The sequence below is a fragment of the Ascaphus truei genome, chromosome 14 (genome assembly GCF_040206685.1).
Source record: "Ascaphus truei isolate aAscTru1 chromosome 14, aAscTru1.hap1, whole genome shotgun sequence".
NCBI lineage: Eukaryota > Metazoa > Chordata > Amphibia > Anura > Ascaphidae > Ascaphus > Ascaphus truei.
Window position 1 is genome coordinate 6249074 of NC_134496.1, and position 66706 is coordinate 6315779.

The 66706-nt window shown below is 47.2% G+C and overlaps 1 protein-coding gene and 5 non-coding genes across 8 annotated transcripts; all 6 read left to right on the forward strand.

The window, feature by feature from the left end:
* The first annotated feature begins 11438 nt into the window (after window positions 1-11438).
* ATG16L1 (autophagy related 16 like 1) lies at window positions 11439-50684 on the forward strand. 3 transcript variants are annotated; one of them, XM_075569601.1, is made up of 19 exons: window positions 11439-11617; window positions 14350-14443; window positions 15761-15866; window positions 16890-16963; window positions 17244-17495; window positions 20756-20821; window positions 26590-26676; window positions 28857-28916; window positions 29393-29437; window positions 32622-32724; window positions 33713-33818; window positions 34578-34648; window positions 36535-36606; window positions 37569-37689; window positions 38847-38952; window positions 39941-40090; window positions 44938-44985; window positions 46003-46104; window positions 47015-50684. In XM_075569601.1, exons 1-19 carry the CDS (start codon window positions 11503-11505, stop codon window positions 47106-47108), a joined length of 1872 nt encoding a protein of 623 aa, XP_075425716.1. In that variant the 5' UTR covers window positions 11439-11502; the 3' UTR covers window positions 47109-50684. The 3 variants fall into 3 exon arrangements, with proteins under 3 accessions (XP_075425716.1, XP_075425717.1, XP_075425718.1); XM_075569602.1 differs by lacking the exon at window positions 29393-29437 and having other exon boundaries at window positions 11440-11617; XM_075569603.1 differs by lacking the exons at window positions 28857-28916; window positions 29393-29437 and having other exon boundaries at window positions 11441-11617.
* LOC142466287 (small Cajal body-specific RNA 6) lies at window positions 32899-33170 on the forward strand. The gene has a single exon (XR_012788139.1).
* Window positions 34166-34438, forward strand: LOC142466284 (small Cajal body-specific RNA 6). Its single transcript, XR_012788136.1, has one exon.
* On the forward strand, window positions 36677-36951 carry LOC142466288 (small Cajal body-specific RNA 6). Its single transcript, XR_012788140.1, has one exon.
* Window positions 39458-39728, forward strand: LOC142466286 (small Cajal body-specific RNA 6). The gene has a single exon (XR_012788138.1).
* On the forward strand, window positions 46460-46730 carry LOC142466285 (small Cajal body-specific RNA 6). Its single transcript, XR_012788137.1, has one exon.
* Window positions 50685-66706: the final 16022 nt, after the last annotated feature.

The following is a 66706-nucleotide window of genomic DNA, read 5'->3' on the forward strand; positions in this document are numbered from 1 at the left end:
TACATATCGGGACATAATAACAATCATCTGTTCCTTAGCAGGTCTTAAAATTAGGTAAATACAACCTCAGTTGAACAACAACACATGACATATTACACAGTGTCATGATTTATTTTACACAAATAAAGCCAAAATGGAGAAACCCTGTGTGAAAAACTAAGTACACCCTTACTGCTTCCATAGGAATTAAGATGCTAAGTGGCAGACAGGTCCTGCTAATCAAATGCCCTTGATTAATTGATCATCAGCAAGTGTGACCACCAGTATAAAAGCCGAAGTTTTATCAGTTTGCTGATCTGGAGCATTCAGGTGTGTGTTAACACAATGCCAAGGAGGAAAGACATCGGCAATGATCTTAGAGAAGCAATTGTTGCTGTCCATCAATCTGGGAAGGGTTATAAAGCCATTTCCAAACAATTTAAAGTCCATCATTCTACAGTGAGAAAGATTATTCAAAAGTGGAAAAGATTCAAGACAGTTGCCAATCTTCCCAGGAGTGGACATCCCAGCAAATTCACCCCAAGCTCAGACCGTGCAATGCTCAGAGAAATTGCAAAAAAAACAAGAGTTACATCTCAGACTCTACAGGCCTCAGTTAGCATGTTAAATGTTAAAGTTCATGACCGTACAATTAGAAAAAGACTGAACAAGTATGGTTTGTTTGGAAGGGTTGCCAGGAGAGAACCTCTTCTCTCTAAAAAGAACATGGCAGCATGGCTTAGGTTTGCAAAGTTGTATCTAAACAAACCACAAGACTTCTGGAACAAAGTCCTTTGGACAGACGAGACCAAAGTGGGGATTTTTGGCCATAATGCACAGCGCCACGTTTGGCGAAAACCAAACACAGCATATCAGCACAAACACCTTATACCAACTGTCAAGCACGGTGGTGGAGTGGTGATGATTTGGGCTTGTTTTGCAGCCACAGGACCTGGGAACCTTGCAGTCATTGAGTCGACCATGAACTCCTCTGTATACCAAAGTATTCTAGAGTCAAATGTGAGGCCATCTGTCTGACAGCTAAAGCTTGGCCGAAATTGGGTCATGCAACAGGACAATGATCCCAAGCACACCAGCAAATCTACAACAGAATGGCTGAAAAGGAAAAGAATCAAGGTGTTGCAATGACCCAGTCAAAGTCCAGACCTCAACCCGATTGAAATGCTGTGGCAGGAACTTCAGAGAGCTGTGCATAAACAAATGCCCACAAAACTCAATGAACTGAAGCAACGTTGTAAAGGAGAGTGGGCCAAAATTCCTCCACAACGATGTGAGAGACTGATAAAGTCATACAGAAAACGATTACTTCAAGTTATTGCTACTAAAGATGGTTCTACAAGCTATTGAATCATAAGGTGTACTTGGTTTTTCACATATGGCTTCTCCATTTTGGCTTTATTTTTGTTAAATAAATCATGACAGTGTAATATGTCATGTGTTGTTGTTCATCTGAGGTTGTATTTAACTAATTTTAAGACCTGCTAAGGAACAGATGATTGTTATTATGTCCTGATATGTAAAACCATAGAGTTCAAAATTCCCGTTGGTGACGTCCGCAGCGTCATTTGACACTGCGATTTCGGAAGGAGAAGGAGGGCGGAAGCAAGGAGGCGGCCACCACATGTAAGTGATTCCCAACAGGCCTGATAGGCCCAAGAGCGCGGAAGCTGTATATGGGGGCCAGACTTTTTTGCTGCCCCCAAATTTTGCCGCCCCAGACCCGGGCGCGAAATCCATCACTGCCCATTATCATTCATTATCTCTAACTGTCCATGAAATGTCTGTAAATAAAATATATAACCTAAAAAACAAAAAAAGAACAGAGGGCACACATAGTGTAAAATTGTACATTTAATAGGGGTAGGGAGAGGGATTAAAAACACTCACAAAGGTAGTATTTAAACAGGCAATTTGTGATTATATCACCACCAACGAGGTAAGCAGCGTCCCCGATAGCATCAACAGTCCAAGGAGGGTTCCTGCTGCATCACCAGTAAAAGTTCATGCTCTGTGTGGTTCCGCAGATGGTATTTCGCGTGTCAGCTTGCAGTAAAGCTTGCGAGTAAAACAGCCTCAATTCAGCTCCCTGCACGCTCCGGCCGTAAAACGTGCACTTGCGTGATGACGTAGTGTCGTGATTGGCATACCCTGACGCGTTTCGTCACACTATGCGACTATGTCAAAGGGATTACAACGAACATGGAGGACTGTATTTATATCTAAGCGTCTGGGGTGATTGGTGGTGACCCCTCATAGGCCACTCCCCTAGCCCCATCAAACAATGAGAGGCATCGGAGACTAGACACTGAGGGGAAACCAGCAAGAACCTCCCTAACATACTGTTACGCTGTGCTCACCACAAACAGGACGAGACCCCGGTACTGAGATGGGAATAGGTAAACACCAGCCACAGACACAGGGCCACTTCCGGAGTGTAGGATAGTCTTGGTAGCAGGGTCTGGAGTGGAGAGGCGAGGGTAGTTGTATACTTGCCAGGTTCAGTGCAGGAGAGGTCCGGAGCGTGGAAGGTACTATGCCAAGGTCAGAGTTGGAGAGAGCAGGGTAGTTGAAGTTCAAAGCCGAGTTCAGGATTCCAGATAAGCGGGTGGTCAAAGGCAAGCCAGGTCGGTACACGAGGGGTTAATCTAGGAAGCAAGGCAACAGGGCAGGGACAAGACAGGATCAGCAGAGGCAAACACAGAGTAACACAAACTATGCTCAGCCAAAGTGCCTATGGCACAGCTGAGCATATATAGGCTTGATTAGCCAATCCCCATGGGGGGTGGAGCAGAGGCACGGCCTCCACAGAAGCCTGTGATTGGTTCCAGCCTATGAGCAGGTGCAGCTGTTTGTATCAGCTGATGATGTTGTTGCCACGGAGCTTGGGGGCGTGGTGCACATGTCAGGTGCGCGAGCTGCGCACTGGGAGCGTGCGGCGCGATCTGGAGGCGGAGCCCAAGTCCGCGGCGTCAGGTGACATCACTGCTGCGCGCATGCCCGCTGTGCGTGTCAGGAGAGGAGTACGGGCTGAAGGTGCCCCACGCGTGCGTAGAGCTGCGTGAGAGGAAGCGCGGGGTAGGCGTGCGTCCCCTATCCTCACACATACATAGTATAAAACCAATTACAATGCGAACATGTATCAATTCCAAATAAATAAATAAAGAAAAAAAACTATGCATAAAACAATTGAGGATTATCATAAGGTACAGAGATGTAAAAAACACAATTAGTAAGTATAGGAAATATGATGAAAGTGCTATAAACAAATAAATTATACATTATTCTATGTAATAGGGAATATATAGAGATGGGTGAAGCAATTAGTAAACAACAAAATTGTGCATGGAATTACTAGTAATCATAATTAATTTATTTCATTATTAATATAAAAATAATATCAATATTATATACTAAATTAATCATGAAAGAGCTATATATGTACATGTAATAAATAAATATTTATATGAAAAATAGATCCATGATTGTAAACCTAATCTAAAGAACCACAGAGATTGTAAAAAAATATATAATTATAATAATAAAAATAAGAGTATTAAGAGTGGTATAAATTGGGATAGGAGGGGGAGGAAAGGGATGAGGTTGGGGTGGAGTGACGGGAGGAGGGGGGGAAGGAACTGTGGGATAAGGGAGGGGGGAATAGGGAAAATGGGGGAGGGGGAAGGGGAAGAAGAGGGGGACATCAATGTGATGTCAATTGCCAGAGTGGTATTGGCAATGGGTAGTAGCCCACAGGGAAGGTTATTGGAGTAAAGCAGAGCCAGAGAATCATACCAAAGTGGATTCATTTAGACCACCCGGGGTTAAAGTCCCCAGCTGGTGGATCCAAAATGTCTCCCTTCGGCACAAAGATTTGAAACGATCCCCTCCCTGAGCAAAAGGAGGAATGTGCTCAATATTATGGGGCAGGGCTGTTGCTAGGGGGATGGGCAGCTGCCTCCATCCAGATTGGCTGCATTACCAAGCAGCAGCCAATCAGGAGGAGGTGTATTGTATGTCTTTATTAATATAGCGCCATTAATGTACATAGCGCTTCACAGTAGTAATACATGTGGTAATCAAATAAGTAACAGATCATGGGAATAAGTAACAGATCATGGGAATAAGTGCTTCAGACATCAAAGTAACATTAAGGAAGAGGAGTCCCTGCCCCGAGAAGCTTACAGTCTAATTGGTAGGTAGGGACAACGTACAGAGACAGTAGGAGGGAGTTCTGGTAAGTGCGTCTGCAGGGGGCCAAGCTTTATGTATCATGTGTATAGAAAGTCCACAGTGCTATTCATATGCTTCTTTAAGCAAATGTGTCTTAAGGTGGGTCTTAAAGGTGGCTAGAGAGGGTGCTAGTCGGGTACTGAGAGGAAGGGCATTCCAGAGGTGTGGGGCAGTCAGTGAAAAAGGTTTAAGGCGGGAGAGGGCTTTAGATACAAAGGGGGTAGAAAGAAGACATCCTTGAGAAGAACGCAAGAGTCTGGTGATGCATAACGAGAAATTAGGGCTGAGATTTGAGGAGGGGCAGACGAGTGTAAAGCTTTAAAAGTGAGGAGAAGAATGGAGTGTGAGATGCGGGATTTGATCGGAAGCCAGGAGAGGGATTCAACAGGGGAGGTGCTGAGACAGATCTAGGAAAGAATAGAGTGATTCTGGCAGCACCGTTTAGGATAGATTGTAGGGGAGACAGGTGAGAGGCAGGAAGGCCAGACAGCAGGAGGTTATAGTAATCAAGACGGGAGAGAATGAGGGTCTGTGTCAGAGTTTTAGCAGTCGAGCAGTAGAGGAAAGGGCGTATCTTTGTTATATTGCGGAGGAAAAAGTGACAGGTTTTAGAAATGTTTTGAATGTGAGGGGCGAATGTGAGAGAGGAGTCGAGTGTGACCCCTAGGCAGCGTGCTTGGACTACTGGGTGAATGATCGTAGTTCCAACAGTAATGTGGAAGGAGGAAGTATGAAGCAGTATGAGGAGCTCTGTTTTAGCCATGTTGCGTTTGGGAGGAAGTATGGGAGGAAGTATGGGGAGCTCTGTTTTAGCCATGTTGAGTTTAAGGCGGCGGAGGGCCATCCAGGATGATATAGCAGAGAGACATTCAGAAACTTTGGTTTGTACAGCAGGTGTAAGGTCAGGTGTTGAAAAGTATATTTGTGTGTCGTCAGCATAGAGGTGATAATTAAACCCAAAAGATATTATTAGGTCACCTAGAGAGAGTGTGTACAGAGAAAAGAGAAGAGGTCCCAGGACTGAGCCCTAGGGTACCCCCACAGAGAGATCAATAGAGGAGGAGGAGGTGTTAGCAGAAGAGACACTGAAAGTACGATGGGGGAGGTAGGATGAGATCCAGGATAGAGCTTTGTTCTGAATACCTAGAGTATGGAGAATGTGGAGGAGAAGAGGGTGGTCCACGGTGTCAAATGCGGCAGAGAGGTCGAGTAATATGAGCAGAGTGTAATGACCTCTGTCTTTGGCAGCATGGAGGTCGTCAGTTATTTTAGTGAGGGCTGTTTCCGTGGAGTGAGCAGTGCGGAAGCCAGATTGTAGAGGGTCTAGGAGAGAATAGGTGTTGAGAAAATGGAGAAAGCGAGAGAATACAAGACATTCAAGGAATTTAGAGGCAAAAGGCAGGAGGGAGACAGGTCGATAGTTAGAAAGACAGGTAGGGTCAAGCTTGCTGTTTTTGAGTAATGGTATGACTGTTGCATGTTTGAAGGAGGATGGAAAGGTTCCAGAGCAGAGGGAGGAGTTACAAATGTGTGTGCGCATAGGGATTATAGTAGGAGCAAGAGGTTTTAGGAGATGGGAGGGAATGGGGTCAAGAGGGCAAGTGGTAGAGGGAGAAGAGGCGATCAACAGCAACACATCCTCCTCTGAGACAGTGGAAAAAGAGTCAAGGAAGGCAGGAGGAGAGTTAGGAAGAGGTGTAGGATGGGAGGAAGAAACAGAGGGGATGTTCTGACGTATGGATTCCACCTTTTCCTTAAAATAGTCAGCAAAGTCCTGAGCGGAGATGGAGGAAGGAGAGGCAGCTGAGGGTGGTTTGAGTAGAGTATCAAAGACAGAGAACAGTCGGCGTGGGTTAGACTTGTGCATGTTGATTAGTGAAGAAAAGTAGGCTTGTTTAGCTTGCGAGAGGGCAGAGTTGAAACAGGATAGCATAAATTTGTAGTGAAGGAAGTCTGCGAGAGTATGAGATTTCCTCCAGAGGCGTTCAGAGAAACGAGTGGAGGAACACAGCATGCGCGTGTGGCAATTTAGCCAGGGTCTAGGGTCTGAAGGGTGAGGGCGGCAGAGAGAAAGCGGGGCATGTAGATCAAGAGAGGAGGACAAGGCAGAGTTGTAGTTCCTGACCAGGTTGTCAGGGTCTATAGCAGAGCTGAGAGAGGAGAGGGAGGTGCGTAAAGTGGACTCAAAGTCAGGTAAGTGAATAGAGCGCAGGTTTCTGCAAAACCGGGGGGTAGATGGAGGTGGAGAAGGGGAGAAGCGAGATAGAGGAATGAGATGAGGTGATGGTCAATGAGAGGAAAAGGGGAAATGGAGAAATCGGAGAGAGAGAAGTTTTTAGTGAAAACCAGGTCTAAGTAGTGGCCATCCTTGTGTGTGCTGGCTGCAGTCCACTGTTGAAGGCCAAAAGAAGAGGTTAGAGAAATAAAGCGGGAAGCCCAAGGGAGAGAGGGGTCATGAATGTGGCAATTGAAGTCCCCAAGGAGAAGAACAGGGGAGTCTGAGGAGAGAAAGAAAGAGAGCCAGGATTCAAAGTGAGAGAGAAAGGCAGAAGGGGGATGAGTAGAGGTAGGTGGGCGATAGATGACCACCACATGGACAGGGAGAGGAGAGAAGATCTGGAAAGTGTGAGCCTCAAAGGAGGGAAAAGCAAGAGATGGAGGAATAGGAAGGGTTCGGTAACGGCAGAGAGAGGAGAGCAGGAGCCCCACGCCTCCACCCCTGCCATCAGTGCGCAGGGTGTGGGAGAAGGAAAGGCCACAATAGGAGAGGGCAGCTTCCAGAGCAGAGTCAGACTGAGTGAGCCAGGTCTCAGTTATAGCAAATAGGAGCCGAGAGTGAGAGAGAAAAAAGTCATGTACAGAGAGGAACTTGTTAGAAAGGGAGCGAGCATTCCAAAGGGCACATGAGAAAGGGAGAGAGGAGGGAGGGTGGCAGGGGATGGGTTTGAGGTTGGAGGGGTTTACACCAGAAGGAGTAGAGGTTGCAATTGGCAGGCGAGGACGAGAGCAAGTAGAAATAAGGCAGGGACCAGGATTGGGAGAGATATCACCAGAAGCAAGGAAGAGAAGCATGGATAGAAAGAGGATGTGTGAGGATGATTTGTTGGGGTATTTTTTAGTGCAGGGGATATAGCTGTGTGGTGTCAGAGGACGCAGGTAAGAAAGGAGTTCATGTGAACAGAGAAGTGATGAAGGAAGGAGAGATGGAGATATATGAATAGAGTTAGAGACATACTGAGGCTGGTAAAAAGAAGTGCATAATTTGAGAAGTGATGTCACAGCAAATATAAATGGTAAAGGCAGCATCACAGCAGTAATGATGCAGTCTGGTATAGATGATATCCTCCTTTCCAGCGTAGTTCAAATGCAGGAATCAGGGCCAGATGGGGGTGTCCACTTCCTGACTTCTTTTGAACTTCCTTTTAAACTTCAGTTGTTCAGTAATCCTGCCACTTATAATGGGCCGGATTCAGATATGGGATATTACCTAAGATTGTTTCAGTTGCATATACTGACATACACACAGCAAAGAGTTGAAGCAGACAGGATTCAGATATGGGATATTACCTGAGGAGAGAAGATGATTTTGTTAGGGTAAGGGGTCCTTCCTTTTAAACTTCAGTTGTTCAGTAGTCCTGCCACTTATAATGGGCCACTTGGACATGGGCTGCAGGTGTCAGGAGCCTGGGGGTGGGTTCAAGGAGAGGAGGAAACAGCAAGGAGGGTGTGGGGTGTTTTGAGCGCGTCTCACCTTTCACCGTTGTGTTCAGTATTCTTGGAGAAGCCCCCTGGCAACCCTAAGGGGAGACCATGTTCGGATCTGAACGGAAGAGGACTACCGTCTTCCACCATTAACAGCACCACAGTGACGTTGCGATCATGTGATCTATTTCATTGTTTACATTTGCCAGTACTTGCAAAGTGGAACAAAGATGGCTGAGGGGTCAACCAATGTTATCTCACGATAATGTCACGGCTTTCTTTTGACCGGCAGTGAGGCTGACCCCAGCGGCCATATTGTTTCTCCCGGGTAAGAATGAAATATCTCAGGAACCAGGGAGTCAAATAAGGTAAAAATATGTAATGGGGGTTGAAACCTATCCCAGCTTCAAGTTGCAGGGCCAGTATTTCCAGCCCTACTCTGATGAGACCCAAAAGGTCGAAAAAGCTGTCTGTGAGTAGGGTTACTGGCTCTGCACTTCTTTAACCCAGGCTGTGCTGAAAAGCTGTGTTATACGGCAGGCAGAAGATCATAGGAGTCTGTGTTAAAATGGACAAGAAGCAAAAGGTGACACTGTGCATGTCATTACCCAGAATCCCTGGCTGCAGTGAAAGCACTGTATGCTATGTGATAATGGGGAAAGGCAGGGGGCGCAGACCTGTCTGAGACGTGTGACTGTGCTCACAAGTGGCATTTTTATATACTGTATTTATATATGTAAGTTAGATCAAATATTTATCAAAATTAACCCAAAAAGGAAAAATCTTAATGTATCAAATGTAACAATTTATCATCAGAAATAAACAAACATACACGTGACTGTACATTTATTTTCATCTCACTTTTATATAAAAATATATATGTATACATTTGTGCAGCTAGATATAGGGTTCTTTATCAACATTTGCAAGACAAAATACTATTCCAGATTTATCAAACTCTGATATTGCCAATGCAAAATCATATTCCCCGGAATCATTATATCTCCTCGTAAATCGGTCTCTCTCCTGTCCAGCAAACGCCCCAACTTCTCATTTGCATATTGCACAGAATTGCAAAACAGGAAAGAAAACGGAGGGGGAGGGAAACAAATCAATTTCCGCACATATTTTTTGCTCCGGTTTTGCACCCGGGAGATTTCAATACAGTAGACCAGGGTGGCCAACTCCAGTCCTCAAGAGCCACTAACAGGTCAGGTTTTCAGGATATCCCTGCTTCAGCACAGATGGCTCAGTCATTGAAACACTTGTTCACTTTTACATTGAACAAAATGAAGTAATAACTCACTGTTTATATTCTCCTGATGTTTCCTGCTTGTCGTTTTTTTTTGCTTCCAAAACCTTTAGTATTCAGTTGTGTTTTCACCTGCTTACTCTTTCCCTGGCAACGGTTGTTACCAACACGCTGCATGAACTATAGAGTTTAAAAAATGGTGGGATTGATCAATGCAGCGGCAAAATGGAAGTAAGGAACTATTCAGGCATACAACCACTTGGGGGGAGGGGGTACTGCACCTCTAGCCTTAGGCTAAGTCCCCGCTGGCGCTGAGCGCGCTCATGCTTAGAGAACGCTTCAAGCATGATCGCCGGGTGTCCTGCTTGTATGCGCGCGCAGGGGAGGGGGGTATTGCCGGTAGTTGAGCGCGTGGTTAAGTATTGTTTTTTTCTTTACCTAAGCGCCGATCGCGGGTGAGCGTGCGCCTGCGCACGAGCGCCGCGCACCGCATGAGCGGGGACTTACATATATCTATATATGTAAGTAACCGCCGCAAGCACCGCCCGCTCAGCGCTAGCGGGGACTCAGCCTTAGGCTGCGCTTATAGCTCCGGCGACATATTGCCGCTGTCGCGTGCGCTTATAGTAACCGCGAAGCGACGTAGCGACGGCTTGGTCGCGATCGCTGGAAGTCATCTCAATTTGATTTTTCCAGCGACCGCAGCCTGACGTCACCGTTGCGTCGCCGGGACTATAAGCGCGGCCTTAGCCCGCATTTTTCTATGGTGAGTAGTAGAGATGTCAGCCTCCAAGGGCTGAAATCAGTAAGAGTTTACAGGTTTGGGGACAGAAAAACAAAACAGGGATTTTAATGGAAAAGTACAGATTTTTATCTGAGATTAAAAATCAGTGAGACTGACGCCAAATCCGTGAGGGAGGAAATGTCTGCTGGGGCGGAGGGTGTTGCTGCTACAACAGTGGCTGCCACTCGCAATTTGGCGGCAGCACCTGTCACACGACGTGTTTGCCACTCACAGTATGGCGGCTGGACGGTGGCCGGTGACGTCGCTGACACGTGACCCTAGTTTAGTTAGTGTTGCAGTGGATCAGAGAGGACAGGCGGTGGTGCCGCATTGCTATTGGCATTGTGCGTGCTATAGACCCGTGGGGTGGAAATGCAGATCTGTGTTTTGGCCACAGGCAGCGTGTGGGCAACTCCGCTGTGATACGTCATCTCAATGCGACGCGCGGTGTGAGGACCCCAGGCCGCAAGGATATGGCTGTTACTAGGACGGGCTGAGAGAGGAACCGGGAAGGAAAGTCCGGCGGGAAGTGAGAGCCGGAGAGAGAGCGGGGAGGGGGTGACAGAGAGGAGAGAGCGGGGAGGGGGTGACAGAGAGGAGAGAGCGGGGAGGGGGTGACAGAGAGGAGAGCGAGCAGGGGGTAGGAGAGCGAGCAGGGGGTAGGAGAGCGAGAGTGCAGGGTGTGACAGAGAGGAGAGAGCAGGAGGTGACAGAGAGGAGAGAGAGAGAGCAGGAGGTGACAGAGAGGAGAAAGAGAGAGAGTAGGGGGGGTGACAGAGGAGAGAGAGTAGGGGGGTGACAGAGGAGAGAGAGTAGGGGGGTGACAGAGGAGAGAGACTAGGGGGGTGACAGAGGAGAGAGTAGGGGGGTGACAGAGGAGAGAGTAGGGGGTGACAGAGGAGAGAGTAGGGGGGTGACAGAAGAGAGTGGGGGTGACACAGGAGAGAGTAGGGGGGGTGACAGAGGAGAGAGAGTAGGGGGGGTGACAGAGGAGAGAGAGAGTAGGGGGGGTGACAGAGGAGAGAGAGTAGGGGGGGTGACAGAGAGGAGAGAGATAGCAGGGGGGTGACAGAGAGGAGAGAGGCAGCAGGGGGGTGACAGAGAGGAGAGAGACAGCAGGGGGTGACAAAAAGGAGAAAGGGCAGGACTGGTATCTAGTTCTGAGGTGTTTGTGAAGGGAGGAAAGTGAAAGTAGAAGAGACTGAAGTGGAGAGAGGGCTTTACAGGGATAGACAGGTTCAGTGTGTGTGGGGGAGAACTGCAATTCGGGATAGAGAGACTGGGGGAGCTGAGTCACTTACTGGAGAGAGGGTTTGTGAGAAGGGGGACTGAGAGACACACGGGAAGGGGGGGCTGATAAACACATGGGGAGGGAGGGCAGAAACATTGGGGGGGCTGAGAGAGAAACGGGGGAGAGGGGGCTGAGATACAGAACTTGAGGTAGATTTAGAGAGAATCACAGGTGGGGGGGCTCAGAAGACGGACTGTAGGTTGGGGGGGGGGCAGACTAAGGGGATACACCGCTAACGGAGGGATGGCAACAAGCTATCGGTCAGTCGGATTCCCCGGCTGGAAACTTCACATCTCCAGAGAGCTGAGGCGGAGAGACCGTGAGCAGAGACAGGCGTTCGAGGAGCTTATTCTACAGTGTAACTATCCGGAATCTCAGGACGCATTGTCCCTTACTGTCAGATATCACATCATACGATATGTTGCCGTGTATCTATCTTACACATTGGGCACCATGTTTGCTCAACGGTGCTTATCCGTAAAGCAGGGCTCTTCAACCTGTGGCTCGCGGACCAAATCCGCCCTACAAATGACCTTGATGTGGCTCTTCATCTTTCTGTCCCTGGTAATTTCATACCAGTTGCTCAAGCATCTAAGTGCAGTTTTTCTGAAACTCACTTGTAATTCAAGATAATGCAAATGTATATGGTACAGATGTTTATAAATGTTTGTAACATGTTTAAATATCATTAAATTACAATAAGCTTGTGAACTTTTGGGCTCCTAAATCTCTTCTCATTGGACCCCTTTGAAAACTAGTTGAAGAGCCCTGTCTGTATAAGGCACCTTACTGTACATAAGACCCAATTAACTCAGTAAATATGGCCTACAGTCCCTTACGTCACATGATTAATACAGATGTGAATACTACTTTCTATGATGTTTGGATGTCCTAATAACAGAGTATTGGTGTCTGGATAGAAAATGAATACCTCCCATCTGTTCAGCAATTGGTGACATTTAAATGATATATAAATATGATTATATAATGAGTAAAAAGCAGCGACACTCCACTGGCAGAAATGTCATGCCTAGATGCACTATATAAACATACAGTGAACAATCACAGGTCTTAAAAGGTTAAAAAAAAAAAAAAAAAACCTTTCGGTTCCATCAAGAACCTTTTTCAATTATAAATAGATATATTACTTATTGGTGATCATGTTTTAGTATGCGGAGATCCAACTCATCAGATGGCAGCAATAATTCCATCTGCACTGTCCTCGGTATTCCTTACATTAGTGAGACGGTTTGTTGGTAGATTCAAGGACTGCCAGTCTGATCGCTGAAAGAGATTAGATAAAGTATGTAAAAACTATCCAAAGCATGCGTGTCTTTTGGAAAAACATGACTGTTTTTTAGGCCCTGAACCTTGTTGGGATTTGGGCCGGCAACACGCTCTGCCCGCTGATCTGACACTGAATGTATTGCTCTAATGCAGGGGCGGCCAACTCCAGTCCTCAAGGGCCACCAACAGGTCAGGTTTTCAGGATATCCCTGCTTTAGCACATGTGGCTCAGTCATTATGACTGCAACACCTATGCTGAAGCAGGGATATTCTGAAAACCTGACCTGTTGGTGGCCCTTGAGGACTGGAGTTGGCCACCCCTGCTCTAATGGGATACCAAACCTGAATTTGGATGCATACTGAAAAACTAATATTCTTCACAAACTGATTACTAAACACCCTCGAGTTGGCATATGTACAAATAACGTGAGCACCGCGCTGCTTTTTTTCTTAAAGCAATAAATGAGCTGATAATGTGGGGATTTTCAACCTTTCAATTACTGCTAAACACTTTAGAAATGTATTGGGGCACTTCTGTACCCCGAGATACACACACACACACACACACACTCTCCATGTAAAAATGGATTTAGGGCAATAGGTGACACATTGTGTGTCCATTTGCATGTCATTTCCCAGAATACCTTGCAGTGGAAGCACTGCATGCTAGGTCAGGGGTGCGCAAACGTATTTTTTTGGTGTGCCCCCGTGCCTGCTCTTGTCCTTTGATGCGCCCCCCTCCTTACCTCACGTTGTCTGTGTCGTGTCACGTGACTGGCGGCATTTGACATCACGTCACATGACACCCGCCACGTTGCCATTGTCATGCGTCCTGCAACCGGCTGAACCTCGGCAAGTAGAGGTTGCAGAGGCCTCGCATGGGCCCCCGGCATTTAATTTAAATGCCTTGGAGAAGAGCGCGGGACTTCTGTAACCTCCCGAACCCTCCAGTTTGCGCACCGCTGTGCTAGGTAATAATGGGGAAAGGCAGGGTTGCAGACATGTCTGAGACATGTGAATGTGCTCACAAGTGATACACACACACACACACCTTTCAAATTGTGGGGCAAATTCAATAGAAAGCGTAACCCTTATTATTTCACCTGAAACGTTTGGAGATTGCGAGTAAACCAGTGAGATTTTCAGTTCTCCCCCTCGGGCCTGCACTGATGGGGTAGTGTCTGAGCAGCCAGGGCACAAAAGGCCAGGTTGAAACCACTGTTCTAGTGAAACATTTGATGTGGCCAAATGTGTATGGGGCTTTGGAGAAATATTAAACACTCCCCTGGAATCAGACACAAGGTGCTTAAAAGAGCGAGAAAAAGCCTCATGAACCCGTGAGTGCATTTACACCGGGTTTTTGTTCACCTGTCTGTTTCATTTTATAATGTAGTAAACTTGCAGAGATGGATTCTGGGTAACATGCAAATGAACAGTGTCACGTTTTCGCTTCAGGAATCGGGGTTACATACGACCTCCAAGTATCAATACATTTTGTTATTGTTTATTTAATGGTTCATTGACTTTATAAAGCTACTTTAACATTCCAGTTTTACATTTTAAAAGGGTTCAGTTTGCCTTCACCAGTGAAGAACTGGGACAGTCTGGGCCAAATGGTTAAATATTATATTGTGCTGCTTTAATGGGTTGGCAGTGGTAACTATCGATTCTGTGCCTTTCCCCAGGGGGGGGGGGGGGCGCAGGGGTCAAGGGCACAGAATTGCCAGTTGTGCTGCAGACGCACCCTAAGGGGAGGAAGCCTGTTCCTATGCTTAATTCTCTTTGTTTTTCTCTCTCCAACAGATAACAGGCTGCTGGAAAAGTCCGATTTCCAATCTGTTTTAGCTGACAAGTTGCAGGCAGAGAAATATGATCAGCAGAGTCGCCATGACATCAGGTAGCACAGAGACGCTGCTCTCATATAAGAGCAATGTGCTCCTAAGTCTAGTCCTATTCCTTATAAAATGTACCTTCCGGCTGGAGTGTAACACAGTAAATGTGATGTTCATATTCCATAGGTAAACTACGGTTAAACTTGATCTCCGGATTCTTGCATGTTTCCAATGCTCCTAATGTATTCTTGTGCCAATCCCAAACTTCTTAGCTCACTACTGCCTTTCTGAGTAACACGTCCTCCTCGTTCGTAGGGTGGGGGGCGGGGGTGCATTTAACTCTAACAAGCGTATCAGAGTTTGATCCAGTGTTAACTGTCATTCCCCGTCAATGGCAGCTGACGCAGGATCGAGCTGCGTGAATCCCAGGGTTAGCATCATCTTGAACAGCTTGATGTTTTAACAAATCTGCAGCTGTTTATCATGGTCTATTCTGTTTTATGATGTAAACCAGAGGGGCTCAACTCCAGTCCTCAAGACCCCCCCCAACAGGTCAGGTTTTCTGGATATCCGAGCTTCAGCACAGGTAGTTCAATCAGTTCCTGCTTCAGCACAGGTGGCTCAATCAGAGGCTCAGTCTGAAGCTGGGATATCCTGAAAACCTGACCTGTTGGGGGTCTTGAAGATTGTAGTTGAGCCCCCTGACGTAAGCAATACCCGTGCTCCTGATATTGTGATGATGGCACGGGTAACATCTGTAGGTGCACTTGAGTATGTCCCAGTACAAGTAGGTTATATACAGAGCAGACGGTGTACGTACTGTACTGTGATGTCTGCAATCAATGTGCCCGAAGAAAAGGAAGGTGTGGGGACATGCTCACGGTGACAGATATGGCACTTGATGCTCATACAGACTTTGTCCCTCTTTTAAGACTGTGGTTTACATCCAGGCCACTCCTTGTACCTTTAAGCCCCACATTAAGCCTCAGTATTGCAGTCACTTTTGCTGACATTCATAGCCTTATATATTTAAAGCACTGAGGTAATTCAGTACCATGCAAGGACCCATAGGGAGTTTATTCTCCTGCATAGCAGGCCACCTGGCTGTATTGGCTCCTTGTATAGACCAGGGGTGCTCAACACCAGTGCTTAAGCCCTCCCAATAGGTCAGGTTTTCTGCATGTCCCAGCTTCAGCACAGGTGGCTCAGTCGGTCTGAGCCTCTGATTAAGCCACCTGTGCTGAAGCTGGGAGTGATTGATCCACCTGTGCTGAAGCAGGGATAGCCGGAAAACCTGCCCTGTAGGGGGGTGGGTGGGGGGTTTGAGGACTGAAGTTGAGCCCCCTGGTACAGACTGTCCTCACTGTGCTACCTTCTCCCAGCCCAGGCCACGACGGGGTGCGGAGCGAGACGCTGCTACATGACATGGCTCAGATGCGGATAAAGCACCAAGAGGAGCTAACGGAGCTCCATAAAAAGCGCGGAGAGGTAACCCCCAGGGTCTCTTATCCTGCTACTCTAAACCAGAGCGTTACCCCCTTTCCTCAGGACACCCCCAGACAGGGCACGGTTTCAGGATAACAATCATTTCTAACACGAGAGCAGGCGCGTGCGTGCTTAGTAATTCACCGATTGTTTGCGAGCAGCCGGGGCCGTGCTGAGGAGGGGGTTATGGGTTCTTTAGGTGATCGGGGGCCTTGCATAGCACTGCAAGGTTTGACCGCACACCATGCAGTCACCTACACATCCCTTCCCCATGGGAATACGCAGACATTACATTCTCAGTGGCTGGGGGTGCTGTGAGGGGATTTTCTGGCTGTTACACCAGGTTTTAATCTTCTCTTTTGCTTTACTTATATAGTTGGTATTAGAAATCCCCTTTTTTGTTGTTAAACATGTAAAGGAAGCCGGGGTCTCCGGGGCTGAACCGCATTCGGCTCACATCTGGCTTCCCAGGATATTTACAGGGGCAGCAAAGTGGAGGTTTCAATCTCCCACGTGGTGCGTGGCCAGTAGGAAGCTGCCATGTCACTTGTCGTGGCTTCCTGTTGGTCCGCGTGACGCAAGGTATTTAAACCTCCAGGAACTTTCCGTGGCAGCTTCCCCCGGTAAGGGTCCTGGGGATCAAACAAATGCGGCTCGGCTCCCGAGACCCCCTTTGCTTCCATATGCTGAAAAAAGCGGACATTTAACTTGGAAGGCTCCTTCTAATTATGCCGGGCCACAGCCACAGGTGTGGGTTCCTCAGATGCGCAGTGATACGGGAGGAAAGGGTTAATGGAAGGCACATACACTCACACTGGTTATTTCTGCGACAGTTGTGGGGTTGCTGTGATGGGTATTGGCTCCTGCAGCGTAGCACAGATATTACTTGTCCAGCTGAACCAGGGCTTACGCTGCAGCAGTTTTCCGTAGCTTCAGGGGAGTTGCTGTTTATATCTGTCGCTTACTTTCGATCCGCTGCCCCGCACGTGGGAGCTGCCTGTGACTCCTCGTGTCCCTCCCTTTCAGCTGGCTCAGACCGTTATAGAGCTGAACAATCAGATGCAACAAAAGGACAAGGAAATCCAGGCGAACGAAGGGAAGTGAGTTAAAGCCTCGCTGCCCCTCTGCACTAAGGTCTCTGATGCGCCTCATCCTGCCCCAGCCCGTCACTTGGTCATTATGTTTCTCTGCCCTTCAGCCGTTACTCGGCTTTCCCTTCTGGGGGTCTCCCCAGTATCCTGCTCATCGTCCTCTGGCTTAGAGATCTCCCTCCTTGCCAAACACCCACTGGCATTGTCCCCATCGTTTCCCTCACCGCCCTCTGGCGTTCTCCCTGCTTCCTTACCCATGTCCTGTGTGCCTTCCCGTTCCCTCCCGCAGGATAGCAGAGTACCTGCACAGCATTGATGCGCTGGAGACAGAGTGCCAGGACCTGAAGAACAAGCTGCAGGACCTGGAGCGCGCCAATCAGACCCTAAAAGACGAGTACGACGCGCTGCAGATCACCTTCACCGCCCTGGAAGAGAAGCTGCGGAAGACCACAGAGGACAACTTGGAGCTGGTGACCCGCTGGATGGCAGAGAAGGCACAGGAAGCCAACCGGCTCAACGCCGAGAACGAGAAGGACTTAAAGTGAGGCTCAGGATCTAAATGTTCTAAGGCAGAGGTGGCAAACTCCAGTCCTCAAGGGCAGGATATCCCTGCTTCAGCACAGGTGGCTCAGTCAGAATGACTGATTGAGCCTCCTGTGCTGAAGCAGGGATATCCTGAAAACCTGACCAGTTGATGGCCCTTGAGCACTGGAGTTGGCCGCCACTGTTCTGGCTTATCCAGGCAGCCATTTATCAGACAGTTCCTTATATTCCATGCAATATTAATGCAACACGATAGCTAATTGTGTTATAGGATCGATCACTGCTGGGTGAGAGGGCATGCCCCCCACTTTTACATTTTGAGTCCGTTATCCCTTTCACTGGCAGCAAAGTGGGGTAATTTTATCAATTTTTACAGCTAAAAAAAATAGGGGTTGAAGATGCTTTGATGCAGATTAAATATGTGGAACTGGCACTTTGAAGTGACCACTTCCGTTAATAATAATAACTTTATTTCATATAGCGCTTTTCTCAATGGGGCTCAAAGCGCTTCCCAATTACAGCACAGCGCGCGGTACGCAGCACATAGGAATGTAACACACAGGCCCTGCCCCGCAGAGCTTACAGTCTGTATTGGTGCCTGAGGCACAGGGAGATAAAGTGACTGCTCAAGGTCACGAGCTGACACTAGGAATTGAACCCCAGTCCCCTGCTTTTAAACTCAATGTCATTGTTCCGAATAATGTAGCACCAAGTGCATAAAATACAGAAAGGATTGTTCTTCATGTCAAGATACATTTAATGGGAAATGAATTGTATAGAGTACTGGGCGTGAGAAGCAAACAGAGGGAAACTGTCACACGACCCCTTAGAATTTAAGCCAAGTCTCCCAGCGGCAAAAACCCTGCACCCCATTTCTGGGGAACATCCCTCTGGTATCAGTGGCTACTTGTGTAAATCGGGTGCCCTTTTCTTGCCCAGTTTTGCACCCAGGGGACCTTGCTTGTGTTTTGCTGAAAGACAAATGGAACAAGAGATGAGGATTATTTGCAGGTTTGGATGCACTTTAATTAACGAAACAAAATGGAGACCCCACTTCTCCGAACCACAATCATTGTGACATCGCAACCTAAACCAGGTGTGAGCAACTCCAGTCCTCAAGGGCCACCAACAGGTCAGGTTTTCAGGTTATCCTTGCTTCGACTGAGCCACCTGTGCTGAAGCTGGGACCGATTGAGCTACCTGTGCTGAAGCAGGGATATCCTAAAAACCTGACCTATTGGTTGCCCTTGACTGGAGTTTCCAACCACTGGCCTAAACTAATAGCTTATTTGTGACACGTGCGAGAAGTGACGCTGATGCAGCCGGAACAGTGGGTCTGCTTTTGACCTTGGGATTCACTTTGGAAACTCGGTCCAGCGTTACCCGCTGTTCCCATCAGTGCAGGTACCTGACATGGAGCTGGGATACCCTACATTAGGACTTGGGGAATCTCCCTATATATCTTCAGCCAGGAATATGTGTGTGTAACTTTTAGTATGCACAGTACTGCACAACTACAATGTAGTTCTCTTATTTTTACTGTAAGTGATGGCGTATCACACAGCAAGGGACAGAAGCAATGAAACACCCCGACCTGTTTGTACAGGGTCTCTGCCCTCGTTAACACCTTCTCAGGCCCCATTGATGTGCAGTTCTGTATAATAGGCTTTGGAACCGTCTCTGCTTGTCACACCCTCTCGCTGATGGGTTTTTAACGGGGCAATTTAAAAGTAACAATTTCTACCATAGCACTAACAATCGCATTAATTAGTTATGCAGATGAATCTGCTGGTTTTCTCCTCCATACAAAGGGTTAACTCCCTCGGATAGCCTTTTTTTTTTTTTAAATCTTGTTAGAGACTAAAGATCCCTTAAACCTTCCGATTTATAAATGAAAAAAACTAAAGTCTTGAAAAGCTGAATAATAGATGGTAACTTTCCCGAATGCTAAATGAATGTGTCCAAAGCTAACAAAAATAGAGTTTTAACAGTGTTTATAGGATGCAACATATTTACTAAACCTTTATGTAGAGGATTTTTTGCCAAGTACATAGTGTACGAGTTTTATGGGTAAACACGGGGAAACATACTAGAATTCACAAGTTGATATAGTAAAGAGAGAGATGTGGAATAGGAGGGGGGATTAGATCAGGGGGGCTCAACTCCAACCAACATCCCCCCCCCTCAGGAAATCCTAGCTTCAGCACAGGTGGCCCAGTCTATGATTGAGCCACCTGTGCTGAAGCAGGGTCTGATTGAGCCACCTGTGCTAAAGCTGGGATATCCTGAAAACCTGACCTGTTGGGCGGAGGGGGTATGAGGACTAGAGTTGAGCCCCCCTGGGTTAGATACATGCTGCCTCATTATTAACATGCTTGTGACACACGCTGAAGACATTAAGTAGCGTGTGAATAGATTTTACATGGTTACCTGTGTGGACTATAAGTTATTTTACAAGTGGGGATTTAAAGTTGAAATATTCTATACCTGTGGCACGGCCAGGAATTGCCCTAACTTACTCACCCGCATTTTTCCCCAGGAATCGCCCTAACTTACTCACCCGCATTTTTCCCCAGAAATTGCCCTAACTTACTCACCCGCATTTTTCATTCTTTCAATGTGAATATTACATATATTTTTTTCAACTTTTTAAAAATGATGGTGTTGGGATATTTATTTATTCTTTGTAATGTTTTATGCTAAAAATAGGCCGCTGTCAATTTAATCGGATTAGGATGGAGATGGGGATAAATACCCTTCTCTGCGCATGGTTTATTACACACAATGTGCAGATTCGGCGCAGGTTGTGCTATCTGTAAGGGACGAGCCGTAGCGCTGGTTATTGATGAAATGATGTTCAGAGCGTGTAAAATCCCACACGTTTCGTCACCTTTACTGGGAAGAAGAAACCTACGAGGTTTCGAAAGCTCTACACAAGCGGTGGGCAACTCCAGTCCTCAAGCGCCACCAACAGGTCAGGTTTTCAGGAAGCAGGGGTATCCTGAAAACCTGACCAGTTAGTGGCCCTTGAGGACTGCAGTTGTCCGCCCCTGCTCTACACGGTCATTTTATTTTGGAAGAACCCTGGTACCGGTCCCCTAAACGGTGTGACAACGTACTATTCTCCGGGCCAAAGCGGCCACCAGAACTTTCAGCTGCAGCAAAATAGATTGTTGGACTTTCCAGCTTTGGAAAAGTTCTGCGGCCTGACCCGGCGGCACGACCCGTGAATGTAATGCCGCTGCTATATCCTTTCAGGAGGAGACAGGCGCGGCTGCAGAAGGACCTGGCTGAAGCTGCTAAGGAACCTCTGTCCTTGGATCAGTAAGTACCCTGCACACCGACTCAGAAAGGGTTCTGGTCCAGTAATGTCTGTGACTACAGAGGCACAAGCACATTGCAGACCTGGCTACCATACTTAGATTGTAAGCTCTTCGGGGCAGGCGCTCCTTTTATTCCCATTGTGTGTTATTATGTCCCGTGTGTTACTGCTGTGACGCGCTGCGCACGTGGGGGCGGTGTACACATAACGATATACATACAATGGAAGGGGCGGTGTACACATAACGATATACATACAATGGAAGGGGCGGTGTACACATAACGATATACATACAATGGAAGGGGCGGTGTACACATAACGATATACATACAATGGAAGGGGCGGTGTACACATAACGATATATATACAATGGAAGGGGCGGTGTACACAACGATATACATACAATGGAAGGGGCGGTGTACACAACGATATACATACAATGGAAGGGGCGGTGTACACATAACGATATACATACAATGGAAGGGGCGGTGTACACATAACGATATATATACAATGGAAGGGGCGGTGTACACATAACGATATACATACAATGGAAGGGGCGGTGTACACATAACGATATACATACAATGGAAGGGGCGGTGTACACATAACGATATATATATATACAATGGAAGGGGCGGTGTACACAACGATATACATACAATGGAAGGGGCGGTGTACACATAACGATATATATATATACAATGGAAGGGGCGGTGTACACATAACGATATACATACAATGGAAGGGGCGGTGTACACATAACGATATACATACAATGGAAGGGGCGGTGTACACATAACGATATACATACAATGGAAGGGGCGGTGTACACATAACGATATACATACAATGGAAGGGGCGGTGTACACATAACGATATACATACAATGGAAGGGGCGGTGTACACATAACGATATACATACAATGGAAGGGATGGTGTACACATAACGATATACATACAATGGAAGGGGCGGTGTACACATAACGATATACATACAATGGAAGGGGCGGTGTACACATAACGATATACATACAATGGAAGGGAAGGTGTACACATAACGATATACATACAATGGAAGGGATGGTGTACACATAACGATATACATACAATGGAAGGGATGGTGTACACATAACGATATACATACAATGGAAGGGGCGGTGTACACATAACGATATACATACAATGGAAGGGGCGGTGTACACATAACGATATACATACAATGGAAGGGGAGGTGTACACATAACGATATACATACAATGGAAGGGGCGGTGTACACATAACGATATACATACAATGGAAGGGGCGGTGTACACATAACGATATACATACAATGGAAGGGGCGGTGTACACATAACGATATACATACAATGGAAGGGGCGGTGTACACATAACGATATACATACAATGGAAGGGGCGGTGTACACATAACGATATACATACAATGGAAGGGGCGGTGTACACATAATGATATACATACAATGGAAGGGGCGGTGTACACATAACGATATACATACAATGGAAGGGGCGGTGTACACATAACGATATACATACAATGGAAGGGGCGGTGTACACATAACGATATACATACAATAGAAGGGGCGGTGTACACAACGATATACATACAATGGAAGGGGCGGGGTACACAACGATATACATACAATGGAAGGGGCGGTGTACACAACGATATACATACAATGGAAGGGGCGGTGTACACATAACGATATACATACAATGGAAGGGGCAGTGTACACATAACGATATACATACAATGGAAGGGGCGGTGTACACATAACGATATACATACAATGGAAGGGGCAGTGTACACATAACGATATACATACAATGGAAGGGGCGGTGTACACATAACGATATACATACAATGGAAGGGGCGGTGTACACATAACGATATACATACAATGGAAGGGGCAGTGTACACATAACGATATACATACAATGGAAGGGGCGGTGTACACATAACGATATACATACAATGGAAGGGGCAGTGTACACATAACGATATACATACAATGGAAGGGGCGGTGTACACATAACGATATACATACAATGGAAGGGGCGGTGTACACATAACGATATACATACAATGGAAGGGGTGGGGGTGACTCGCTCGGGAGCACATTGCATTGCCGGGCTCTTCAACTAGTTTTCCAAAGTGCGCAGATTGGTAACATTTTCCGAGTTGGCGGCCCGCGAGATTACTGTAAATTAAGATACATTTAAGAATACTTATTATTGTACTTACCTTTTGCCGAAATCTATTACATCTGTACCATATATATTTATATTAAGCTAGCTTAAAAGTGACTTTTAGTGTGAGAAAAATGACTTTGCTGCCCCTTCAACTGCAATGAAATGAGCAGAAGTAGAGACTCCAAGGCCCTCTTCCAGGCCCCAAGGCCCTCTTCCAGGCCCAGATCTGGCCCACCGGCTAGAAGTTGAGAGCCTGTGTATTGAAACGACAATCTTGTTTCCCAGAGAGGGCACACCGCTAGCTGCACACTGCAGTAAGCAGGAGAGGAGGAGGGAAGTGGAGCAGAGGTTGCTAGCGGCTTTCATGGAATCTGGGACAGCATTCTAGGGCGGGGGTGGGTAATTGCAGTCCTCAAGGGCCACCAACAGGCCAGGTTTTCAGGATATCCCTGCTTCAGCATAGGTGGCTGAATCAGTGTCTCAGTCGAAGATTGAGCCATCTGGGCTGACGCTGGAATATCCTGAAAACCCGACATATCGGTGGCCCTTGAGGACTGGAATCAGAGCAGGATGTAATTTCTCTCCAGAAGGACTTGGAGAGACTGGAAACGTGGGCAGGTAAATGGCAGATGAGGTTTAATACAGATAAATGTAAGGTTATGCATTTTGGAAAGAAGAATAAAAAGGTGATTTACAAATTAAATGGGAATAAATTAGGGGAATCCTTGATGCAGAAGGATTCAGGAGTACAATTTTGGGCACCAGTCCTTAGAAAAGACATTATGGAACTAGAGAGAGTGCAGAGAAGAGCCACCAAATTAATAAAGGGGATTGGCAATCTAACTTATGAGGAGAGGCTAGCTAAATTAGATTTATGTACATTAGAAAAGAGGCGTCTAAGAGGGGATATGATAACTATATACAAATATATTCGGGGACAAGGAGCTGTCAAAAGAACTATTCATCCCACGGGCAGTACAAAGGACTCGGGGCCATCCCTTAAGGTTGGAGGAAAGGAAATTTCACCAGCAACAAAGAAAATGGTTCTTTACAGTAAGGGCAGTTAAAATGTGGAATTCATTACCCATGGAGACTGGGATGGCAGATACAATAGATTGGCTCAAAATAAATTGGACATCTTTTTGGAAAGGTATACAGGGATATACCAAATAATATACATGGGAAGGATGTTGATCCAGGGATTAATCTGATTGTCAATTCTTGGAGTCAGGAAGGAATTTATTTTTCCCCTTACGAGATATCATTGGATGATATGACACTGGGGGTTTTTGTTTGCCTTCCTCTGGATCAATACGTAAGTATAGATATAGGATAAAGTATCTGTTGTCTAAATTTAGCATAGGTTGAACTTGATGGACGTACGTCTTTATTGAACCTCATCTATTATGTAACTATGTTCTAGGGCAGGGGAGGGGGGCAAACTTTTATTGCTGCGCCCCCCTGACTTATCTCCCTCGGTACTCGCGCGCCCCCTCCCCCTCCCCCCTTACCTTAGTGCGGCGTCAAATGACGACGCGGGGTCGTGTGACATCACGTGACCCGCAGCGTCATTTGATGCCGCGTTGCCATGAAGACGGATCCAGAAGCCGGCTGAATCTCGGTAAGTTTAGGTTGCAGTGGCCTTGCGCCTGTCCTCCGGCACTTAAATTAAATGCTTTAGCGAAGAGCACAGGGCCTCTGCAACCGCCGTGCCCCCCCCCCCCCCCCTCCCCGAAAAATCTTGCACCCCTGTTCTCAGGGCATACATGAAAATAAGGAGCTCTCAGCTGTCTGGACCCTATTGCTGCCATAGAGGGACTGCAACGCATTGCAAATAGACATCTTGTAGATTGTTAGGCTGAATGGGGGGTTATGGGTTGCTTCGGCAATCGGGTATTTTGTTTCTGAATGGGGCTGTATTTCAGCTAGAGCAGCCTAGCTTAGGCTGCGCTTATAGTGCCGGCGACGCGACGGTCACTGGAAAATCAAATAGAGATGACTTCCAGCGATCACAACCAATCAATCTGTCGCGCCGCGCTTACTATAAGCGCAAGCGACGGTGGCAATGCATTTGTTTTGCTGCGACGTCGCGTCGCTGGCACTATAAGCGCAGACTTAGGAATGACTTTGGGATCGCCAGTCTTACAATTTATTGGTATGCATGGTCTAATCGGTAATGTATACCATTATAAATACGGTAATGTATCCCATTATAAATGAGCTTCTAATTAAAGCTGCAATTCTCCGCCTCCCAATCATTTCCCGCCCCAATTTTTTTTTTTTTACTCGGTTTTCACCTGGTTATTTATTCCCACGGTGATTTGTGTCGGTCCTATTGCGTGGGAATGAAGCAGACATTTTATCCTCCCAGGGAAGCAAATTTAGCAGGAACTGATATTTTTAGAATCCAGCTACAGAGTTTACAGAGGGCAGGATTGCTAAACGCAGAAGCAACCGGACTTTGCAAAGGTAAAAAGAAAGGGTACGTGTATCTCTTCTTCTAGTCAGAGGAGATATCTGCTTTTATTTCTTCCGTGTCTCATGATACGAGTGTAAAATAAAAGCGAAATGCGTTCTTTAGCTCTTGAAAGATGTCACATAATGTGAAATGTTTTGGGGCTAAGATAAAAAATAATCACCTTATTTTTCAATTTGGAATCAACACCCCCCTCCAGACTGCTTTCTCCGAGGTTAGTTATGCCACATTTCATTTAAGATATCTGCCTTCAAGATGTTTCCTTTCACTCCATAATAAGCCACACTGTAGTATCACTCATTTGGTCGCTATGTGTTTGGGCGACTCACACTGCAGGGAAAGAGGAGGGGGAAATGTCGGGACAAAGACTTGAGTGCTGTTCAGTATAGTGTTATTAACTACGGGTCCCCCAGGTGGAAAGCCAAGATACAACCCAATCGCACCAGATCTATCGCAGGAAAAGCCCAATGACGTGTTTAAAGAATAGGTGCTGCTCCTCCTGGAAGAAGAAATAAACCGCTAGTCATTCAAAGCGAGTCACACACTCTCTCCCTCCCAGGAGAACCACACCCAGCAATGTTCCCTCCATTACTCCCATACAGGGAATCCACGTCAACAGTCACTTTTAGATGAGTATTTATTCTTGTTGCATGTAAATACGATTTGAGCTACTCCTTCCTCATATACTATATATATATATTGTGTGTGTGTGTATGTGTGTGTGTGTGTGTGTGTGTTTGTGTGTGTGTGTGTGTGTGTGTGTGTGTGTGTGTGTGTGTGTGTGTATATATACACGCACACATGTAGCAAAGTAAAATATTTACATGCATTCAAAAAATAAACTAAAAATACAAATCCTCTAGTATACAAAGTCATTGTTCAATTACTGCAACCCTGTTCTGAGCCACACTGAATGAAGACAAGGTGTGTTTATATGTTAATGAGAGATTGCTTTAACCTGTGTGCCCATTGTCATGCATTTGGGCAGAGTACTCCCTGTTGCACCCAGAGGGGGGAAGGTGTTAATTGCTGGAGCTGGGATTGGCTGTCTGAATGTGGGGTGTGTGCTCCCTCCCCCTGCAGGGATGATGATATAGAGGTGCTGAATGAGACTGCAGACACTGCTGGGGAAGCAGCTACAGCGCACGCCGTAGTCCGGCCATCATCCAGGTGAGCAATATGGAGTATGTGTGATTATGTACAGGAGAGAGGCGGTCACATCACATCTTCCCTTTCCTGCATTTGTGTGCTTAGCTTTATATATTACACACAGCTATTTGACTTGTCATTGTAGGAAGTGCATTAACCTTACTGTGGTGGTATTTGTTTCATGGCAGTGTATTGTTTCTGTATATGTTACTCAGGTGTGTCTTAGCTTGTCTGTCCTACGTGCTTATACTGGAAACTAGTGTAAACTCTGAGCAAATGCTGGGTTGCCATGGTATGTGAGCTATTGTCTGAGTTGCTGTTTCTGTGTTTAGATGCCTGGCTTTACCACTGATGTTTCTAAAGTTGTTACATCGCTGAAGAGCTTTTGTGCTTGTCCACTATCGCATATCGCAATTTACACTTCTCCAGTGGAGTGACACACGCGCACAAGCACACACATGTAAATTAAAAATGTCTCACTCAAGGGACTTTCTAAGACAAAACACATTTTATCAGTGACATTCAATGATTCGGTCCTACATCTGAGACCTTTCTCATACCATGTAAATATTAGCGATATGTATATCTGCATAACAATATACATCTATCTATATCGCTTTAAAAAAAAATATACACACACACGTTGCCAGGTGGCTTCTCCAAAAATACTGGTCACAATGGTGAAAGGTGCGACACACACACACACCTTTCTCGACTCCCTCAGTTGCCCCAGCCGCAGGATACTGACACCTCCTCCTGATTGGCTGCTGCTGGGTAATGCAGTCAATCAGGATGGAGGAAGCTGCCCAGCCCCCTAGCAGCAGCCCTGCTCTCTCCCTGCTCGGGGAAATCCCGCAGCCCCCCAAGCCTGTCAGGTCACTATGTCCAGGGAGGTAATACCGGTATACACACACGCCCAGAGAGGTGATACCGGTATACACATACACGCCCAGAGAGGTAATACCGGTATACACATACATGCCCAGAGAGGTAATACCGGTATACACATACACGCCCAGAGAGGTAATACTGGTATACACATACACGCCCAGAGAGGTAATACCTGTATACACATACACGCCCAGAGAGGTAATACCTGTATACACATACACGCCCAGAGAGGTAATACTGGTATACACATACACGCCCAGAGAGGTAATACCGGTATACACATACACGCCCAGAGAGGTAATACCGGTATACATACATGCCCAGAGAGGTAATACCGGTATACACATACACGCCCAGAGAGGTAATACCGGTATACACATACACGCCCAGAGAGGTAATACCGGTATACACATACACAACCAGAGAGGTAATACCGGTATACACATACACGCCCAGAGAGGTAATACCGGTATACACATACACACCCAGAGAGGTAATACCAGTATACACATACATGCCCAGAGAGGTAATACTGGTATACACATACACGCCCAGAGAGGTAATACCGGTATACACATACCCGCCCAGAGAGGTAATACTGGTATACACATACACGCCCAGAGAGGTAATACCGGTATACACATACACACCCAGAGAGGTAATACCAGTATACACATACATTCCCAGAGAGGTAATACCGGTATACACATACACGCCCAGAGAGGTAATACCGGTATACACATACACGTCCGGAGAGATAATACCGGTATACACATACATGCCCAGAGAGGTAATACCGGTATACACATACACGCCCAGTATTACCTCTCATGTTTTACTGGACAGAGCGTCCAAATACAGGACAGTCCGGTTCAATACTGGACATCTGGCAACCCTGGCACAGGTACACATACATGTGGCCATATGTTTTGAGATCCATCTCGGTACATTGGTTGGAAAAGCTCATTGTTGTAATGTTGTCCCATGTGCACTGTAGTACAATGTGACCTCGGGTGTCCTGCTCACAGGCCCTGTGCATGTGTTTCTGACTCCTGCTGGTTCGCACTCTGTTGCTGCACTGGTGGTGGGGGTATTCTATGGTGTCCTGCACTGGTGGTGGGGGTATTCTATGGTGTCCTGCACTGGTGGTGGGGGTATTCTATGGTGTCCTGCACTGGTGGTGGGGGTATTCTATGGTGTCCTGCACTGGTGGTGGGGGTATTCTATGGTGTCCTGCACTGGTGGTGGGGGTATTTTATGGTGATGGACTCCTGAACACCTGGTTTACTCCTGTGCTTCCTCTCCTCTAGTAAGCGACTCTCGCAGCCCGCCGTAGGAGGCCTCCTGGACTCTATCACTAATATTTTCGGGTAGGTCAGCACCTTCCTGTTCTGCCTTCCCCCTATTATGATCCACACCAAAAATCTCTCAGAGCAGCAGAACTAAATAGTCAGGTGTCCCTACATGTGGCCTGTTACTTGCTAGACGCAAAGCCTAGTTATTTAAAGTCTCAGGTCTGGCTCACTACTGCGCTCATCCCAATAACCAATAAGATGCGTCATGGCTGCTTTGTGTTGGCAGCACATACTCCTTCAGCTTCAACTCTGATGAATGATCAGAAGAGCTTTGACAACTCTAATAGTGCCCTAGTTCAGACGGCCATGTATAATGTTTCCTGCGCAGAGTATGTGCTGCCTTAATCCCAGAGGCACAGAAGCGGGCAGCAATGTATTGCTATTTTGTGCCCATGGGGTTAATATCTTTCTCCTGTCTTCTGTTTTTCTGCCTCCTGCTCCTCTCCCCCTGCTCTTCCTGTGCCGCGCTGACCTCTGCGCTCTCCTTGCAGCTTGTCTGAGTCTCCCCTCTTGGGTCATCGTTCTGACACTGCCAGGTGATGTTTCCTCCCCTGTCACTCCTTGCTGCTTATCCCGCACAGTCCATAGAGCAGTGGTGTGCAATCCTCTTCTCTGGGATCCCCATGCATGCCAGACCAAGGAATCAACTGAGAATAGGGTCTAAGACCGTACTATACAACAGGGGCGCTCAGCTCCAGTCCTCAAGCCCCCCCCCCCAGCCTCTGATTGAGCCACCCGTGCTGAAGCAGGGACTGATTGAGCCACCTGTGCTGAAGCAGGGACAGATTGAGCCACCCGTGCTGAAGCAGGGACTGATTGAGCCACCCGTGCTGAAGCAGGGATACCCTGAAAACCTGACCTGTTTTTCTTGAGGACTGTTGTTGAGCCCCCTGGTTATAGAGCAGTGCAAGTCAAGATGATGTGAGCAAAGTTTCCTAGCTCTGGCCTTTCCTCTCAATCCTTTCCCCCCTGAGCTGCAGGAGCCCCGTATCTGGAATAGTACCCCAAGGTGACATATTTCAGTTAAAGGAGTAAGTGTAAACTGCATTGTGCACATAGCTATGGAGTCAACCAGTGCCAACTGGGAAGCCTGCGCTATTATATTAGACCCCCCAGTGCACCGAAATGCAAGCTCTTAGGGCCAGGGTGCCGTATGTGTGTTGGGGAGGGGACGTGTGTGCGTGTGCTCCTTCTGTTTTCCTTCAACAAGGGACAGTGACAATGATGTGATGGCGTTTTGTAATATGGAAGATTTTAGCCAATCCTTCCTGAATGGTCCCAATACATTCCCAGATGTTCTAGCCCCGACGCCACCTTATGGCTAATCATCACGTTGTGTACATCCATCTCCCCACACACACTTCCTCCCGCATTCGCAGTACTACTTCCGCTGTGAGTCGCCACCAGCAGTGGACCACGCAGTATTTATATATCATTGGTTTGGCACATGTGCAGAAATGTGTGTGCTGGGGGGTGCGCTCCCTGTATCCGTGGCATGTGTTTTATGTGGCTGTGGCTGCTAAAGGTGCCACTATTTCACATTGTCACCTAGGTTACAGCATGTGCTCTTTTCCGCGTAGTTAGGAAGAGAGATCTGGTGTCCTTGGCATAGGTTCGATGCACTGATAAATGCAGAAAGTGCTGTGCTGGTGGTTTCATCTTGTCTGGAGTATAATGGTAGGGAAAGAATAGTGGTGTGTAACATGATTTTGTTTTTTGTCAAATCTATGTTTATTTACCTCCGGTAAAGAGGTGTTCATGCCAGTGTGAGGGTGGGTAAGATTCTCTCTGGTATACATTACTCTGTCCTGGCTGTGAGGGTGGGTTAGATTCTCTCTGGTATACATTGCTCTGTCCTGGGTGTGAGGGTGGGTAAGATTCTCTCTGGTATACATTACTCTGTCCTGGGTGGGAGGGTGGGTTAGATTCTCTCTGGCATACATTACTCTGTCCTGGGTGTGAGGGTGGGTTAGATTCTCTCTGGTATACATTACTCTGTCCTGGGTGTGAGGATGGGTTAGATTATCTCTGGTATACATTACTCTGTCCTGGGTGTGAGGGTGGGTTAGATTCTCTCTGGTATACATTGCTCTGTCCTGGGTGTGAGGGTGGGTAAGATTCTCTCTGGCATACATTACTCTGTCCTGGGTGTGAGGGTGGGTTAGATTCTCTCTGGCATACATTACTCTGTCCTGGGTGTGAGGATGGGTTAGATTATCTCTGGTATACATTACTCTGTCCTGGGTGTGAGGGTGGGTTAGATTCTCTCTGGTATACATTACTCTGTCCTGGGTGTGAGGGTGGGTAAGATTCTCTCTGGCATACATTACTCTGTCCTGGGTGTGAGGGTGGGTTAGATTATCTCTGGTATACATTACTCTGTCCTGGGTGTGAGGGTGGGTTAGATTATCTCTGGTATACATTACTCTGTCCTGGGTGTGAGGGTGGCTTAGATTCTCTCTGGCATACATTACTCTGTCCTGGGTGTGAGGGTGGCTTAGATTCTCTCTGGCATACATTACTCTGTCCTGGGTGTGAGGGTGGGTTAGATTCTCTCTGGCATACATTACTCTGTCCTGGGTGTGAGGGTGGGTTAGATTCTCTCTGGCATACATTACTCTGTCCTGGGTGTGAGGGTGGGTTAGATTATCTCTGGTATACATTGCTCTGTCCTGGGTGTGAGGGTGGGTAAGATTCTCTCTGGCATACATTACTCTGTCCTGGGTGTGAGGGTGGGTTAGATTCTCTCTGGCATACATTACTCTGTCCTGGGTGTGAGGGTGGGTTAGATTCTCTCTGGCATACATTGCTCTGTCCTGGGTGTGAGGGTGGGTTAGATTATCTCTGGCATACATTACTCTGTCCTGGGTGTGAGGGTGGGTTAGATTCTCTCTGGTATACATTACTCTGTCCTGGGTGTGAGGGTGGGTTAGATTCTCTCTGGTATACATTACTCTGTCCTGGGTGTGGGGGTGGGTTAGATTCTCTCTGGTATACATTGCTCTGTCCTGGGTGTGAGGGTGGGTTAGATTATCTCTGGTATACATTGCTCTGTCCTGGGTGTGAGGGTGGGTTAGATTCTCTCTGGTATACATTACTCTGTCCTGGGTGTGAGGGTGGGTTAGTTAGATTCTCTGGTATACATTACTCTGTCCTGGGTGTGAGGGTGGGTTAGTTAGATTCTCTGGTATACATTACTCTGTCCTGGGTGGGTCAGGTTCTCTGGTATGTATTGCTCTACCTTGGGTTGTCGGTGGGTCAGGTTCTCTCTGGTATGTATTGCTCTTTCTTGGGTTTGTGGGTCAGGTTCTATCTGGTATGTATTGCTCTACCCTGGGGATGTGGGTCAGGTTCTCTCTGTTATGTATTGCTCTTTCCTGGGTTTGTGGGTCAGGTTCTATCTGTTATGTATTGCTCTACCCTGGGGATGTGGGTCAGGTTCTCTCTGGTATGTATTGCTCTACCCTGGGTGTGTGGGTCAGTGTCTCTCTGGTATGTATTGCTCTACCCTGGGTGTGTGGGTCAGGGTCTCTCTGGTATGTATTGCTCTACCCTGGGGATGTGGGTCAGGGTCTCTCTGGTATGTATTGCTCTACCCTGGGTGGGTCTGGTTCTCTCTGGTATGTATTGCTCTACCCTGGGTGTGTGGTTGGGTTAGATTGTCTGTCTCTGTTATACACTGTTTAATCCCAATTGAAACCATTACTCATTTCCCGACAGGAGAAGGTCTATATCTTCTTTCCCAGCCCCACATGACTGTGCTGATGCCCCGTCAGGTGGTAACCAGGAGGTGCGCGTTCCCGTTGCAGCTCTCCACTCATTTGTAAGTATTTCTCGCAGCTGCTAATGTTCGCTCGGGGGATGGGGGGGGGGGGCGGTTTGCCTGCCTTTGGCCGGGACTCACAAGTCACCTGGCACTCTGGAAGTCACTGGGCTCAGTCTCCCTCTCTCTGGTAGTCTCTAGCACAGGCAGGACAGTCCAGCATTATTTTTCTGAGGTCAGTGATGATGAGTAAAAGGTCTGATAGCGCTCAAGTTCTCCCACCACCCAATCGGCTCCCAGCAGCCTCTCTGTTATGCCATCACGCACCAGTTGTGTTCTGATTGGTCTCCGAGGCTGCTGACACACTTGGATAACCCGATCCTGCATTTCCCTGAGACTCAGGAGGTGCGGGTTTGACCGGTCATCCTACATAGCAGATCCATAAGGAGATCCGGGGTTCGGGGCAGAACATGCAGTGCCTGATCACAAGTTTTCAAGCTGAGACCTCGTATATTTCTTTAGCAAGTAGAAGGGTTAAATGTTTGGACCCATTAAGTAGAGCTGCACTTTTGAAGCGTAGCACTTGTCCTTCGTACCATGGAGACATAGCATTGGACAGCCGATCAGAACCCCATTAGCCCACCCAGAATAATCTGCCCATTTCCTACCTGCTGTAAAACCTCAGACACTATTTGATCCTTTGCTTTCAGTCATATTGAGGATTTATCATTATGTTTATGCCAAGCATTTTGTTTTTAGATTTCCTTACTAATTTAGCCTCTACCACCTCTGCTGGGAGACTAATCCATGAATCCACCACCCTTTCAGTGAAGGAGTACTTCCTCACATTTCCCCTGAGCCTCCCCATCCTGCAGCTTGAGATCGTGGCCTCTAGTTCCTGCACTTACCTCGTAGTGTTCCCTCCTGCACCTTGTTCAAACCCCTGTTTTATATTTGGAAGTAGTGGCCCAGTGTCCAGAAGTAATGGCGGTCCGTAGGCCTGTTGGGCTGACATGGCTGCTCACATTTAGTCCCCTTCCTGCTTCAGGATGCCCACGATGGGGAAGTCAATGCCGTGCGATTCAGCCCGGGCTCCCGGTTACTTGCCACCGGAGGGATGGACCGGCGGGTGAAGCTCTGGGAGGTGACTGGAGGTAAGCGAATTCCTCCGCCTGTCTGGCCTGCGAGTAATGCATGTTTTATGTCTGCACGGGGTAATAAAACTGCACGGGGTAATAAAACTGCACACGTGGGGTTCTCAAAATCTAATGCACACACCGATTATAAGCTAAAGATATTACAGAAAATGTCACGTTGGTTTATACTTTCTCAGTATTTGGTTCCTTCAAACAGATGATGTTGTTTTACCCACTGCGTGCTTATTAAACACTCCGTCATGGCTGGAAATAAGGAATTGTGTTGGTTTTTGGCGTGTTGCTTCTGTGCCCCCCTAAAATGCCTTGTTTCCCCTCCTTGTCTCTTTGGTAATGTTGCCTCCTGTGGTCTGTGATGAGATGTAAAAGGTCTGACCGCACTGTTGTCCCTCCTGCCACCCAAAGAGCTCCCAGCAGCTTCTGCTTTTACATCATGCCAAAGCTGTGCCGTGATTGGTCCCAGAAGCTGCTGACACCGTTGGATAATCTCTGTTCCGTGTTTCCGTAAGATTCTGGTTACACGGATATGACGGGCATCCAACATAAGCCAATCACAAAGGAGACGGGTCCAGGGATGGGACAGTACACCGTGCATGATCACAAGTTTTCAAGCTGAGACCTCAAAGGACTGGCAGACATTACGCTTTCTCTGTATATTCCTCCATGCTTTTATTCCATCCTTCCCAGCTGCTTATTCCGTGTCCATCTTATTCCCCTTCTTGCGTAAACTTCCACCTTAGTTCCTTCTCTCCTCTCCAGATAAGTGCGAAGCGAAAGGCTCCCTCACGGGAAGTAACGCGGGAATCACCAGCATAGAGTTTGACAGCGCTGTAAGTGATCTCATATCTCGCTTGGGGTGCGCCTCTTATTAACAACTAGCTGAGAGACCCGGCGTTGCCCGGGATATAATTTTGGGGGGGCGTACGACAGGGTTAGGCTTCCCCCCCCCCCCCCCTTGACAGCTAGGTGGGTGACTGAGTTGACTGAGTGTGTGGGTGACTGGGTGGGTGTGTGACACTTGACTGAGTGGGTGGGTGGGTGACTGAGTGGGTGGGTGACTTTGGGTCGGTTTGACTTTGGGTCGGTGGGTGGGTGACTTTGGGTCGGTGGGTGGGTGACTTTGGGTCGGTTTGACTTTGGGTCGGTGGGTGTGTGACTTTGGGTCGGTGGGTGGGTGACTTTGGGTCGGTTTGACTTTGGGTCAGTGGGTGGGTGACTTTGGGTCGGTGGGTGACTTTGTGTCGGTGGTTGGGTGGGTGAGTTGGGTCGGTGGGTGGGTGAGTGGGAGACTGACTGGGTGGGTGAGTGGGAGACTGACTGGGTGGGTGAATGGGTGACTGACTGGGTGGGTGGGTGACTGACTGGGTGGGTGACTGACTGGGTGGGTGGGTGAGTGGGTGACTGACTGGGTGGGTGAGTGGGTGACTGACTGGGTGGGTGAGTGGGTGACTGACTGGGTGGGTGAGTGGGTGACTGACTGGGTGGGTGAGTGGGTGACTGACTGGGTGGGTGAGTGGGTGACTGACTGGGTGGGTGAGCGGGTGACTGACTGGGTGGGTGAGTGGGTGACTGACTGGGTGGGTGAGTGGGTGACTGACTGGGTGGGTGAGTGGGTGACTGGGTGGGTGAGTGGGTGAATGACTGAATGGGTGGGTGACTGGGTGACTGAGTGGACGGGTGACTGACTGACTGGGTGGGTGACTGAGTGAGTGGGTGGGTGGGTGAGTGGGTGACTGACTGACTGAATGGGTGGGTGACTGACTGAATGGGTGACTGACTGAATGTTCGGGAAGCTGGGGGGGGGCAAGAGTGGCAGGAGTCCCGCGCCGCGCTTCCCTTCTCCGGTAGCGTCACACGTGATGGGGAGTCCCGCGCCGCGCTTCCCCTCTCCGGTAGCGGCGCACGTGAGGGGGAGTCCCGCGCCGCGCTTCCCCTCTCCGGTAGCGGCGCACGTGAGGGGGAGTCCCGCGCCGCGCTTCCCCTCTCCGGTAGCGGCGCACGTGATGGGGAGTCCCGCGCCGCTTCCCCTCTCCGGTAGCGGCGCACGTGATGGGGAGTCCCGCGACGCTTCCCCTCTCCGGTAGCGGCGCACGTGATGGGGAGTCCCGCGCCGCTTCCCCTCTCCGGTAGCGGCGCACGTGAGGGGGAGAGCAGGAGGGCCGCGCCGTGAGGGGGGAGGAGCCTGGAGTTTGCTGCTGAGCAGCAGGGCCGTGCTTCCTCCGCGGCGCACGGTGAGGGTGATGGTGCGGCTGGGGATGTTGCGGAGCGTGGGGATTTGGGTGAGGTGGGGAGGGGGGAGAGAGTGAGGGGCACCGGGAGAGTGAGGGGCACCGGGAGAGGAGGGGCACCGGGAGAGGAGGGGGGGGGGGGTGTGGAAGGTGAGCTGCGGTCCAACTGACGGGGGAGAGTGTGTGTCCCTGTGTGTGTGTGTCCCTGTGTGTCCTTTGGCCCGTCACTCCGCCTCAGGCCAATGAGAGGTGTGCGGGGGCGGACCAAGGGACCAATGAGATTTCCCCTAGGGACACCGGACATCCAGGCATGCATGCAGGCAGGCTGGCATGCATGCATGCAGGCAGGCAGGCAGGCAAACATACAGTGCTTTCACTAATATAGTATAAGATAGGTTGACTCTCCTCAAGTTAAACTTACGATGTCTGCACAGGAAAATCCCGTTGCCATCGCTAGCATGTGATCGGTTCTCTTTCTTTCCTCTCAGGGTACTTACCTTTTGGCGGCTTCCAATGACTTTGCCAGCAGAATCTGGACAGTAGATGACTACCGACTTCGGGTAAGATCCCTCTGGCCACAGTGGGAGTACATGGGAGGTCTCTCATGTCTTCTTTCTCACTGTCGTAAGAAGTCAGGGATGACTAGTAAAAGGTCTGACTGCACTGTGCTTCCCCCATCCACCAACCGGCTCCCAGCAGCCTCTCTGTTCCCCCAGCATGCTCTAGATGTGCAGTGATTGGTAAGAGAGGCTGCTGACACATTCGGATAACCCTCCGTCCCACATCTCCCAGAGATTCAGGAGGTATGGCGATAGCGGGCATCCAACACAGTCATCCCACAAGGAGACTGAGGTGCAAGGGCGGAACAATATACAGTGCGTGATCACAAGTTTTACTCTGAGACTTCCTGTTTATAGGAAATATTATGTTGGGGGGTGGGGAGCTAGAGTGAGAACTCAGGAAGCTGAAATTAATATTTTTAAGCTGGTTTACTTCTAAAAACACACAAGATAATTCTCAGGGTATTTATTTTTAATGGCTTCAATCTGAGTGCCAGTTTTCATCAATGCCCAATGAAGCTTGTTTTCATATTTATAGCAGTTGGAAATAGGAGCTGACGAATGATTAGCCGCCCCCCTGCAGTTCCAGATGGCATTGTACACTTGGCTTTTAATGATGGCTTATTTACTGGGGGATACATCCCCTCTCCATGAACACGATGCAGATCAGCAAGTAGGAAAACTGCAATATTCTGAGTCAGTGGCTTCTAGGGTAGAGGTAGCACCCGATGGCTGTGTAACTCGGGGGCTCAACTCCAGTCCTCAAGTCCACCAACAGGTCAGGTTTTAAGGATATCCCTGCTTCAGCACAGGTGGCTCAGTCGAAGCTGGGATATCCTCAAAACCTGACCTGTTGGAGGGGTCTTGATTTGAGCACCACTAGTGTAACTCATTATCCTCCTGTACTATTGCACACTGATATTCACAATTGGATTTCTTCCCCCCCTTCATTCTCGCGCCAGCACACGCTAACTGGGCACAGCGGGAAAGTTCTGTCTGCCAAATTCCTGCTGGACAACGCCCGCATAGTCTCGGGAAGTCACGACCGGACGCTGAAACTCTGGGACCTGCGCAGCAAAGTCTGTAAGTAAACATCTCTCTCTCTGGGAGACGCTTATTGTTTTAGCAGCAATCATGTTGTGGATTTAGGAATTCAAAGGAGGCATGCACTGTGTGTTTGAAAAAAAGCATTTCATGTTTGTGGGGTCACGAAAGTGTGTGTGTGTGTGTGTGTGTGTGTGTGTGTGTGTGTATGTGTCAGTTATGTAGATTAACACTATATTACAAGCACAATGTAGACAATCAACTCATAACTAACTAAATTGATGTCATGGTGTTGTGTCAGCAGTTACCAGATACACTGCGGGAGGTGCGTGTTCATGAGGCCGCGTCCATGCTTATCGCACGCTTGCTCACGATGAATCACATTAATGTGGATGGTAACATCTATAGTGTGAGCGTCGGGAAGAGCGAAGCTACAGGAGACAAAATTATTTGTCTTTGTAGTGCGACGGCTGGGTCATGTGACCGGTTCATCCAATGAGGGCGAACCAGTTCCGTGACGTCACTGCCGCGCCTATCCTGTTACAGGCGTGATTGACGCTGCGCGAGCACTAACCATGGACGCGGCCCTAAGTGAGAAATATGAGTTTTTCTTTCGTAGCTCGGAAATGTGTTAAACGGTTGTAATCTAATCTGAAGCACTGACGTAATGCAACGTAAACCCTCCGCACTAATAAGCAGCGTGCTGACACAAGCGCAGCGTCCACATCTTGTGGTGGCTTTCAAGCTGCAGACCCAGCAGTATCCGACATGTGGGGTTCTGTTTAATAAATCAGTTCTATATTATGAGAATATGTCCGATTGCATAATCTGCGCTAACAGTGCACGTACGACCACTTCGCGTGGCTTCCATTTTAGGAAGTTGCTTTTCAGTCCTAGCGACCGTCCTTGATCAGGAAACCTTTTATGTTAAGCGTTTGGGACCGTCATTTCTGCCCTGTCTCACACGCTTTATAACGTGCTTATCGTCTCTGCTAAACACCATTTTGTAACTATGCACGTGGATATCAGATGATCAAATAATTCTTAAATGTAATAATCTGCTGTGACAGACCTATCATTGCTCACATTTTCATGAAAATGTAGTGTTTTTTTGCAGGGTGTCAGGAAAATAAAACGGGACCCTTTTTCTGAGCACGGTGTATATAATGGTGTGTGTTTCTCTCCTGTGACACCAGGCATTAAGACGGTGTTTGCCGGCTCCAGTTGTAATGACATTGTCTGCACGGAGCAGTGTGTGATGAGTGGGCACTTTGATAAGAAGATCAGGTTTTGGGACATAAGGTGAGGAGCACATGTACTCTTTTGTGGGTTGAGATAGGAACACAGAATGTGACGGCAGATGAGAACAGTCCATGCATCTTCACTGTATGATTGAAGGGAACATTTCTCCAGCCGAGTGGAGGATTTCACCATTACTTTGCCTTTTCTCACAAATACAAGCTAACTCTCTATCATTTGCATACTAACCCGCTATCTTTTCTCTCTGCTTTCTGCTATGTCTCTTTATTAATGCTCTTATTAAATAAGTTATGGTGCGTAAAAAAGTGACAACAACCCTCCACCGTGCAGTGGGCTGTCCATGCTAAAATGGATAAGAAGCTAAAGGTGAAACTGTGTCATTTCCCAGAATCCTTGGCTTCAATGGAAGCCAAGCTAAGCGATAATGGTGAAAAGCAGACCTGTTTAAGACACGTGAATGTGCTCACAAGTGGCATTTTTATTTGCGCAACTCCCTCACATATTAGGAAGCTTTTTTTCCTCAGACAGCCTCTGTTTTCCCCCTTACGGTCGATGATGATTAGTAAAAGGTCTGATTGCACGGAGGTTCCCCCGATCACACAACCAGCCCCCAGCAGCCTCTGTTTCCCCCATCATGCTTAGCTGTGCTCTGATTGGTCTCACAAGCTGCTGACACACCTGGATAACACGTGACTCGCGTCTCCCTGAGAGTTAGGAGATGTGATCATGACATATCCGACACAGGCAGTTAGTAATGGGGCTGGGTGCATTGGAAGGACTATATAACGTGCATGATCATACACTTTCAAGCTGAGACCTCCTAGATTTAGCGGATGTCGCTAAATATGGTGCCAATGAAACCGTTCTACAGACTGGTAGACCTTCCTGTTCAATGCCATGGAAACCTGATTAGTTCTCCTATCATATATCCTTTATCTATAGAGAACTGTTGACCGCCACTCCTGGTTGAATCAGCGAAGAGGTTGTGTGCTAGGATTGGGGTCATAAGTCTCTCTGTTTGACATCATAGGACAGAGTGTATTGTGCGGGAACTGGAGCTGCAGGGCAGGATCACCGCTCTGGATCTAAACCCCGAGAGGACGGAGCTGCTCAGCTGCTCTCGGGACGACCTGATCAAGATCGTCGACCTGCGTGCCAACACCGTGCGGCAGACTTTCAGGTAAGCAATCGCAGCGCCGCTACTCGACCGATTCAGTTTCTCCCTTGGCCCTTTCGCAGTAGACTCATGGTAAAGCGTAAACCAGTTCACACTGTGCATTATGGGAAATAGAAAAACACGGGCCTTCTCGAATGTGATTAAAAGAGCATGTTTATGAGTATAGATTAAGTAGCAAAACTGTCTCATTGGGTTTATGTTTTTGAATAGACAAGGCATGTGTCCTTTATACCAGTGTCCCAGCATCTATTCATCTAGTATCCCTCACATTCACAATGTAGCTAAAACCTGTCATTTTCTTCCTCTGTTACATTGCAAAGATACGCCCTTTCCCTGTCCCTCTACAGCTAAAACCCTAACGCAAGCCCTCATTCTCTCCCGTCTCAACTATTGTAACCTTCTGCTGTCCGGCCTTCCTGCCTCTCACCTGTCTCCCATACAACCTATCCTAAACGCTGCTGCCAGAATCACTCTACTCTCTTCTGTGACAGTCTCCCCTTCTGAAATCCCTCTCCTGGGTTCCTATTAAATCCCATATTACTTGCAAAATTCTCCTCACCTTTTAAGGCTATACACTCTTCTGCCCCTCCTTACATCTCAGCACTAATTAATTTCTCGCTATACACCTGCTGCCCGATTTGCGTTGTGCTCAAGGATGTCTTCTCTCTACCCCTTTCTGTATCTAAAGCCCTCTCCTGCCTTAAACCTTTCTCTCTCATTCCCTGCTCACACCTCTGGAATGCCCTTCCCCTCAATATCTGACTGGCACTCTCTCCATCTTAAAACACACCTCTTTAACTAAGCATATGAGTAGCTCAGTGGCTGATACTATACATCTCATGCTCTGACCTTGGCCCCTCACAGACGCACTTACCATTACACCCACTGCTGTCTCTGTAACTTCTCCCCACTTAGATTGTAAGCTCTTCGGGGCAGGGGCTCCTTTTCCTATTTCATGTCTGAAGCACTTATTCCCACTATGTGATATTATTATGTCCCGTGTACCACTGCTGTGATGTGCTATGTACATGGATGGTGTCATATACATAAAGATGTACAGACTATTAAAGGGAGGCCCCTAGGATCAAAGTGAACGAATGGCAGTGGCATGTTCTATAGATTAAGCGTAGGGAATTGAAACCATTTGTAAACAAATTAGACCAGTATTAACATTTGAAATATTATTTAAAAATACATGGTCCGTGGCCACCCCGACTCTCATTGGCCAAGAGGTACGCCCCACTGTGACACACACCTCCCACACGGCTTTGATTGGACAAAACTTACAGTGACATCAGTGACACACACCTACTTCACTCTCACACACTTGCACTGACAGCATACCCCCACAAAACCCCTGCGGAGTCCTTGCTAAGTTTACATCTCACACTCTCACCCCTGTGTCCACACACCCACACCCACACACAACACACACACCCCTGTGTCCACACACACACACACACACACACACACACACACACACACACACACACACACACACATCCCTGGTCACTGACTCCTGTGTACACAAACACACAAGTCACTGTCATCCCATCCCATAATTACAATATCTGTGTTTACACACACACACAAACCTGTACACTGACTCCTCTGTACACAAACACACACAGTCACTGTCATCCCATCCCACTATTACAATATCTGTGTTTATCTCTGTTTAACTTTTACTAATCACCGGCACACTATCCTAGCTTTACATCATGAAATTACCACTTTTACAACATCTCCCGCTTTCACAATGTTCAAGATCCTCTATAAAAATAGACATTCAACATCCACACATCATTACTTAACTTTATTAAATACTCTTTATGCCTTAGTACAAACTCTGACGAAACCCAGCCCCTATAAAAAAAACGCTCATGCTTACTCCCCTGTGCATGTCCGCACGTTACTTCACCTACGCACTGTAAATTTAATGGCTGCAACACCAACTCATGTACCTTAAATTTTCCCAATCTTCTATTCTTTACGTTCATTACTTTACTTTTTTCAATACTCTCCCTTTATGCCTTCGTACAAACACATAGCCACTGTTAATTACATTTATAAAATGGCCGCTGTGCATGGCCGCACGTTTCTTTAACTACGCACTTACAAAACATTTACACTAATGCCCGCAACACAAAATTACAAACATTTACTTACATTTACATTCTACAATATCCCACTTTAAATATTTCTAAAAAAAATTCAATACTCACTATACACAAAATGATCATCCTTACTCCCCTGCGCATGCCCGCAAACCTAGCCACTGACAATTTCATTTTTAAAATGGCCGCTGTGCATGGCCGCACGTTACTTTACCTACGCACTTACAAACGATTTACACAAATGCCCGCTACAGCAACTTACAAACATTTACTTACATTTTACTATATTCCACTTTCAATATTTCAACATGTTTATCAACACTCCCTATATACAAACCGCTCATCCTTCCTCCCCTGTGCATGCCGCAAAACTAGACAATGTCAATTTCTTTTATCAAATGGCCGCTGTGCATGGCCGCACGTTACTTTATCTACGCACTTACAAAACATTTACACAAATGCCCGCAACACAAAATTACATACATTTACTTACATTTACTTTCTACAATATCCCGTATTCAATCTTTCTACACGTTTACTTTCAATAATCACCGCCAGCCTATCCTACCTTTACATTCTTAAATGGCCACTTTAATAATATCTCCTGTTTTGAATATCATCATAATCCTCTATACAAAATTAAAATCATCTTTTCATTGACATTCAACATCCATACACTATTCACATACATTCATACGATACAGTACACATTCATACCTTCATTCACACAACCTCAACACACACGTTACTTCACCTAGCCACTGTCTATTTCATTTATAAAATGCCCCCTGTGCATGGACGCGCCTTACTTTACCAACGCACTTACAAATAATTATCCCAAATTACCGCAACACCAACTGACATATACGCTCCGCAACGCACTTACAAATAATTATCACAAATACCCGCAACACCAACTGACATCTACGCTCTGCACCACCATATCTCTATGCGCTCCGCTCACCATATCTCTATGCGCTCCGCTCACCATATCTCTATGCGCTCCGCTCACCATATCTCTATGCGCTCCGCTCACCATATCTCTATGCGCTCCGCTCACCAATCTCTTTCTCAATACGCTCATGCACAACACGCATGTGTCGCAAAGTTACCAAATTTTTCCTTACATAAATTGCATGTTAATGTCACTGAATTACCTGCTTATCTGCCACCACACCACCCTTCCTCTTCACAACCACCATTCGTCTTACACCTTCCCCCACCCTTACTCTTTCCCCCAAAAAACTACACACACCCTTCCTCTTTACAACTCCCACCTCCACCCTTCCTTTTCCCCCCCACCCCCCACCCTTCCTTTACCCCCCCACCCTTCCTTTACCACCCCCCAACCTTCCTTTACCACCACTCCCACCCTTCCTTTACCCCCCCCCATCCTTCCTTTACCAACCCCCCCCATCCTTCCTTTACCAACCCCCCCACCCTTCCTTTCCCCACCGCCCACCCTTCCTTTACCACCTCCCATCCTTCCTTCCCCCCACACCCACAACCCTTCCTTTCCCACCCTCCCCCCACCCTTCCTTTACCCCCCACCCCCCACCCTTCCTTTACCCCCCACCCTTCCTTTACCACCCCCCAACCTTCCTTTACCACCACTCCCACCCTTCCTTTACCACCCCCCATCCTTCCTTTACCAACCCCCCCACCCTTCCTTTCCCCACCGCCCACCCTTCCTTTACCACCCCCCACCCTTCCTTTCCCCGCCACACACCCTTCATTTCCCCCCCACACCCACCCTTCCTTTCCCACACCCCCCACCCTTCATTTCCCCTCACCCTTCATTCCCCCCCCCCTCACCCTTCATTCCCCCCCCCTCACCCTTCATTCCCCCCCACCCTTCATTCCCCCCCCACCCGTCATTCCCCCCCCCACCCTTCATTCCCCCCCCCACCCTTCATTCCCCCCCCCACCCTTCATTCCCCCCCCCACCCTTCATTCCCCCCCCACCCTTCATTCCCCCCCCCACCCTTCATTCCCCCCCCCACCCTTCATTCCCCCCCCACCCTTCATTCCCCCAACCCCCCACCCTTCATTTCCCCAACCCCCCACCCTTCCTTTTCCCCCCTCACCCACCCTTCCTTTCCCCCCCCACCCACCCTTCCTTTCCCCCCCCCACCCACCCTTCTTTCCCCCCCCCCCCCTTCCTTTCACCCCACCCCCACCCTTCCTTTCACCCCCCCCACCCTTCCTTTCACCCCCCCCACCCTTCCTTCCTCCCCCCCCCCACCCTTCCTTCCTCCTCCCCCCCCACCCTTCCTTCCTCCCCCCCCCTTCCTTCCTCCTCCCCCCCCAACCCTTCCTTCCTCCCCCCCACCCTCCCCCCCCCCCCACCCTTCCTTCCTCCTCCCCCCCACCCTCCTCCTAGTGGAAAATTTAACTCACGGGCAACGCCGGGTCTCTCAGCTAGTAGTATCTAAAAGGCGGGTTTTACTGTATTTCAATCTCTTGGAGTTGAACCCCGCTGGAGTAAGGAGTCAGAGCAGCAGCGATGGCCTGTCTGCCCGCACTGACACATAGCTACAGTGTGCAAACTTTCATAGAAATATAATATCTAAGGTGAAACAGGCTGTAACTGAAGCCGAACACACAGAAACGGGCAGGTTTATGTTAGCAGTGTATTAATGTTTCTGGAGTAGACTCGAGGAATGAACATAGATGAAAGCCGAGACTCGCCGCTCGTACATAACCCGCTTCTCTCTCCCTGCCTCCTCTTAGTGCTCAGGGCTTCAAGTGCGGATCCGACTGGACCAGAGTCATTTTTAGGTAAGTCCCAGGAGTTCTGTAATCTGATGGAGACCTTCCAGTCTAGGGCTGTCGCCTACAATCCCTAACTATGCTGGAAGAAGAGCCACACGGCAGAGAAGAGAGGGGGTTTCCAGTACAATCGGTTTTAGAGATTAGATTTTCCTACGCGGATAAGTGTTTATACTACAAATTGGAGAAATGATCCATGACACCAGTGTGATAACTCCTAAAGTTTCTTTTATTTGGTAAGCATCATAAGCGAGGCTTTATTGGAACATGTCCCGGTTAGGGTTTCAGTCATTTCCCTTTTAGTTGGCTTGTGTCTTCACTTCATTGTGGTGGACGGCATTTTGATTTAACCACTGAAGAAAAGTAAGCGGACCCCATGGATGGAGCACTTTCACATTCATTGGGATGCAGTGCCTCACAGGGCCCAGCATCCGCTAAAGGATTTATGCAATAGCAGAGCGGCCGTCTTTCCACATGGCCTCCAGCTATGCATATTCCACCCGAATAATAATGCGCCATGCCTGCCCTTAACCCTCTAGGGAAGGGGTGGGCAACTCCAGTCCTCAAGGGCCACCAACAGGTCAGGTTTTCAGGATGTCCTCGCTTCAAGCACAGGTTGTTCAATCAGCAGGGATATCCTGAAAACCTGACCTGTTGGTCACCATTGAGGACTGGTGTTGCCCACCCCTGCCCTATGAGCTGTAGCCAACCATCTTGCCATGCACACTCCTAGCAATGTTAGGGAGACAAAGCTTGATGTGGTTCTTTCATGCAAGCATTGGCCTTTACTGAATCTGCAGTAACGCTGCTCCCACATGCACCAGGTTCCCGTCCCACTCATTTCAATGCAGCTTGTCTCCAGCACTGGGGAACCAGCTCAGTGTATCGGATAGAGGCCATGGTGTTATTTAGAGGAGGACCCCCGCAGCTATTCGCATTGCACATTAAATAAGCTGCTGTCTGTGTCTCTCTCCCCCCCCCCCCATACGCTGTCTCCCCCCCTCCCCATACGCTGTGTGCTATTAGTCCTGATGGCAACTACGTAGCAGCTGGGTCGGCAGAGGGGACGCTATACTTCTGGAACGTACAGACTGGGAAAGTGGAGAAGATGCTGAGCAAGCAGCACAGGTGAGACAGCAGGAGACGTTAGACTGTTTCTAAAACAACAACTTAAGTGCTAGAAATGTAGTATTAGAGCGCAGATGAGAGCAGCGGGACCTCCTGGCTCCCATGCATTGTCACAGGGTTTTGCTGTATGGCTGAAGAGAACATTTTCAGTGTTCTCAAATACGCTGACATTTTTCCAGCCGAGTGGGGGATTTCCCCATTACTTTGCCCGTTCTCACAAATACATGCGAACTATCATTTGCCCGCACATACTAACCCGCGATCTTTGCCTCTGCTTTCTGTTATATCTTTTTATTAACTCCCTCACATATTAGGAAGCTTTTTTTCCTCAGACGGCCTCTCATTTCCCCCTTAAGGTCGATGATGATTAGTAAAAGGTCTGATTGCACGGAGGTTCCCCCAATCACACAACCAGCCCCCAGCAGCCTCTGTTTCCCCCATCATGCTTAGCTGTGCTCTGATTGGTCTCACAAGCTGCTGACACATCTGGATAACACTTGACTCACGTCTCCCTGAGAGTTAGGAGATGTGATCATGACATATCCGACACAGGCGGTCAGGAATGGGGCTGGGTGCATTGGAAGGACTATATAACGTGCATGATCATACACTTTCAAGCTGAGACCTAGATTTAGCGGATATGGTACTAATAAGACGGTACTAAAATAAGTACATTCCTGGTGTAGTGATCAGTCTTTTATTAGCAGTGAGACAGGGTTCCTGTTATCACCCTATTACCCTCCCTGACTGATTTCAAGCCTGTAAACCTTCACTCTGGTCCTGTACAAAAGGTCCGTGAAGTATTCCTCTTCAGCGTTTGAAAAGAGTAAAGATTGTTGTCCTACAGATGACTAGAAAAGAACAGATCCACAAGAGTGTCGCCGTTCTCATATCAACATCTCTCTTCCAGTTCCTCCATCAATGCCGTTGCCTGGTCTCCCTCTGGGGCTTACGTGGTCAGCGTGGACAAAGGAAGCCGGGGCGTACTGTGGTCTGACTATTGATGACTTGCAGAGCCAAAGACGAAGCCCACACTGGTGATGTCCCCCGGTTCAGTGGAACAGAGGTGGTGGGGCCAGATCCTGCACAGAAGGGCCTTCTTAGCTCAGATTGCAGAGGGCGGGTGCCCAGGACTTCCTGCGGAGGCACCGTCTCCGTGCAATGGTTTCCCGACCTCACTAGCTTTAATGCTAAGAAGAGGTATCGGCCTCTATGCTAGGGGTGGCCAACTCCAGTCCTCAATGGCCACCAACAGGTCAGGTGTTCAGGCTATACCTGCTTCAGCACAAGTGGCTCAATCAGTCTCTGTTTCAGCACAGGTGGCTGAGTCTTTGACTGAGCCACCTGTGCTGAAGCAGGTATATCCCGAAAACCTGACCTGTTGGTGGCCCGTGAGGACGAGTTGCTCATCACTGCTACAGTGCTCGGGGAGAGGCGAGGCCTCGGTAAGAGCTTTAATCTTTCTAAGATAAATAAGAATATATATATATATATACTATATAGAATGCGAGTGGAAAAGGGAAGTACCGGCCTGCAATGCACATACCGTTCTCCTGTCCGTCCCTTGTTGACGTGTGTTTTTAAGTGGTGCGCAGCAATCAGAAAGTCACATCCCGCGCCTCTGTGTCTTTAATCAGCGGAAGCTAATGATGGAAATCTCCTTGTAGAAGGCAGTTTGACAATGTACCTGCTGTGTCATTTTCAGCTCACTGTTGCTGCATTTGCAGATTAAAAACCGCTTTTCTTTCATGTTGCGTGAATCTAGGGTGCGCAGTGCTCGGGGCGCGCAGAGCTCGGGAGCGCTCTGACATCAGGTCCAGAACTGGCCCCTTTGACAGTGGAGGGATACAGAACCCATTGTGAGGTTTACCTACTTCTAAACAAGTCATTACAGGGGGTGATTCAGCCCAAAATTGCTCTAGGGATGTGGGTTTGGGATTAGGCCCTTAAACGCTGGTTACCAACTTTCCATCTTCTGTTTTTGATTTTATTATTTTATTTAAAAAGCCTGAACCCTGCAGTAACGTTCACATGGCAACTCTGCCTGTTTTTCTCACTCCACCAGGCAGCACATCTCCCATAAGATGCTTTCAATTCTACCGAAGGAGGGAGGGAGAGGGCTATAGCCGCCATAATAATTTAGGTGTTGGGCTCATTTTTAGGAAAATACAGTTTAAAAAAAAAAACCTCCATGAGCAAGGAAATAACTAGAGAGGGTTCTTGTATCTTACGGGGAAGAAAACTTCACCAAATAAATAGTAAACGTGCAGTGGAACTTGCCCCCGTTTCAAAGTAAATACAATAAGATGTATTATTGTACAGATACTATGTAACTATGTAAGATGTCTTGGAATGGGCACAAGACGTACAATGTCCATGAGTAGAAATATACACCAGAAAATTAACCGTAGGGTTTAAGTCACATGACGGGACAGGCCCTTCACGTTGAAGAGATGTTTTAAGTCAAAAGAACATGGACTGTCAAAGTCTTATATATATGATAGTCGGGGTTAGTTTGACCTGCACAATGCTGATCTGTCTACAAGCGGAAATGATCGAGGATAGCAGCATAGGATAGAACTGTATGGTAACGTACGTTCACCAGCAGGAATACAACTGTATGTAACGTACGTTCACCAGCAGGAATACAACTGTATGTAACGTACGTTCACCAGCAGGAATACAACTGTATGTAACGTACGCTCACCAGCAGGAATACAACTGTATGTAACGTACGTTCACCAGCAGGAATACAACTGTATGTAACGTACGCTCACCAGCAGGAATACAACTGTATGTAACGTACGCTCACCAGCAGGAATACAACTGTATGTAACGTACGTTCACCAGCAGGAATACAACTGTATGTAACGTACGTTCACCAGCAGGAATACAACTGTATGTAACGTACGCTCACCAGCAGGAATACAACTGTATGTAACGTACGTTCACCAGCAGGAATACAACTGTATGTAACGTACGTTCACCAGCAGGAATACAACTGTATGTAACGTACGCTCACCAGCAGGAATACAACTGTATGTAACGTACGTTCACCAGCAGGAATACAACTGTATGTAACGTACGTTCACCAGCAGGAATACAACTGTATGTAACGTACGTTCACCAGCAGGAATACAACTGTATGTAACGTACGCTCACCAGCAGGAATACAACTGTATGTAACGTACGTTCACCAGCAGGAATACAACTGTATGTAACGTACGTTCACCAGCAGGAATACAACTGTATGTAACGTACGCTCACCAGCAGGAATACAACTGTATGTAACGTACGTTCACCACAATGTATAATAGCAAAGCCAGCAACCTTCTACAAACGCCACTTTTTATGTAGTCTTTGCTGCAGGTTGCATTGAAGTACAGTTTGGTAAGTCTGGCCCCTGCTTTATCCTTCACTCGATGGGTTTAGGGTAGAATGTGACTTGTTGTATCTAGTGCTTGAAAGTTGATTCCTAGAACGACTTCCCCATGCCCTGTCCTTAATCCTGCTGCTTCCGGGACACACGCAGGACATTTAGAGCAAAGGGAATAACTCAAATCGTTAATATAATGTGCACTTTGACTTCTTCATGTCTGACTCGCATACCAGGCTTGGGGGATTAACATTTGGCTGGATGAATTGTCTGGTTAAATATGAATGTTCACCCGCATCTTATCCAGAGCTAGATTTCTGACCTCAACTCTGTGGAAATACCAAATGCTTCAAATGCTTGTGACCTCGCTGGGTAGCGAGGGGGGGAGGGCAGTGACCTCGCTGGGTAGCGAGGGGGGGAGGGTAGTGATCGTGTAATACATTCATGCTTTTCTGTGGTGGTGTTGGAAACAAATATGGGGGTGGGGGGGAAATGGGTGTCTTCAACTGAGCCACCTGTGCTGAAGCCGGGATATCCTGAAAACCTGACCTGTTGGTGGCCCTTGAGGACTGAAGTTGGCCACACGGCCTATCCTATATTACAGATAATGTAAATCTGCTCATAAAACAAATGTTGAAGCATTTGTATGTTTCAGGCGTTCTTTGAATTGTTTTCCTAGCCCATTGTTGCAATTACATCTGAAGAGGTGTCAAACACATTCGGATTTGGAAATGACATTTGCTTTTGTGCGAGTCGTGTCACCCCAGCGTCCACCGACTAATGGGAGTCACATGTTGCCATAAAGCAGTACTGCTGCAATGCGAGCTCTTCACCTGCTGAATGTCCGTCGGAAGTATTTATTTTATTATAAGTCTTGTAAATATGAAGCTGATTGTGTTGGGCAGTCATGTAAAAAAACAGAATTAGGACGGGCCGAGAGGCTGCGGGTTATATTTACCAAGCAGTGCTTCGCTGTAAAACACAATGAGGCCCAATGGGCATTAAGGGACCTTACAGCTCTGCACCGCTTAGTACAGTGGGCCCTGAATCCCTTCCCCCAGAGTATAAGGGAGCCTATCTCTAGCCATCAACTTGGTCATTTGGTGTGATAGGAGTTTCTGTGCCATGCCTATTGTGTTCTTATTTATTCTGTACTGCTGGTTTGCACAAGCCACCTTGTAAATAAAGTCTTTATTCTGCCCCAGCTGGAGTGTCGCTGCTGAGTCCTTGTTATGAGCTTCTGACTGTTTGCCCATAAGATGATCATATAAGACGGTGCTGAAGTGGTCTGTGACATACACAACATCACCTTTTGCTTAAACTCTAACATGCAGTGGTGTTTTGCCACAATGTTTAGTAGATGTAGATCTTGTAAACCGATCACAATACAACTGCATTTTCTAAGCCATGTTGACCACTGAGTGGGTGCTTAAGGGCCAGGCTGTTCAAATATCCCGTAATGACTGGAAGTCGTCTGATATCTTGGGTCAACTCGAGAGACTGGATGGATCTCCCATTGCTGTCTGTCTGTCTGCAGGGAAAGTATGTGTTCAGTCTCTTTCTGTGTCTGCATAAGAGTATGCATGTATGAGTATATGTACCGGAGTGTAGGAGTGCATGCATGAGTATATGTACCGGAGTGAATATACATGTATGATGAGTATATGTACCGGAGTGTATGTATGAGTATATTTACCGGATGTGAGTGTGCATGCATGAGTATATGTGTAGGAGTGAGTACACCTAGTCCCGCCCCCAATCCCGCCATGCTTGGGCGGCCATTAGGAGGTCGCCACAGGGTCAAATTCAGTCGCCACGGGCTTGTAGGTGAATGGATTTGTCGAACACTGTGTATGAGTATATGTACTGTATGTGACGGTGAGGGGGTGCCCAGGCCAGTAAATAAAGGTATTATGCCCGGCTGGGTGCCCCTACGCCATATTGGGGAATGGTTGAGTGCCAGCTCTGCGACCCAGTGATGGTTGTTTAATACAATTACAATATTTCAGCCGTCTGTGTGTCACCTGCCAGGGATAAGGTGGCGAGAATCATATCATGTTTTAAATGAATGGGTTATTGGAACAGTGTTTCCCTGTAAACTGCGCAAAGGAAAAGGGGTTTTAAAAAGCAGCAGCTTACAGCACAGTGCATAGTGTTTAGCTAACTTCGGCTAGGAAGGTCCTGGAGCGCTGAGTTTTGCTGTGAGTGCTGCTGGATTAAAATCAATAAAAAGGTTATCACGCAATTTGTATAAAAATTGATTAATTAAAGTCCCCCTAGTTCAACTGTTTTAACATTATAGACATAAGGGAATGTTCACTCATGCGCCAGGAACAGGAAATAACACTTAAGTTGTAAGTACTGTGCTCGGACGTGTATAGCAGGCGATTCCTGTGAGTTGAGCAATGCGTATATAACTCGGACTTCTAAGCCATCCCGCTGATTCGGTTCCACTGTGTCTGGAAAAAGCCTGTAGTTGAAAAGAGTTAGCCAAGTAAAGTGTTAAGTGGGGAGTAGCAGATGTCTGGTTGAAAGCAGACAAACTGTCACCAGGGAAGAGTGGCATATGCTAAGTGACAAGTGGGGAAAAGATGGCGTTTGTCGCACATGCCCAGTTGCTATGCTGAAGCTCCAAATGCCAGGCTACACAGGACTGGCAAACTCCAGGATAGGTGGGATAATTTGTTCCTGCACAGAGATTGGCTGGCCAGGTTAGGTATAGGGAGTTTTCACCCAATAATAATCCGTGCAGCCCATCAGGGATCAGTTCCATCTAAGTTCCATCCTGTACAAGACTTAACCTCGTAATTAGTGTGTATTTTTTGTTGTTGTAATTGTAAATCAAGCTGTGTATGTTCATTGTGTCAATAAATTACAATTTATTTTATCTCTTGCTTTGCTCAATCAAAGGATCCGGTTATTTTGGTGTAAAAAGCATTGGTCACCCGTGACACCGGAGTGTAGGTGTGAGTGTGCATGTATGATGAATATATGTACCGGAGTGAGTATGTATGAGTATATGTATCGGCTTGTAGGAGTGAGTATACATGTATGAGTATTTACCGGAATGTAGGTGTGTGTGTAAGTATATGTACCAGAGTGTAGGTGTGAGTATGTATGTATGAGTGTAGGAGTGAGTGCATGTATGAGTTTTTTCCTGGAGTGTAGGTGGGAGTATGTATGTATGTATGAGTGTATGTACCGGAGTATAGGTCTACTTGTTACAATTGTTTGTCCATTATGGCCCTATAACTGGCCCCTCTGTGGGCTCCTGGTGCTGCTGGTTATCTTTGCACATATAAAGATTAGAGAGAACAGGGAGGAGAGCGAGTGCATTGTGGGACTGCGATGAATATTCTATGATGGTAAAATATTGCCTACCAAGATAATAATGAAGATGCATTGAAATGTAAGGCTGCGTCCATAGTGGTTGCTCGCGCCAAATACAAACCAATGGAGGCCAATGCGCATGTGCATAGTGCGCGTGACCGGCGTGTGGCAAGACTAAGTTGTTTTGCCGTGCGACGGCCTGGGCACGGATCTCGGCAAGCAAAGGCGCGCGTGACGTCACGCGATCGGTCGCCTGTACTATGTCCGAGGCCTAAGCAGAAAACAGATAGCGGTATATTCCCTATTGTGCGTGAATCATGGATCACACGTCAGTCCTGGATATGATGCTTTAGTAAATAACTCCAACGCTCCAACAATATGTAGAGGTTCAGCATAGGTTTGTAGAATTTGGGGTAAACGCGCCTAGTATTTCAGTAACACCATTTTGTATGAGTGCTGTCATAGCAAAGCACACATCACTTACCCTTTATTATTCTTACACTCAAATTCTAGAACAAGCCTGTGACTTATTAGTATCATAATTCTTTTAAGTTCTGACAATTTTTTAAAATTACTTTTATGTATTTCAGCAAGAATGAACCGGCACGGCAACCCCAATAGGCAGGCAAGACACGCACATCTTACAATGAGCCAAACCTCTGTGCTCAGTGTATCAGACCTCTGGAGGCAGCAAGGCGCCTGCACACCGTGACCCTGGGGGTCAGATATGCTGACCTGCAGGTGTCAATAGTTGTTGAGTCAGGGATATAGAGGATTTACATAGGGGATTGGGCTCACTGCAGCAGCAGCAGTGTTGTCAGAGATAATGCTGCCACAGATCTGTTTGGGATGTGACTTGTTATAGGGCTTTGATAACATTATCTCATTATCTCCCTCCCACATCCCAGCAGTGACATATGGATGTGTATTTATATCTCATTATCTTCCTCCCTCCCACATCCCAGCAGTGACATATGGATGTGTATTTATATAGACATACACACACACACATATATATATATACACATACATACGTAGAGGTATCAGCACCGTGTTAGCCGAGCTTTAATACTCAAAAATGAATAGACGATGCCGTTCTGTGGCTAACGAAATGCTTATATTTGTGCGAGCTTTCGAGATACACTGATCTCTTCTTCCGGCAATGTTACATTGAATAAAATAAGCAAAGGGTTTACTTAAAAACAGTGCATCTTGGTATGTTATCTGTGCTTATCCCTCCCCCGTGTGTGGATGCGATTTATGACTAGAGGTGTTAAATAGTCCCTGAATGTTAGTGATGTAAGAGTGTGTGTGTGTATGTATGTAAATATAAATGAATGAAGAGCCCACAGTGTATACAGCACTTTACAAAAAGGTGTGTGTGGAGTGGGAGTGTATATCAATGGTGCGGGTAGGTGTGGAAATGTGAGAGAGTGTTGCATTACTAAAAGTGTGTGTAGATACTATGTGGTCCCTATTGGTATATAGGGATGGAATAACATGGAGTATTTGTATGTGTAAGAGACAGCTGTATGTGCATACATATAGACATGGCCTTTAGCACTCATGGGAAGAGAGTTCATTTGTGTCAGTAATGACTCATAAAACTTCGGTCTCTGTTTAGGCCACCGCTAAGTGTGACACTAAGCGATTATTATTCATGGATACTAACACACCCCAGTGCATTATATTGTAAAAAGTTGCAGTACGTATATTGTGCTGGAATCTAATTGATTCCAATATTGCTTGTTTTTTTTTTGTAAAGCAACACCACAAACGTCTTTCCTTCACATACACCTAATACTCCTTATAAATGTCGTTTTAAAGTATAACAAATAATCCCACTTGTGAGCACATTTACATGTTTGTAACCCTGCCTTTTCTCATTATCTCTTAGCATACAGCGCTTCCACTGCAGCCAGGGATTCAGGGAAAGGACATGCAAATAAATATTATACTGTGGGCTCATTTGCTTTATAGCGCTCACAGTGTACACAGAATTTTTTAGGCCCCCAAAGAGCTTACACTTTATTTCTGTGCGATTCAGACACCCACTTAAAGTGACTTGCACAAGGTCACAAGGAGCTGACGCTGACATTTGAACTAGGTTCCCCCACTTCAGGGGCAGTATTCTCACTCTCTGCATATATCTGTATAATCCGTCTTATCACAATCAAGGTTTAAATCTTCCCCCATCTTGATTGTTGTAAGGTCCATATTACTGTTGTTTTCCTTTCTTCCGCCTCCTCTGTATTTACCTTTAAGCATTGCAGGCCATATTGACTAAATAGGGCTACTCCATAAGACATCACCTTGGCTGGAGGACACGCTACAGCCCCACTCAATGGGCCATAAAGGACATATATACTAAGGTGTGCTACTTTAAATGACCGCTTCCAACGCCGACCATTCCAGTGAATGGGCTGTAAAGTCTTTTGGCGTAACACCGTTTAGTAAATATGGCCCACTCCCTTGAATGGGGCTGTACGGTGTCTTCCAGCATAGAAAGGGGTCTTATGACGTAGCCTCATTTAGTATATAAGGCCCTACGTATTGTGCATGATATAATGGACATTTATCTGTGTTCTTATTTAGTAGTAACATCTTACACCTAATATTTCTATGAATGGGGGGTGTTTTCCTGTGGTGTACGATTGTGACCATGGAGTGATAAAACCGTGGCCAGCACTATGCTAGCATTACTCTTTCATGACATTAAGGTTTCCCTGTTACCAGTCTGCATTACAAAGCTCTGCTATGGATGCTTCCTGTGTTGTGTATCTGACACTATCCTTCTCTAATCAGACAGATTACGTGAGGATTCATGGGCAGCTGTCTGGGTAAATCTGCCAAAGAGGTCAGGTGTGCTGGGCTCAGGGGGGATTTACAATTCATCTCTTAAGGTGATTGATAAAGTCTAACGCACTGGGCAGCGTGTGAATGAGGGACATATAGCAGAGAAGCACAATGAGTAAAAAGTGTGTGTACGTACACACACTGGCAGACTCTCAAACAGAACACCCTGGGGGTGATGTATCCAGCTAAATTGCAGCAAAATTGATACAAATGATGTCATTTTCACCTTGTGTCTCTGCATCCATGTATCAAGGTCTCTCCTCTAGTGTTGCAAGGCGGCTTCTCCAAAAATACTGGACACAATGGTGAAAGATGCAACAGGCTGGAGACACACACACCTTTCTCACCTCTCTCCACTCCATGCTGTTTCCTCTTCTCCTTGGCCCCACCCCCAGGATCCTGACAGCTCATGATTGGCTGCATTACCCAGCAGCAGCCAATCAACCCCCTAGCAGCAGCCCTGCTCTCTCCCTGCTCAGAAATCCCACGGCCCCCCCAAACTGGTCAGGTCACTATGTCCAGAGAGGTAATACCAGTATACACATACACGCCCAGAGAGGTAATACCAGTATACACATACACGCCCAGAGAGGTAATACCGGTATACACATACACGCCCAGAGGTAATACCGGTATACACCCACACGCCCATAGAGTTAATACCGGTATACACATACACGCCCAGAGAGGTAATACCGGTACACACATACATGCCCAGAGAGGTAATACCGGTACACACATACACGCCCAGAGAGGTAATACCGGTACACACATACACGCCCAGAGAGGTAATACCGGTACCCACATACACGCACAGAGAGGTTATACCGGTACACACATACACGCCCAGAGAGGTAATACAGGTATACACATACACGCCCAGAGAGGTAATATTGGTATACACACACACACCCAGAGGGGTAATACCGGTATACACACACACACCCAGAGAGGTAATATTGGTATACACATACACGCCCAGGGAGGTAATACCGGTATACACATACACGCCCAGAGAGGTAATATTGGTATACACATACACGCCCAGTATTACCTCTCCTTTTATACTGGACACCTGGCAACCCAACTCTCCTCCAAGTTTTACGCCATGAGTGTCAGCTTGTGATTTCAGGAGTGGGAATTTTACAGTGTGAGCGAGATGCATTAGATTATAATGAGATGCATGAAAATCTGCGTCTCTGTGCGTTACTTTTTGTGATGCAAACAATTCGCATCGCATGTTGGCCCTATTTTCTGTGTGTCTTCAATGTAATACACAGATTCCCAACAAGCTCTGAGAAACCCCAACCATTACCACATTATATATATATATATATATATATATATATATACACATATAAGTGTCAAAAGGAGTGCTAGTGGGCGTGGATAAATGTATACAACAAAAAACAAAAATGCCCAAAGCTACTTCCATTGTGACAAAAATTCCCAGTGCAATACTGTGGCAGGACGGCCTGTAGCCGAGGTCAGGGAACAGCCCACACGTATAGTTTCAGGATAAATAAAAACGTTCAGTGGCTTTATTTCTCCACAGTAACATAACATGCGGGTACACTGTCCCTTTAACAAAATAAATCCTGCTCCACTTTGGGAGAAAAACTGACTAATAACACAGCAGACCTATCTAGCAGGCTGGCTGGCTAAACCAGAACCAAACCATAAGGGTACTTTATGCAGTCAGTAAACAAATGAATAATCCTTACGTTAGCTGAAGTAGTCTTTGGTGAAATTCCTCTGGCTAAGGGCTCACGCAGCAGTGTGCTCCTCTCTCAGGCAGCTACTGCCAGTCACATGATCCTTTATCTACCTTGCTGGCTCTCAGGTGTCAGCTAAAGAGTTCTGATTTCCTAACTTCCACCTGAGTTAACCATTATGAGTGCTGGATGAAGCACTTAGACATATGTCTCCCAGGCGTAACTGATAGGAGTTGACTTCACTCTGTCACATACCTCCCCTGTTTGTGTGTGGCTAGTGTCCCACACGGCTGAAGCCCGACCCTCCACTCCTTCTCTTGACAAAAAATCAGCATTTCCATGGTCCTTTCCAGGTCTATGCTGAATATCAAAAGAGAAGGGTTGGAGGGCAATATACCACCTGGTCAACCTTGGATTTGTGTCCTTCATGGTGTTTAACCTGTTAGGGGTGCAGATATTTCTGAAAAATTGGGGATAAACCGCCGGTAATACCCTGCTAACCCCAAAAGGGAGCGGACCTGTGTCTTTGTCTGTGGGGTGGGGACTTCCTTTATGGCGGCCACCTTGCTAGCTAGTGGCCTTACTATCCCTCCCCCAACGGCATAGCCCAAGTACTTTGTAGTGGATTCACCGAGGGCACATTTTTTTGGATTTGCAGTGAGCCCTGCTTCTCTTAAGGACGTTAGGACTGCCCTTAACCTTTTTATATGAGACTGCCAGTGTCTGCTATAGATGACAATGTCATCCAAGTAGGCCGCGGCATATGCCCTATGGGGTCGTAGTACCTTGTCCATTAACCTTTGGAACGTGGCTGGAGCCCCATGTAACCTAAATGGCATAGTGACGAATTGGTATAAACCGAGAGGGGTGGCGAAGGCAGTTTTGCATTTGGATTCTTCCGCTAGAGGTATCTGCCAATATCCTTTCGTGAGATCTAGGGTGGAGATATACTCTGCTTTACCAAGCGAGTCAAGCAATTCATCCACCATAGGCATTGGATATGCATCAAATCTGGATACAGCATTTACCTTTCGCAGATCCACACAAAACCTCACCATCCCATCTGGTTTAGGGACCAACACGATAGGGCTACACCACTCGCTGTGGGACTCCTCGATCACGCCCAATTCCAACATGTCTATTATCTCCCTCTCTACCAGGTCTTTTCGGCCCTCTGGCAATCTATAGGGACGGGACCGTACTTTTACGCCAGGTTCTGTCTCAATCCTATGGGACACTAAATCAGTCTGCCCTGGCAGCTCAGAAAAAACATCTGGGAACTGGTCACATACATCAAGTAGGTCTGACCTTTGTTCCGTTGTTAACTGCCCTCCCATGGGAACTTGATGGTCATTGTACGTACTACCCTTTGGAAGCTTTGGACCCAAATCCGTCTCCCCTTCCCGAGGGTGAATGAACAGCGATCTCATTGTTTTCCAGGGTTTCAGGAGGTTCACGTGGTAGATTTGTTTACCCTTCCTGGACCCTGGTTGAGAGATCTCATAGTTCACCTCCCCGGTGCGGCGGAGAACTTGGAAAGGACCCTGCCACTTCGCAAGGAGTTTACTCTCTGATGTCGGTAGTAGTAGCATCACTTGGTCCCCAGGTTGGAAGACCCTCAAGCGAGAATTTTGGTTGTACTGCCTCTCTTGACGTTCTTGAGCAGATTTGAGGTTTTCCTTAGCAAACCGACCTATCATGTCTAGGCGGTTTCTAAGGTCTATGACATACTGAAGGGTATTCTTGGATTGGGAGGGCTCTTCCTCCCAGGATTCCTTCAGTAGGTCGAGAATACCCCGAGGTTGGTGTCCATATAGGAGCTCAAACGGGGAGAAGTCTGTGGATGATTGGGGAACTTCTCATACTGCAAACAACAGGAAAGGGAGAAGTTCATCCCAAGCTCGCTTTTCAGTGTCCACAAACTTCCTAAGCATGGTTTTTAAAGTACGGTTAAACCTCTCTACCAATCCATCAGTCTGAGGATGGTAGACCGAGGTCCGGACGGATTTTACCTCCAATAACTTCAGGACATCCTGTATTAACTTTGCCATGAAATTTGTTCCCTGGTCAGTTAACATTACTTGGGGAAGTCCTACCCTAGAAAACAGTTCTAACAGCCTGTGAGCAACCTGTTTAGCAGTGGCTGATCTCAGAGGGAAGGCCTCAGGATATCTGGTGGCATAATCAACAACAACGAGTATAAATTTAACTCCCTTCGCAGAGGGTTCTAAAGGTCCGACCAGATCTACCCCAATTCTCTCGAATGGGACGGCTACCAAGGGCAGAGGAATCAAGGGAGCCGGCTTCTGTCCTTTTTGGCTAGTTAACTGGCATTCAGGACATGTCTCACATAGTTTCATGATGTCACCATGTATGCCTGGCCAGTAAAACCGGGACGAGATGCGGTCCGTGGTCTTATCTCTGCCCAAATGACCACCCCATGGGAGAGTATGGGCTAGGGTGAACACTGTTTTAATCAACCCTTTAGGGACTAGCATCTGCCGAATGACCTCCCCTGTTTGTGTAACCTTATTCACACGATATAGTATGTCATTCAACAGTTCAAAATGTGGATACACTTTTATACCTTGTTCATCTATTATCTTGTTGTTGACCTGTACCACCTTCTCATATTGTCTAGCCAGAGCTGGGTCCTCCCTCTGCCTCTGACGGAAGTCAGGAAGATCCAGGTCTGGCAACACTCCCGTATCTATCTGTTCCCCACCCTGGTCATCCCCGGCCATGACCTGCAGTCCTTTGGGCTGACTAATGTTACCAAAAGTCCCAGCCTTTCTTAACCAGTCCTCTTTTTCCACACGTCTCTGTTTACGTGTCTTTGGGACATGGTGTCTACGGGGGAAAATCTCTGGGGAAAAAGGGAACAAGTCTCCGGGCTTCTCCGGTACCAGAGAAGTAGGCTCCGTAGGAGTAGGGGCCAACAATGTTTCGAGGTAGGGCCAGTCTCGGCCAAGTAGAACAGGAGCAGGTAGCCAGGGAGCAACTCCCACTAGTAGGCTAGCCTCTTGATCCTGGATACGTAGTAGAACATTCGCCGTCGGGTATCTCTTTGTATCCCCATGGATACACTCGATATTCCAAGGAGAGTCATAAGATAGTCTATTGCTTGGAATTAGGCCCTCTAGGATCAGGGTTTTTCCAGAGCCCGAGTCCAGCATGGCGTTTACTTTTGTCCCCTCCAGAGATGCTGGGACTAACCACGGATTGTGGTCCCCTCGGAGACAAGCTGTGGCAGTGGTTCTGCCATATGAACAGTCCATCTCCTCATCTCCTGAGTCCGCAAACTCGGTCGTCCGCGGAAGCTCTCGACGGGGCCCGGTGTTTGGACCTCTCCGCTGTTGGATGGGGTCCTCCCTTCAGGTTGGTGGGGTTATCCTCTCCACCGGGTGGGTGACAGGAGTCCAGGTTCTCGGGGAATACTGTGGGTGGTGGCCTCCCTTGAGTGATCCAGTGGCCTCGGACCCAGGATGGGCGTCTCTGCGGGAGTTTGTACCAGGAACCCTCCGAGATGGGAAAGGGTCTTCCGATCGGGTTGACTGGATCTCCCAAGCTGGCGGGTGTAGACCCCTCGATTGTCTGCTCTCCTGCCTCTAGCATCACCGGAAGCAACTGGTGTTTGCACCGGCCGTTCCCAGCTATCCTGTTGGGTGTCGTCGCCCAAGAAGTTTTCCACCAAGCGGACCGCTGAATCCAGGGAAAATGCAGCGTGTCTTTTTACCCAGGAGCGGGAGGAGGGGGGCAGTATCTGTATGAACTGCTCGAGCACAAACTGTTCAAGGATCTCTGCCTTGTCATGTTTTTCCGGTTCTATCCACCTGGCACATAAGTCTACTAAGCGGTGGGCTACGACCCGGGGTCTGTCTTTGTTTGTATATTTGACTGTCCGGAACCGCTGTCGGTAGGTCTCTGGAGTGAGGCCTAGGCGATCCAGAATAGCCGCCTTTAGTTGCTGATAGTCCATGGCCTCGTCTGCTGGAAGAGCCTGGTAGGCTGCCTGAGCTTCCCCTATGAGGAGTGGAGCCAGAGTCGTTACCCAGCGATCAACTGTCCAGCCGTGGGCCGTGGCTACCCTTTCAAAAGTGAGGAGAAATGCCTCTGGGTCTTCGTTTGGCTTCATTTTAGGCAGCATCACCGGTGGGTTATTTGGAATCCCTGGTCTGCCTGGGGTTGGGCCTTCGACCAGCAGTTGGAGTAGCTTTTCCTCTCGCCGGGCCTGTTGCTCATCTTGCTGGGCTTGTCGCTCAGCTTGCTGGGCTTGATATTCTGCTTGCTTGGCCTGCCATTGTATTTGCTGGGCCTGTTGCTCAACTTGTTTCTCTGCTAGCTGGAGCTGTTGCTCAAGGAACTGAGAAAAAAAATTCTCCATTTTTTTTTCTTTCTGTGTGGCCCTTCAGATACAGGGGCCGTCCGACATCTCACTTCTGACACCACCTGTGGCAGGACGGCCTGTAGCCGAGGTCAGGGAACAGTCCACACGTATAGTTTCAGGATAAATAAAAACGTTCAGTGGCTTTATTTCTCCACAGTAACATAACATGCGGGTACACTGTCCCTTTAACAAAATAAATCCTGCTCCACTTTGGGAGAAAAACTGACTAATAACACAGCAGACCTATCTAGCAGGCTGGCTGGCTAAACCAGAACCAAACCATAAGGGTACTTTAAGCAGTCAGTAAACAAATGAATAATCCTTACGTTAGCTGAAGTAGTCTTTGGTGAAATCCCTCTGGCTAAGGGCTCACGCAGCAGTGTGCTCCTCTCTCAGGCAGCTACTGCCAGTCACATGATCCTTTATCTACCTTGCTGGCTCTCAGGTGTCAGCTAAAGAGTTCTGATTTCCTAACTTCCACCTGAGTTAACCCTTATGAGTGCTGGATGAAGCACTCAGACATATGTCTCCCAGGCGTAACTGATAGGAGTTGACTTCACTCTGTCACAAATACCTATATATGTCTTGTAAAAAGGGTCATTTAGTTTAACCCTTTGGCCAAAGCATCTTAAGCCTGCTGCCACTTCCAAGGCATGACCATAGCAGGGCCTAACACTAACCTGGGTTAACACTCTTATTTACCTGTATAATTACAGGAAGAATGAAGTAAGAATCTATTTCCGTCACTCACCAACTTCTATTCACACTTTCTTTACTTTGAAAACCGCGCCTGTGTGTTTCTAATCTTACGGACAACCTCCGTACATTTCCAGAAGTGACAAATGGGCGAGTGTATCCAGATAAATCGGCTGTGACGCCAGGCACCATTTTCTGCGTGTATTTGCATCATAAATAATGCAGCGTTTTCGACATTTTCCGTAGATTACAGCGCACAGAGATGAACGTGTGGTGGTGCTCGGGGGAATGTGCCCCCAGAATAGTTGAAATATGAGGGTATTCAGTAAGATCGCCAGCGCTCTTAAAACAGGAATCTATCTTGACATTTTTATTATAGAATAATGCACAAGGATCATTGGTTTTACACCCCCCCAACAAGTCAGGTTTTCAGGATATTCCTGCACTGATTGAGCCACCTGTGCTGAAGCAGGGATATCCTTAAAACCTGACTTGTTGGGGGGCTCTTGAGCACTAGGGTTGAGAACCCCTGGGAACAGAATCACTTGTGATTATCAAGAACAGTATCACAGATTACAGGACGCCCAGCACGTATTGCTAGGGAGGCGTGTGAGTGAGGGGAATAGCGGATGAGGGGCCTGGGCTAGATGTGTGTACATGTATATAGGGCATGTTGTGTACCATGGCATGTTACAGGTGATCGACTTTTTACAAATCAAGATTACCACTACTTTGTATTTAGATTTGCAGTTTTATTTCTTTCAACAACAAAAAATAAAAGATTTCTGTTAGAAAGACGGTTACAGCATAAATATGAATTGTTTTTCTAAGTTTCAGTGCAACCATCTTTGTCCCGGTGTTTTATATCCGTTCATTTTTATGAAAATCGGGCACAGTACTGTTATTTTATTTACACCACTTTGAACACTAATCCGAATTTCTTTTAACACAACTAAAAGCGATAATCTGGATGCGTCGGGTAGGGAGAGACTAGTGAATCGATTCAACTCGTGGTGAGATGTGTTGAAATAAGAATGACAGATGTAGCAAGGGAATTTCCTCCCGCTGACGTGTTCGGCAGTGCTAACGCAGAATATCTCACCGTCTGACTCCATCGGAAACGCCGTGATTTTCTGCGTTATCAGCAGGGAACATAAAGCTATATATATATTTGTCCATATATGCTCATGCTCGGAGATTGTCGTGCATCAGCGGGTGATTTGTCAAGGCCCTCAGTCCCCCAGTTTTACTGAAAACGTATTCATTTATAATTGGTAATTATGTGTATTTGTAACATTTCAATGTTACATGATTACAGGATTCTTTTTATTTAAAAAAAAGGAATGAAAAGCCACAATTCACAATAAAACTGTTTCCGCCCTTTGCCAAGTCCATCGCTTAAACTGGTGAAATGTCAAAAACCATATTAAGAACAAGAATCTGTGAATATTCAATAAACACATATCTTGCAACGTGACTATCACATTGTCATGCAGCTGGACCATACTCCTTCCTGATATATTCTCTGTCCCACAATGCGCAGCCACTTTATCGTTAATGTTGAAACACAGCATCCCAGCAAGCTGCAGAAGTCCCAAAACATATATGTGTCAAAAGGAGAGCTACTGGGAGTGGCTAAATGGGTTTAAGCTCGCCCCTCCCTACTTTCCAAGTAAGCAGGTCTTTTTCATGCAGCTTGTTGGGATAGATCCAATGCGATCATTCTTCCTCTAATTATAGAGGTAAATAAGAATGTAATCAGTTAATGTTAGGACCTGCGATATTTGGTCATGCCTTGACATTGCTTGCAGGCTTATACGCTTTGGCCAAAGGGTTTGACTAAATGACCATTTTTCAAGAGATATATAGGTATATCACTGTGTATTTTTTGTCATATTCGATGTAGCTTTGGGCTTCTCTGTTTTTTGTTGTGTCAACATTGCGCTCATTCCCTCTAGACCAGGGGTGGCCAACTCCAGTCCTCAAGGGCCACCAACTGATCAGGTTTTCAGGATATCCCTGCTTCAGCACAGGTGGCTCAATTAGTGGCACCGCACTGCGGACTATATTGGTGCTTTACAAATAAATAATGATAATAATGTTCTATAACCATAATTGTGTGTACAGAGCTTTCCAAATGTAAAAAGGTCTTCCTATATATAAATGAAAGCATAACCGCCAATAACAACCCCACACTTGTTCAGCACCAGAACAGCGACTAGAACTTTGAACAACACCCACAATAAAATAATGCCAGCAAAATCATGTTCAACCATGAAGCGATCTCTCAGTAATGTGTTTCACTCGTTTAACATGTAAGGGAGGGATTGAAGAACAAATCTTTTTGAGATGTCAGCACGTAAAATCAAACAAACCCACATGGTCACTACGCGGAAAATGTTATTGGGACAGTTCTGACTTTTTCTGATCCAACTGAGCCTGGGCTGTTAATCTGTCATTTATAATGTATGGGGGGTTAGTAGCTATGTCTCGCTTAAATACAGTTAAAGACACCAGTCATATATGCGTATTATTAAATCATTTTTTCCCCCAAATCTTTTAGTAACTAAATTCTCTGGAGTGCTCTCACATTCCTTACCCATACTCCTGTGAGATAATGCTCCGGAGTGCTCTCACATTCCTTACCCATAGTCCTGGGAGATAATGCTCCGGAGTACTCTCACGTTACTTACCCATACTCCTGTGAGATAATGCTCCGGAGTGCTCTCACATTCCTTACCCATACTCTTGTGAGATAATGCTCCGGAGTGCTCTCACATTCCTTACCCATAGTCCTGGGAGATAATGCTCCGGAGTGCTCTTACATTCCTTACCCATACTCCTGTGAGATAATGCTCCGGAGTGCTCTCACATTCCTTACCCATACTCCTGGGAGATAATGCTCCGGAGTACTCTCACATTCCTTACTCATACTCTTGTGAGATAATGCTCCGGAGTACTCTCACATTCCTTACCCATACTCCTGTGAGATAATGCTCCGGAGTGCTCTCACATTCCTTACCCATACTCCTGTGAGATAATGCTCCGGAATACTCTCACATTCCTAACTCATACTCCTGTGAGATAATGCTCCGGAGTACTCTCACATTCCTTACTCATACTCCTGGGAGATAATGCTCCGGAGTACTCTCACATTCCTAACTCATACTCCTGTGAGATAATGCTCCGGAGTGCTCTCACATTCCTTACCCATACTCCTGTGAGATAATGCTCCGGAGTGCTCTCACATTCCTAACTCATACTCTTGTGAGATAATGCTCCGGAGTGCTCTCACATTCCTTACCCATACTCCTGTGAGATAATGTTCCGGAGTGCTCTCACATTCCTTACCCGTACTCCTGTGAGATTATGCTCCGGAGTACTCTCACATTCCTAACTCATACTCCTGTGAGATAATGCTCCGGAGTGCTCTCACATTCCTTACCCATACTCCTGGGAGATAATGCTCCGGAGTACTCTCACATTCCTTACCCATACTCCTGTGAGATAATGCTCCGGAGTGCTCTCACATTCCTTACCCATACTCCTGTGAGATAATGCTCCGGAGTACTCTCACATTCCTTACCCATACTCCTGGGAGATAATGCTCCGGAGTGCTCTCACATTCCTTACCCATACTCCTGTGAGATAATGCTCCGGAGTGCTCTCACATTCCTTACCCATACTCCTGTGAGATAATGCTCTGGAGTGCTCTCACATTCCTTACCCATACTCCTGTGAGATAATGCTCTGGAGTGCTCTCACATTCCTTACCCATACTCCTGTGAGATAATGCTCTGGAGTACTCTCACATTCCTTACCCATACTCCTGTGAGATAATGCTCCGGAGTGCTCTCACATTCCTTACCCATACTCCTGTGAGATAATGCTCCGGAGTGCTCTCACATTCCTTACCCATACTCCTGGGAGATAATGCTCCGGAGTACTCTCACATTCCTTACCCATACTCCTGTGCTAGTGGCTAATATATTTGTTGGAAAATAGCAGCTATAGAAAGTCATTGAAGTCAACTGATCAATTTCCAGGTGAAAAGGCAGAAGTTAGCACCATGAAATGTTGAAATCCAGTTGTGTTTGTACGATGTTAAAGGAGAACGCTATTAGGTAATTATGAGGTGGTACCTCACCCCATTAAAACTCTCAAAATGTATCATCCGGGGTTCTTCCCCTTGTGCCCCAAACAGTGTGGAGAGCCGGCGGATCTGTTACACATGCTGTGGTC

Bases quoted from the DNA above. Each gene is read 5' to 3' on its own strand.
- ATG16L1 (XM_075569601.1), top strand. From the start codon at position 11,503: ATGGCAACAAGCTATCGGTCAGTCGGATTCCCCGGCTGGAAACTTCAC. The intron at 40,091-44,937 runs GTAAGCAATCGC...GCCTCCTCTTAG, and splicing joins ACCGTGCGGCAGACTTTCAG to TGCTCAGGGCTTCAAGTGCG. The intron at 44,986-46,002 runs GTAAGTCCCAGG...GTGTGCTATTAG, and splicing joins TGGACCAGAGTCATTTTTAG to TCCTGATGGCAACTACGTAG.